The sequence below is a fragment of the Vulpes lagopus genome, chromosome 9, assembly GCF_018345385.1.
Source record: "Vulpes lagopus strain Blue_001 chromosome 9, ASM1834538v1, whole genome shotgun sequence".
In the NCBI taxonomy this organism is placed as follows: Eukaryota; Metazoa; Chordata; class Mammalia; order Carnivora; family Canidae; genus Vulpes; species Vulpes lagopus.
In genome coordinates this window covers 44,278,622-44,350,710 of record NC_054832.1, presented here as the reverse complement: position 1 = coordinate 44,350,710, position 72,089 = coordinate 44,278,622, and the positions used below count along the sequence as shown (strand labels likewise).

General features: G+C 40.3%; 1 protein-coding gene across 1 annotated transcript; it reads right to left on the bottom strand.

Moving 5' to 3' along the window:
- Window positions 1-25,509: 25,509 nt before the first annotated feature.
- TMEM64 (transmembrane protein 64) lies at window positions 25,510-49,423 on the bottom strand. The gene is made up of 3 exons (XM_041769281.1): window positions 48,394-49,423; window positions 34,014-34,169; window positions 25,510-28,668 (listed from the first exon to the last, which is right to left on the bottom strand). The coding sequence occupies exons 1-3, from the start codon at window positions 49,174-49,176 to the stop codon at window positions 28,477-28,479; spliced, it is 1,131 nt and encodes a 376-aa protein (XP_041625215.1). The 5' UTR covers window positions 49,177-49,423; the 3' UTR covers window positions 25,510-28,476.
- Window positions 49,424-72,089: the final 22,666 nt, after the last annotated feature.

Genomic DNA, 72,089 nt, shown 5'->3' with positions numbered 1-72,089 from the left:
TATGGTGGATCTTTTTGGAGGCAGCAGAGTGGATTGCAGTGAACTTTGGCAGAAGCCTCAGGAGACCTGCATCTAAACCCTGGCCTTATCACTTAAGAGTTACATGAATTTGGACAGCTTGTTTAACCTCATTTCCCAGATTCTTCATTGGGAAAGTAAGGACCACACTAGAGCCTCATTTCCCATCTCACAGGTCTTTATGAGGATTAAATCATCTCTAATATAAAAAAGAACAATGTAAACTATAAAACTCGGTAAAATTTTAATGGTTACTACTGGAAATATTTGTTACAATTCACTTATAAAAGGGCTCGATGGATGTTTTTCACCCTTCAATGAGGCATTTAAATGTTACATGTAAAACATGTGTGGTCACTTAACTTCTAAAAATTCTATGTCAACAAAGTGCTGAATCATCACCAACGTTTCAAACCAATGCCTCCTAATACAATCATTCATAACGGTTTCTTCAGAATTTTAAATTGAGTGCTTGCTGTCCCTTTGAGAATGCAGGCCAACATCCTAATTTATTTTCAATTAGTAGTTAATTTGCTTTAAAATGTAAGTTATCAACACTACCTAGTCCTGAGAATTTTCAGAGTATTGGGAACCCACCTCATTTCCCTTTTGCGAAGCATTAATAGGTCACGTAAAACCACAGCCTATTCTGTGCACACTTTCAGAGACACACGAGGCTGGCCAAACCTCGTCATCCTTCTGTGGCAGCTCAGCTCACTGCTCACTTCCTCCTCATCAGGAAACTGAATCATAGCTTAGAAATAATTGTTTGATAAGACAGAGAGTATAAATAATAATAGTTTTCCTATATGACAACTGTATCCAACTAATAAAATGAGTTGTAAAAAAAAAAAAGCTCTCACGTGCAACCCCAATTATCATATATAGTAAAGATGACACCTCACACAGAGGTCCAGTTGTCCAAATAAATGTCATTTGGACAACTGGACCATCTGAGGAAAAAACAAGCAGATCCCTGCTCCAATCATTCAGAAAAATAAATTTCATATGGATTAAATATCTATATAGCTATGTAGATATAAAGCTGTACCTCAAAAAATATAGGTGAGTACTTGAAGAGAAATCTTCAATATAGGTAATCTTCAACTATAGGTAATCTTGAAGAGAAAATGGCTTTTCCAAGTGTGACCCAGAACTCAGAAGCCACATAGGAAATATTTGGTATTTGCAGATTTGATTACATAAAAGATTAAAATTTCCATACGGTGAAAAGACAGCACAGAGGTAAGCTACATGAGCTATACAGCCAAAAGCAAACAGGATGGGAGAAAATATTAAGCTCTTACAAATCAATAGCAAAACAACCTAGTAGGCAAACGAGCAAAAGCCATGAGCAGGTAATTTATTGATGAATACAGTGGCCAATTAATTTAGCAAAAGATGCTCAATCTCACCACCCCAAAAGAAATAAAAATTTTAAAAAAAGCAAATACATTTCTAATCTGAGAAAAATATTTAAGATTATAGCTGGTATTTTAAAAAGATGAGAGAGTTAGCACTCTCTAACATTCTAGGTACCTTTTTGGAATACTATTTGGAATTACCTATGAAAATTTCAAATGCCATGCCTTTTGACCCACTCAGCCACATCCCATCATAGAATCTATGTTAGCACAAGAGAACAAAGATACATCTGTAAGCATATCCATTTATAATAAAACTTTATCTTAAGAGGAGATGAACAGGTAATTTAATCACATAATCCTAACAATGAAAAATTGTGAGCCTGAAGAAGAGGATGAAAAAGAAGGAAGAGATGCAGGAGAAGAACATCCCCATATGCTGGCATATGAAATGCACTCAAACTATTGTCAACTTCAAAAAGCAATCTACAGAATAACGATGTAACACGTTTCTGGAGACACACAGCATATTGTTAGGCATGCACATCTTTAAGAAATGACATTAGGGGATAGAAAGATTTTCAGTTTTTTACTTCATATCAGAGACTACAAACTAGTGAACTATCAGCCTAGATTTAACCAGCAGATATATTTTTTAAACACACACACAGAGAGATTGAGAACCAGTGTTTTTAAAAACCTGGATTTCCTGATCTCTTTTTTAAAAATGAGAAGATTTAGAACCCCAGACCCTATATTCTTGCTTGGCAACAACTGGCTAGAGCTGAGAAATGTTGCCCCTTTTAAAGGGTATGTGCCCTCTCTTGGTGTCAAACTTGACTTGTGATGTTACCTGCCAGCTTTCCAGGGGCATTGGAATTTGTTTTCCTTATTCTATATGCTCTTGTGGTCTGTGAATTTATTATAAGGAAGCATTACTTGTGTAAATAAAAAATATATAGATTAAAAATAATGGCGGCATCCTCTGTAAATCTAGAATGAAGTACAAAAGAATCACAGTGATAGCATATCAAGAATATTCCAGTACAGTTCAATTTCCAGGAGCTATAAATCCAGCATTTTCAATTAGCAGTAACAACGTTGAGTCTGGCTAACCCAGAAACATCCTAAATAGTGATATTGGATATTTATAGATGCAGGCACTAAAGTCCCATGCATTTTTGCAGGGTACAGCTCTTGGCCTATCTTCTAGAGCCTCTTGATTCCACATCATCAAATACCTACCACGTGCAAAAGCAAAATGATAGAGGCTACACGGGATACAAAAAAAAAAAAAAGAGTAAGACACCATTTCTTTTCTTTTAAGTCACTACCAAGTATATAGACACCTCACTGGTTGCCATACACTGAAATATTTTTTCACAGTATTTATACTCTGCTATTACACTCGCTTATTTTACATCCCCACTTATATCGCTATAACTGAGATTTGCTACTATGTCGATACCTTTTTTACTATTTTTCTCTTTCCTGGCCAATCCATTCCGCATTCCATTATCACATTAATCTCTAAAGCGCTAATCCTGACATGTCCCCTTTATTACTTCAATTAATGCTTTAATTATAAGTTTATTATTTTTTAAAAGTGATTTTACTTCAATTAATTACCGTAATTAATTCCATTAAACTCCTTAATTTAGAAAATCAAAGATTGCCACAATTTGACCCCAAAATGTCTTTTCAGCCTTTACTTGCACGTACTACTTTCCACGTACTCTTTTTCAGTCAAAACTGAACTACCAGTTGTTTTCTAAGCAATGTGACTTCATACCTTCTTCCATTTGCTTATTTCTTCTGCCTGGAATACCAATTCCACCTTCTAGTTGTAGTTCAAAACCCTAGCCAGCCTTTAACTCTTAGCTCAGAATGCCACCTCCTTCGTGAAGTTTTCCTGCACTCCAGAGACCTATTCCTCTGAATGGCTGTCACGGGTTGCTAGGTCCCCTACTCCAGCACACTATCAGTTGATTGCATCATGGTAAATTAGGCACCGGTCTCCTCTCTCCTTCTAGATGTTAAGTTCCTTAAGAACAAGGATGGTCTTCTGCAAGCAGGGAGCTTGGCACAGTTTTAAAGTCCAAAAAGTCCATTTGAAAACAAATTCATGAGACGTGCAAACTGATGGTTAGACAGAAACAGAGCAGAAGGAGCTGTGTTGGGGAAGAAAACCAAGCAGACGATTCACAGGAATTCAGGTTGCATCGGGATGCTTGTGCAGTGATGAGAGGCGTGTGTCATTGCACTTGTGTAACACATGAGCCTCGTACATCCTTGACATGGTGGCAAGAATGGAAACCGCTTCTCAGAAAAACAGACATTCCCACTGATGTCAACGAAGTATCTGGGACAAGCTACTTGGGCACAGCCTGTGGGTGGCTTGCTTCAAAATTCTAAGGTAGAGAATTGCTTAAGGGATAGTGTCCCCAGGAAGGTCAGATGAAGCCTCTAGGCCAGTGTCAGCCTGGCTGTTGGAGGACTCCCGATGGCTTTCTGTCATTCAAAGAGCTGTGGGTGGTTTGGCAATTATGTCCAAGTAATTAGCCTTGACTGCCATGAGTCCTCAAGAGGAAGTGACACCAAGCCCTGATAAAACTAAATAGTCGTCAGAACTTCTTATGACTGTGACAGACACATAGATCATGTGGCTAAATATCCAATATGAAACTAGGTCAGACCGCTCTACTGAGGCATGCAGTTTATTTCAGTTACTACTAGATTTCCAGACTAGGCCAGCACTACGGCAGGTGGCAAAAAGTGGGTGCCTGCTTACCAAAGCTCAAGAGGGCGATAAGTTCAAATAGGCATTGGTGGAAAAGTTTGGAGGGTGAATGGTTGGCAGTGGTAGAGGGAACAGGATGAAGGCAGCCGAGAGTCCTACTACTCGTTACTCTTTTCGCACCTGAGAATAGAAGCCTGACTTTGGACTTCTCTGAAGGAAGTCACAGGGGTTAGAACACATGCCTCCAAACATCTACAGATAAACAGGGACTCTGGGAATTTCTGCCATTCCCTAGCAAAGTAGGATCCCGTCCCTACACTAAGCTGGAGCCGGACAAAGCAGCCCTAGGGTTACCTAGGGCACTTCCAAAAATCATCAGACAGGAAAGAAGCTCAGTCTTTGCTGCTAGAGGCAGGATTTCATTTGGCAGCTCAAGCAGCATCTCAGAGGTCATTAAGGAATGCCTAGAGTTGATTAGGAGAAGTAACGAAAGTTGTAGTTGATAACAACAGATTTATGAGTCAGAAACAGCCAACAAAAAAAGAAGCAGTAATATGGGAAACTCTCAGGGCATTTTTCTTTTCTCTCTCTGTCTCTGTCTCTCTCCACTCTCCTCCTTCTTTTCTCTTTTTCTTTCTCGCTCTGTCTCTGTTTCTGTCTCTGTCTCTCCTCCCCACAAGGCCCTCCCCAACAAGACACCTCCTACCCAATGGCTCCTGAAAGGGACCACTGGATATCTGACTGGAACTCCAGAACCACCAACCTGAGTCCACCATAGAGGTAAACAGCTCCTAATATCTTGGTAGCCTCTGAGTAAATGATTACACAATTAATACTGAAGGAGACCTTGAATCACTACGATAAAACCATGTTTGCTTTTCCTATAAATAGATAAAACTAGTCATGTTTAAAGGCATACAAGTATATTTTTCACATTGGATTTGTGTTTTTATAATTCAATTTTTGAAAGCTAACATATACAGATGGTTCAAAATTAGCATTCCTGTCCCTAGCCACAAAGCAAGCAATGGTAATAAGTTCTTACATATGCTTCCAGAAATTATTTATGCACCCACAATGACATATGTAGACACCTCATGTGCCTGCATGATTAATGTTAATACCTGTAATATATTATTAACATTAATAATACAGTACTGAAAATATGCAGGAAAATGCTAAACATGTGCATCATTCTAGCCTAAATTATATTGTGTCAGTCAAACCCCAATTTCCCAAATCATATATAAACCACAGTAGAATGCTTACATACGTAGCAAACTATCATATAAAAATGTAAATTGCTTAAAACATTATTTCCTAGTCATCAATTAATAGAATTCCCAACAAACTTTTGCTATTATGGATGAATAGGGCTTCTTCTGGCACCAACCTCAAGGAAGTACATGCCCTTTGTTGACACTCGTGAGCTTCACAAAAAAGTGTATATTTGATTTTTAACCTACCAAATGTGCCTGTACTATTATTTGAGGTCATCCCAAGCATCGTTTTGTTCAAAATGTATTAAGTTTAGTGGACATAAATAATTTTTTTCTCTCTTAAAAATGGGCTCAGAGTTGTTGAATTAAGGTATATACTTTTTAATATGAAGCGTAAAATCAGGGGCGCTGAGTGGCTCACTCCGTTATGTGTCGGCCTTCAGCTGGGTTCATGATCCCAGGGTGTTGGGAAGGAAGCCCTGCCCTGGACTCTCTGCTCAGCAGGAAGCCTACTTCTCCCTCTCCCTCTCCTCCCCACTTCCTTGACCTGCCACTCCCCCTCCTTGCATGCTCTCTCTCTCTCTCTCTCTCTCTGTCAGGTAAATAAATAATATGTTTAAAAAAAAAAAGATGCCTAAAATCAGGCAGCAGCCATGCACTAAGGAGACTTTGCCTACCTTTTTCTATCATTCTTCACAAATAGGTGTGCCAAATATTCTATTTTTCCATTATTGTTTTCACTTATTTTTATACATACAAAGTTTTAGATTCAAGTAAAAAATGACAAAAAAGATTAATATTAAACTATTAACAATAATTGTCTCTGGACAGTTGGATTGTGGTCGATTATGTTCTTTTTATCTGAATTTTCTAGATTCTCTATATCTTGCATCAGAAAAAGATTTTTATTTTTTAAAGATTTTATTTATTTATTCATAATAGACACAGAGAGAGAGAGAGGCAGAGACACAGGAGGAGGGAGAAGCAGGCTTCATGCAGGGAGCCTGACGTGGGACTCGATCCCAGGACTCCAGGATCAGGCCCTAGGCCAAAGGCAGGCGCTAAACCGCTGAGCCACCCAGGGATCCCCCCAAGAAAAAAGATTTTTAAGAGTATAATATTTTTTAAAAGGAGCTAGTTCAATTACTTAAAAAAAAAAATCACTATGTGACCTCACTCTTCAAACAAGCCAGATAACTAAGTCACTATATTTGGGAAAAGATAAACTCATTAATATGTAAATCCAGCTCAGGCTGTTCTTAGTTTATGATTATTAACAGACCATGTTTCTACATAAACACAGTCTCCCAATCAATCATTTGTAATTTTAGTTGGAATATATTATTGATAATTACTGTGATAACTATAATAATGTGAGGCTTTGGATGCTTCTTACTTCATCATCTATTCAACCATTAAAAGGCAAATAATATCCTGAAATAAGAATTTCACACTTTAACTTCCAGCCACTTAAAATAATTTTCCCTATTTATTGAAGATCTAAATGAAAGCTTTGTCCCCTGAGAAACTGACAAATTCATGTGCTGTTCTTTGCAAGGCACAATCTTGAGAAGATATTAAAGCAAACAGTATCACTAGAGGCAACAAAAAATTACTGTAGAAATCAATCTTGAGAATGGTGCCTACTTGAGGACCATCTGTCTGTTTTGTTTAAGCTAGTCTTGGGAGAGAGGGGGATGAGCAAATCTGCGATTCAGATCCACAAAAGAAATATTCAACACAATGACAACTTAAGTAAAACACTCTTCTAATCAACTAACTGGCATATGACATAAATCTGAATTCATGATCCAGAAAAACAGCTGAGGAATGGTGATAATACACCATCTATTACAGTTAAACAGAGTCAAGGTCATATTTGAATTAGGGCATAAACAAAACAGAATTTCAAATAATTCAGCAATGTTTTTGCCTTCGTAATCAAACCCCATTTTGCTGACGGCATAATTTCTAACATCCTTGCCCTTGAGGCGAATGGATGTAAAGATAAAGAAAATGCATTTCTTGATTAAAAAAAAAAGATTAGAAACTGAGAAAGAAACACATACTTCCTTTTCCATATGAGGGAAAATTTGCATTAAAAGACTGATTGTGAAAAAAAAAAAAATAAAAAAAAATAAAAGACTGATTGTGGATCAAGGGTCAAATGGCATCCTAAATCTACTCTCATCTAAAACCGCTTTGATCCTTCCCTATGCTGCTAGTGACTTCTCTTTCCCCTGACTGGCGGGCGGCAGGTCCCAGCTGGCCACTATCTGGATTGGCACATAAGTTTTTGCTGACACTACCTAGAGGACCAAGGTTAATTTCCTACAGACTGTGAGTACCTGAACAAAACCCAGAGATATTAGAAGATCAACCCATCAATCTAACAAGCTAAAGAAAGAAGAAAGGACAGAAAGGAGAAAAGAGAAAGGAGAAAGAGTAGGAAATAATTGAGTTAAGTGAAGAGATCAAAGCATCCTAAAAAAGCCCCCACAAGGTACAAAGCAGCTGATGGGGGAGTGTGTGCAGTCCCACTTAAGGGCTGGAGAAACTTTTGCATCATGCAAGTGCAAAGGCTGACGTCGTGCCCCATCACTTCTCCACCTAGACATGGGTCCAGGGACAGGAGAGCAGAGTCCAATCTGCCGGAAATGTGAAGTGAGTCTCACCAATTTAGGGCTGGTAGATAGATACTACATATGCAATGTGATCAATGTTAAAGGCAAGGAGAGAACAGGATTCCATAGAACACAAAGGAGAGGCCACGAATATTTAAGCTGAGGCTGAAAGGATGGAAGAGGTTAGCCGGGCAAAGAGCAGGGACGGGTAGTTCTCTCATACAGAGGGAGTGGGCTCTGGAAATGTCCAAAGGCAAGACAACTGTTAGAGCAGTGAATGCAGCTCAGACTTGGAGCAGACTCATGAAGGGCAATGAAGTAAGATCGGATACCTCAGGATACTAGAAGACCTTGTAGGTCACACTGGGGACAAAGGGGCCCAATGAAAGCATAAGCGAATGACTTGAAAAAAAAATCATTTTCCAATGACTGGCACTCTGTATAATTTTACTTTTAGACAGAGGAATTAAGACAATTTAGGCTAGAGCAAAATTAAGAATTTTATAGGGCCCCAAGGATATCGTTATGGCTTTTAATCCTCATTATACTTTAATGTAGATGAACCCAGTATATCCTCTAAGTGCCCTTTTAACTTCATCACCTAGTATATTTATTTATGACTTAGCTCTTTTTTTTTTTTTTAAGATTTTACTTATTTATTCATGAGAGACACACAGAGAGAGGCAGAGACACAGGCAGAGGGAGAAGCAGGCTCCATGCAGGGGGCCTGATGTGGGACTCAGTCCCGGGTCTCCAGGATCAGGCCCTGGGCTGAAGGCGGTGGTAAACCGCTGAGCCACCAGGGTTGCCTTGATTTAGCTCTTTCTTATAAAAACAGTGTATCTTTAAAAAATATTCTGGTTCTTTGGATTACAAAATATAAATGCTTATTATATTTTAGAAATGCTGAAAGTTTAACTCTCAAGTTCATGAGAATTCCTAATATTTTGTAATTTCAAAAGTTTTTTAAAACATGCTCTCCAAACTTTTTTTGATTATTTATTTCATTGATACAACATTTTGAGCATGTACTTCATGTACATAAATACATAAAAATATATGGATATATGTGAATATATAATATATATTATAATGTACATAATAATACATGGTTTCAAATATAAGTTATATATTATAAAGTATATATAAAAATAGGAACTAAAAAATAATAAAAAAGAAAGAATAAAAATAGACATTCTAATAGAAGAAATAGAACCTTCCCGGGAACTCTCTTCTGGACTCACTCTGTAGACAAGTGTTATAACTCACTCGCATAAAATCTCCTAAGTAATTCCTGATATTTTTTTATAGAGCCAATAAATTCTACAAATGGGACTATTTATTTTTTACTTGGATAGAAAGCATTCCTAATTCTTAGCTTACAGGCACACCTTCCCAGAAAATTATTCAAATGTTCTTACTATTTTTTTTTTTGTGTGTGTGTTCTTACTATTTTGATTAAAAAAAGATATTTCCAACCGCAAGAGGCGCTGAGGTCTTGAGTACCATGTACTCTTGGATGAATTCAGCATGTGATAAGGACAAGGAATTTCAAACATGGATAGTTGTATGGCCCTCTTGAAGCCTTATGTTTCCTATCTCAAGGAACAGAGACCAGATGGATTTTAGTTTTTTAAAAAAACTAAACCTAAGGACCTTAATAAAAAATAAAGAGGATAAGAGGGGAGAAATGAAGAGTCCATAATTTAAATGCAGTCACCCATCAGTGAAGCCTTCCAGAGGCTTCACAATTTAAAGGAATAATTCAGTATTACCTTTTCTGAATTGGGGACCTGCACTCGAACACATCACCCAATATTCGGACCACCGGTTCTCAGGTCAGCCTGGTTGATCCAGCCCTGCCACGTAAAACCATGTGAAGTCAGGCAAGTTACTTAACCTTTCTAAGCCTTTGTGTTTTTGTATCTATAAAGTGGGTATGGGTGGCACCCACCTTCCACGCAGGATTACTGGGTGGATTAAGTGAAACAATATATGCAAGGTGTGGGGCACAGCGCCTCGGCTGTAGTGAGCACCAGTAAATACCAGCATGATTTTTCAAAGACACAGAAGTATATGCCAAACATAGCATCGCCTTTTGTAACAAAGAGCCCAGAGTTAGCATTAAATGTAAACATGGTTAAAAAAACATGTTTTTTTTTAACACTTATGACAGAAATTTATTTGACTTAATTATTAAGTCAATAGCATGTTTTGAACTCCAGTATTTTCAACTGTGACAGTAAACAATTAAATCTTCAGTTTAAATTTAATACCAAAACAGATTGGGTATTCTAAATAAAAATTGTTTGTAAAGTCTACACAGAGAGTTTTTGTTGTATTTGTTCTAAGAAGTTCAAGATAGTACCTTGGACAAATCATTGGTAATCAGGTATTCTTGATTGCTCAGAGGTTGGGGTCATTTATCTGGCTGTTAGTCATTTTTCTAGAGTTAACTGGCAAGACATTAAGAGAAGCATACTTATAAATGTTCAACCAAACAAATCACATATAGATAAAATCCTTTTTCAGGGAAGTTTTTGGTTTCATAAAGTTACTTTCATGTGGGAGAGTTTGTTTCTTTAGGTTTTTTTTGTTTTTTTTTTTTGCTTTTGTTCCTGCAGAATTTTCCCCTCTGTTGATATCAGAGTGTCCCTGGAAAAGTCTGTCCCATTCATTGACGTTTGTTTAGATTAAAAACCAGAGATAGGAGGCTGGCTGTCAAACCTGGCTCTGCAAAGCCGCTGTTGGAGTCCTGAGGGCCAAGGGTAGGGATGAGATAAAGGTAATTAAATCACAAGGGCGCTGAATTGGACCCGCAGGCTTAGCTGCTGCGAGGAGAGCCTGAGGTCGGACAGGCCTTGCTTAGCCCAAGGGCAAGTGGGGTGGAAATTGCAGTTCCCAGATTCTGGCGCTAGAGGCTGTGAGATGGTTGTTGGCAGAGAAATGAGGAGTCTCCAGGAGAAAGTGCTGGAAAACTACTGCCCAGACTTGCAGGCCTCTTTCCTAAATCTAATCCTTAACCTGCATGCCCCCCCCGCCCCCCGCCCAGGTGCCACACGTGGCACCAGGGGCTTCGCAGGGCTCTCTGTATCCACCTGTTTGACGGATGGAACAGCCCCACGTTCAGAGGTCATTGCTTGCCCAGGAGGCGACACAGCAAGCAGAAGTTGCAGAGGTGGCTCGCGTCGTTGGTAGGAAGGGTTGTAAGTCATCTGGGGCATAGAAGGCCCCGGGAGGTAGGCGCTGAGCTAGGGAACCGCAGTGGGCTCCAGGATGCAGCAGTTCCAGGACGTTCCACCCCAAAGAACCACATTTGCATTGCAAAGTCTTTGTGGAGTCAAAGAGCTTGCAACCCTAAGAGATTGCACGGGGGTAAAGTCAGCCCTACGGGAACAACTTGCTTGGTCCTTGACGATTCCTGGCTTAGCAGCTCTTACTTTTTGGCCCGGGAGCCAGGACTTGGCGTCAGGGTAGAGAGAGGAATGCAGACTTGCCAGGCAGGCAGACGCTCTAGAGCTCATATGCATGATAAAAAGACACAGGTTGCGTAATTGCTACACATCTGTGAGAAGAAACTTTTCAAAAGAGAGCTTTTTCTGAATAATTAATCTTATCTCTTGATTTAGGCCCTCATTTGTTAGTAATGAATATTTATGTCTCATTACCATCTATTTTGCTTACCGACTGCAAATTTACAGTCACTTCGGGGAGAGGAGCCGAGAGGCTGATGGTGAAAAAGCTGCAATACTCAGGCTGAAAACTTTTCAGCTCAGCCACAATTAAAGCACCAAAGCATCTGAGCTCCCGGTCGGAAATATTTTCAGGTTTTGTAGTCTCTGAAACAAACGCTGTTCTGTGATGCTTGTGGAGGTAGATGGGGCATTAAGATGCAATGTAGAGATTGGGCCTTCCCCTTAGTAAATATTATCAAGAGGTTGGTGGGATTTAGGCCTTTGGAATGTGGCCCATGGAGTAGCAAAACCGCAGGAATTAATGACTAAACACTGTGGAGTTGGCCTTTACTATTCATTTTTTTAAAGATTTTATTTATTTATCCATGAGAGCACAGAGAGAGAGGCAGAGACACAGGCAGAGGGAGATGCAGGCTCTCCACCGGGGAGCGGATGTGGGACTCGATCCCAGGACCCCAGGATCACCACCTGAGCGGGACACTCAACCACTGAGCCACCCAGGTGTCCCCTATGAAATCTTTTTTTAATCCCAATTTAAAAAATTTTAAAAAGGATTCCACTAACAGGAAATGTGTAGAATTGTCAGACTTAGAGAGAAAGTAGGATGGTGGTTATCAAAGTCTGGAGGAGAGAAAGAGAGAAATGGAAAGTTACTGCTGAATGGGTACAGTTTCAGTTTAGGAAGATTAAGTCGTTTTCAAGCTGGATGATGGCAATGGCTGCAAAACAACGTGAATATATTTACTGCCACTTAACCGCATGCTTAGAAAGTGGTTAAAGTGGCACATTTTGTGTTCTGTATGTTTGACCACAATAAAAAAGAAAAATCCTTAAGCCACAACAATAATGCCAATAATACCTACTGGTTTGGACTGTTGCACTGTGCAAGTGCTAAATGCTCTTCGTGTGCATTCTCCCGTTTAACCCTTAATGTGAGTGCCAAAGAGAATGAGATATGAAAGTTTAAGCCATCTGTCTCAGTTTCGCACAGAGAGCAAATGGAAGAGCAGGGTTTGGGCCTGGATCGATTTACAAAACCCATTCTATCTATACCTGTATCGTTATAAATATATTAATATTTTTATTTTTTATTTTTTTAAAGATTTTATTTATTTATTAGAGACACAGAGAATGAGAGAGAGAGAGAGAGAGAGAGACAGAGATACAGGCAGAGAGAGAAGCAGGCTCCATGCAGGGAGCCTAACGCGGGACTTGATCCCAGGTCTCCAGGATCACACCCTGGGCTGAAGGCGGCGCTAAACCGCTAAGCCACCGGGGCTGCCCATATAAATATTTTTATAAAATATCTAGAATATAGATTTAGAACTTTAGAGACCCTTTTAAAGTTTACATAAGATTTTCACAATTATATTTTCACATCAAACCAAAGGCAAGATTTAAATAAAAGCAAACACTGAGACTCAGTGTTCTAATGCTGAGTGGCTGGCTTTATTGTCAGCCTTTTTTTTTTTTTTTTTTTTAACTCTCCTTCGTCTACAGAACCTCCAACCCAAGGCCAATGTGATCCTGAGGCTCAGCATCCTTCTCTCCAACAGATTGTAATTTTGACAGTAAGACAGAGGAAGAGGGAGAATGAATTTACTCCCTTTCCCTTCTATCCCCTACTGTTGCTTCACTTGATGGCCTTTGTATGATTCCTAGCATGGATTTCTGTTACTGTATATTGTTTCTGCCTCCATATCATACCCTACTTTCAAAACTGCCCCCATGTCTTCCCTGGAGTGGGGGGCCGAAGGGCGTCCATCAAGGCTCTATGTGCTCTAGACTCACAGAGGAAGGCAAGTGACCCCAGAAGGTGACTTTGGAGTAGGGAAAGCCTGCCTGAAGATGAATGAGGTAAGTACCTAGAAAACCAGAGCTGAGAAATGGTGTTGACATTGTTTTCAAAACGTCTGGCCTTTGTTCTGGGAACGCTGATGCACAATGGGCTTTCAGTTGTATTTTCCATGAAATAACACGCCATCTGACCAATTTATGAGAACACCAAGTTCTTGAGTTCTGAAATGTGGCCTGAGCAGTCTCTTCCTATTCTACATATCCAGCTCATTCATTCAATGAATAAATTTATTGTGTAGCAGGTGAGACAGGAACCTGTCATAGTCTCTGGTTGAGTATAAAAATCAGAAAGCGTATTAAGGGTGTACAAAGGAAGCACCTCTAACTCTGTGGGAAAAGCATTCCAGGGTGAGGATGAAAGAGAGCTGTGTTTGGTGGGTTCAGGAGATCAAGGCAGCCAGTGCGACCTTTGTCGGCCTTTGTCACCAGCCTTTCTCCTCCTATGCGATTGGTTATCCCAGTAATGTGATGAGCCTCCTTAGCTTATCTTTATCCTTTCCTTCTTGGAGAGAAGGTCTCTTTCACTCCTAAGGTTATGAGTAGATGTCTCCCAACTCAAAATTTCTAGTCCTAATCTTTCCACGTGATTCAAAGCAAACATTTTCGATTGCTCTCATGAGATTGCCACATGGCAATCTCCTCCTGGCTCCTTCAGATCTACACGTTCTCCAAAGAATTCATTATCTTCTCCACCCAAACAGACCCAACCAACTCCTCTTCCTGGGGATAGTTTCCTTGACAATGGACAATGATAATGACCATTGAGTTAGTGAGGCTGACAACTTCAAAGTCATCTTTGCTTCCTCCTCCCTGGCATTTCACACGGAATCAGTTATCCAGATCAGATGAGAAATGGTCAAAGCTCCCAAGATGGCCCCCACCAACGTGCTAAACGGGATTGGACCTGTTCTGTTGTAAGTGGGCAATCATTCTCTGGCTTATTGCAATCAAGAGGAAATGTTTTTGGTTTTTTTTTCCTCTTTGACTCATCTGCAGCACGTTTATCTTTACCTGAATACTTCTATTGAGATAAAATCTGGAAAACCACAAACCACACTTCCAAATGAGCTTCCATGATTAGTGCATTGTGAACGAATCACTTCAAACACAATGAAAACATTTGAGTGGAAGTGTTTGTGTCTGTACTTTGATTTAAGCCAGTTGGGATGACCAGTTGGATTCATTCCAAGCTGTTTCTAAGGTGCTCAGGGACTCTAAACTATTATGTCTATTTCATTCTGGTACTGAAGTGATGTGAAGTCACCAAAGTCACTTTAGTGCTGCACATGAGCTGCTCTGCAAGAGCATATCTATTCTCTCCATCATATATTTTTTATTTTTTTGATTTTTATTTATTTATTTATGATAGTCACACAGAGAGAGGCAGAGACACAGGCAGAAGGAGAAGCAGGCTCCATGCACCGGGAGCCCAACGTGGGATTCGATGTTGGGTCTCCAGGATCACGCCCTGGGCCAAAGGCAGGCGCTAAACCGCTGGGCCACCCAGGGATCCCCAACATATATTTTTTAAGACTGGGAAACATCCCTTCTTCAGAAAGCATTCCCTCATTAACCTTCTGCACACATGTGCTTTGTGGTACCTCAACATTCAAGGTGAAAATATTTGCTAATTCGATTAATTGGGAAGCAGGCAGCCCAAATAGTCAAAAATGAATTATCGGTAATAATTAAAGTCAGTTTTCATAAGACTTAATGGTAATTCTAGTCAGGGCAAATCTTGCCTAATGTACAGGGAAGACCAATTAATATGAATTGTAACAAAATATCAAGGGAAGAAATGATTCGCCTTTGTTCTCAAACTTTCTTCATCTGTACTAGTTGAATACAAAGCAACAGAAAGTAGAATTATGTCAGGTATACATGTTATCACTTGTCACGAGGCAGCTGAATCTGAATATTTATTTTTTTATTTTTAAAGATTTTATTTATTCATGAGAGATACAGAGAGAGAGAGGCAGAGACACAGGCAGAGGGAGAAGCAGGCTCCCTACAAGGAGCCCGACATGGGACTCGATCCCGGGGTCTCCAGGGTCACATCCTGGGCCAAAGGAGGCGCTAATCCGCTGAGCCACCCAGGCTGCCCTGAATATTTATTTTAAGGTCAGTTACAACTCAGGAAACATAGTTCATATATTTATCTCTAAATGTGTACTTTGTTCTAGGACAATGTGCTTGTCAAATATTCTCACACTATGGCATCTATAGAAAACAATCCTCTTTGTGTAGCACACTGGTGTAAGTGGATGAAGCTGCTCACAACCACGGGAACAGACTGGTGTGTTGGGCTACAGGGCCTGTCCAGCAACCCCACGGGCTGAGAGGATCCATATCCGAGCACATTGATAAGCCATCCACGACTGAGAAGCTCCAAGCTCCAAAGTAAGAAGGCAACATCGCAGAGAGGTCCTAATCCCAGCTCTGGAATCAAGCTATGTTCTCAGGCCCTTCCCAGCCCTGAGAGCTTGTGCTCTTCCATTTCCTCATCTGTAAAGGGGCTAATAAATTCCACCTCACAGGTTTCGATTATGCCTGTAAAGTGCTTGGAATTGTGCCTGCCACTCAGAAGTTGCTCAAAAACTGTTAGCTCTTACCTTGGACTCTAACCCTGGGACTATTCCAACAGGAGGAACCGGATCATACAAAATCAAGTACAGAAACTTCCCAGGAGATGGGCGGGTCACTAGAGAAAAATGCTACATTGCTACTATGGAAATGTCCCCGCTCTGCTCCTAAGAGCAGTATCACAGCTAAACTGGATAGGGGCATGCATTTCCCCAAAGAGCAATTCCAGGTACAGAAGAGAATTCAATGGGCAGACAGGAATTTAACTTATAGGATTTACAGCACAGATCCCTATTTCAGAAATGAATCTATTCTCTACATAAAAGTAAATATCAGGGGATCCCTGGGTGGCTCAGTGGTTTAGCACCTGCCTTCAGCCCAGGGTGTGATCCTGGAGTCCCGGGATCGAGTCCCACGTCGGGCTCCCTGCATGGAGCCTGCTTCTCCCTCTGCCTGTGTCTCCACCTCTCTCTCTATGTGTCTATCATGAATAAATAAATAAATCTTTTTTTTTAAAGTAAATATCATTTAAATTGTTTATTTTGGCCATAACGGTATTTTCTTATTAAGAATCTAAGATAAATTGGGCTTTGCAAAAGAATAATGTGAAAAATTTATGAGCTTGAATGTGAATTTAATGAGGTCGAGAAGTAAATTCACTTATCTTGAAAAGGGCTGTAATATATGAATTAGACACTTGTCAATATAAAGGAGTGATAATACTTTTTTTTTTTTTTTTAAGGAGTGATAATACTTAAATAAGATTTAATTCTCAGACTATCTCTACCTTATTCATATAATTAGTATCTCATTTAGCCGATTCATATGTTCTGTGGTAAAGGGCAAATTTAGTTAGTACTTTATTTCCCACTGGATAAAATTAGAATATATAATTCATATCTGAAACCTGCTGAGAATTATTTTTGAGTTCTCTGTATTTTCTCTGTGAAGAATTTGCTACAAAGAAATCTTTTTACAAAATTATGTAATAATTCTACCGTGGGATAATACAAATCTCAAGAAACACAAAAAAATCCAAGATGAACAAATATTCAACATTAATTTATAATGGCCTAGGGTCAAACTATCACATGACATGTTAACCAGGAATTGTTCAAATGTGCTCCGAGTCACATTTCAGTGACTTTTTTGTTGTTGTGTTCATCATATTGCCTACGTTGTCAATATTACCTGCCCAGTTTTATGGATAATAATGACAACGATATCCTGTTCATACATGCAACACTTTCCCCAGGAAACAAAATGTTTTGTCATAATTTTATTTATTTATTTATTTATTTAATTTTTTTTGTCATAATTTTAATCACAACTTAAAGACAAGCCATAGTAATCATGAAATAATATTTTTAAGTTTAGGAAAATAAAGAATGTATTTTTAACTGAGCAATGTTAAGCCATTGATTTAATTTTCAAAAAGTTTTAAAACTTGAAAGAAAACAAGAACACTTTTTAAATGAAGCAAATAAACTACAGTGACAAAAGCTCAATGAAGAACACTGTTTGCCTTTCACTAATTTCTATTATCAGAGGGAACATAGTAAATTTAATAGCTTATTTTATTTCAAATGTAGACAGATATTTCAATCATTAACATAATCTATGTGCCATTTACCATACTCAGAAGTCATTTAGATAATTATAATACTTCTGATTGTTTAGAATCCATTTAGTTAATATGGACTCCTGTTCCACAAATAAAGCTGCAGTTTTAAAACACTGTTTTGGGAGAATGATACCTCCAGGATAATTGACTTGTTTTCTCATTTAAAAAATCTGAATCTATAGATCTAAAATAAATGACCTCTCCTCCTTTTAAGAAAATAAGCCTTATAAACTTGGTTTTACTGTAGACTGCATCAGATATCATGGAACTTAGGAAATACACTAAGATGTTCATATGTTTTACTTTATAATACATTTTGTCAGATATCAACAGTCATGGTTTCAGGGCTTTGGAAACAATCAAAAGGAAAATATTTTTAAAATTGTAGATAAAATATAAATAATGTACAATTTTCAGTAGTGATAAGACCCATTTGGGTTGGTCGGTATGGCACTATAGGACACAGGAGATGAAGTGGAGTATTGAAATAATTATGACGTCAGAATATTTGGTTGCTCCCTTAGGGGAGCATCATTTTAATTGTGGACTAGTGAATTTTTGATGTTATAAATATTGCATTTGTTATTAAAAAAAACAAACTAGGAAATAAATATTTGAGTGTTAGCCCTGCCATTAACTCATTCTATGACTCTGGGAAAATTACCTTAACCTCTCAATGCTTGGTTTGCTCATCTATAAATTGGAGATAATAGTAGCACTTCCCTCATAGAGTTGTTGTGGTTAGATAAATTGACATAGGTAAAATGCTTAGAACCTTGCAAAGCATGTAACAGGCAATCAATATTAGCTGTTACTGTTTTTATGAAAGTGCCCATTTTCGTCCAATTTTGCAAACATTGCATGTGATCTTTTGTGTGTTTCTTAAGCTTTGGTGGTTTAACAAAATAATATCATCATCATCATCTTCATTTACATTTCCGTAACCAGTAAGACTGAATTCTTTTCCAATTATTTGCAATCTGGATGAATCTCCAGAGAATTCACTGAGTGAAAAAAGCCAGTTCTGGGAGATTACATACTATATAATTCCACATATATTAGCATTTTAGAAATGACAAGGTTGTAGTAATGGAGACCAGATTAATGCGTGCCAGCGTTAGGTACAGGATAGGGGCAAGAGAGAAGTGGGTGTTGCTTTAAAAGGACAAAATGAGGGATCCCTGGGTGGCTCAGCGGTTGAGAGTCTGCCTTGGGCCCAGGGTGTGATCCTGTAGTCACAGGATCGAGTCCCACATCGGGCTCCCTGCATGGAGCCTGCTTCTCTCTCCGCCTGTCTCTGCCTCTCTGCCTCTCTGTGTTTCTCATGAATAAATAAATAAAATCTTAAAAAAATAAATAAAAGGACAAAATGAGGGGTCCTTATGATAGAACTATATTTTGACTGCATCAATATGCAGGTCATACCCTGGTTGTGATACTGTATTACAGTTCTGTAAGATGCTACCACTGGGAGAAATTGAGTCAAGGGAGTATGTTTGCAGTAGTCCAGAAGAAGGAAGATCCTCTGGTAGAGCATAATTGTATTAAATTATATTCCCTGGTTTTTATAGAACCAAAGTGAAGAAGTAAAAAATGATTTAGAGCCAACATTTTTGGAGTATTTATTAAATCCGGTAACATAAGCAAGCCATATCCCATCTACACAAGGTCATGCTAATTTTACTATTCAGGAAGTCAACAAATATTTATAATGCATCTACTAGGTGCTGGGCACTAGTCTAGGTGCCGGCAATGCAGTGATGAACAAGACCAATGCCCCTGAGAGAGTGAGGGTGAAGTCGGAGAATTGCACACCTTAGTAGGCATCTCTAAGACTCCATGAAACACGTAACTTCCCTGTATCTGCTTCGGCTGAGCCCTATTCAGGGTCAACTTTGAGAAAAAGGAGAAAAACGATTGTGCAATGGCAAATACCACCCAAGTAACTCAACACACTACTACTACTACTACTACTACTACCGATTTCACTATTAACATTTTGGAGGGTTAGAAGCCCAGAACTCTAGCTAGATTGTTTATACATCAGCTTTCTCAAGAGCTCTCAAGACATCTTGAGGAGGGGTTATACAAAATACACATCTTACATGATGGAACAGATTTCTTGGTTATTAAGAGTATCTGGGACATCTTCCTAGAAACCCCCTCACTGAAATGTCAAGATCACGCCTCCACTTTTTCACTCCGAAAGAATTGTTTTCTTGCCTACTTAGTTTTGGTTTTGCTTTCCTATTCACCGGTTACTGGGGTGAGAGGTGACTTTCTGGGGTGAGAGGTGACTCACCCAAAAAGAACTACCACCTATCTCTCTATAAAGAATGCTGGCTATTTTTATAGAATTTGTGTAACAGCAAACATATAAAATATATAAAATCAATCTATGTGTGTTTTATCTCTTTCAGACACAGACCAGGGTTAAACATTTTTAAATAAGAATACTGTCTGAACGAATACTTATGTAGCCTTAAGCTAATTGTATTTAAGAAAACTCTCATTTACAATTCCCTTGGATGGTAACAATGATAGTGAATTGAAAATAAGAGTAGTCTTTCCCCTATTATACATGTAATAAGGCAACTAGTTACCTGTTTGTTAACTATAGGAAGCTTCTAATGAGCCCCAGGAGAGAGGGGAATTCCCAAAGTTCTTAGGAGGAGAGAGCCTAATACAACTGCAAACTTAAAACCACCTTTAGAGCTCATCCTGTTTTGAGCCACTATCACAATGGAGGATGATGCTGGAAGCAGGAATGGTCAGTCCATTGTAGCCTGATTGAAAGTTATAATAAAGAAAACACTTTTTGAGGCAGGTGCTGACAAATCCAGCACTGTGGCATGCCTTCCTCTTGGATTAGCACGCAGAATCCTACCTACATTCCATTTGAAAAGCCTGGGACAGATGAGAATTCAAATTTGTCCCATCATAATCAGTCTTCTTAGCTGCATTTCTTCTTCTAACTGACCTGTAAATGGTGGAGGTCATCAGGGTTTAACTTAGGGACTTCTTCTAATGTCTACTTTTTCTAGGAAAGTGATCCCATCCATCTCAATAGCTCTATATGCTGCTAACTCCTAAATTTATAGCTCTATCCCAGACTTCTACTCTAAGTTCTAGATCCATATAACCAACTCCCTACTACTATCAGGCTTCTCAACTATTACATATCTAAAAACCTATTATCCCCTCAATCTTCCTTGCTACACTGAAGGCTAGCCTCCACTCAGCTGCTAAAGCCAGAAACAAAAAATTATCTTTTATAACCCTTTTTCTTATCCCCCATATCCAATTAATGAGTCTGGTAAAATTCTATCACTTAAATCTACCCTGAATCTCTCTTTCCTTACCAAACCTGATGGCCCACTCATTGTTAGCTGGACATCTGTAACAGCCTTCCAATTTGTTTCCAGACTTTCCTTCTTGGCCCCTCTGACTCCATTCTCCATATTCCACATTTACTTCTTTAAAGATGAGAATTTCAAATGTACAGACAAGTTGCAGGAGTAGTGCAAAGACTTTTATCTTTCTGAACCCAGTTTCAGACATGATGATCCATTCATTATCCCTGAATTCTCCAGTGAGCATTTCGTCTCGTGCCATCAGGATGGTTATCACCATCTCATACGAAGAACCAGTTCAAGGTTTCCAGTTACCTTAATGATGTCCTTCGTCACAAATTCAATATAGGATCACACATGCATTTAGTCTTCTCATCTCTTTAGACTCCTTCAACCTGACACAGTTTTTGTCTTTATTTTTTAATCATAATCTTGACAGTTTGGGGGGCTACAGGCTAGTTGTTCTTACAAGGCACCTCCGTTCGGTTTGTCTGGTGTTTCCTCATGAAGAGATTCAGGTCATGCATTTTTGGCAGAAATATCACACAAGTGATTTTTTTCCCCTTATTGCATCATAGCAGATTGTATCAGTTCAGGTTTCCCAAGAAACAGATGCAAGTTGAATTAAACCCAAGAGCCTTACTGGGAGAAATGCCTGTGAAGAATAAAGGGGAAGAAGCAGGAGTTGGCCAAGAGGGCCTTTTGACTAAGACTTGGGACTAACACCTGTGAAAGGAGCCAAAGACAGACCTCAGGTTGCTGTTTCGTCCTGAGAAAACCTCAGCCAGACAGATGGGGTGTCCATAAGGAAATGCTTTCTTTTAGAGGAATCCCACATTGGCAGGAACGGACAGGGTCAAGCACCCCCACCTTGCCCAGTAATAGGGTGGGAGCAGCCTAGGAGAGTGGATGTCAGCATTCATGGACATGCACTTAGTTCTTCCTTTCTATGAAGAGGCTGCTCAATCTCCCGGGGTGTGAATGTGCCATAATTTGGTGCACCCATTCCCCTTCAAGCTGTGTTCACTTTACTTCCAGTTGTTGGACACAAAAAACAATACTGCAATTAATACCAGACATCAGAAATGCCTGGGATGGAATGTGAAGCAGGCAGGCTGTGAATTCCTTGGAGGAAGTTTGCAGGAAGCTTCTTTGTATATGGCCTTCCTGAATTCTTTCCTTCTCTGGCAGCGGGAAACAGGCGACTCAGCTGCTCTCAGACTCCTGGAGGCCTAGGAGAGCTGACATAGTTTGGTGAGGCCCAGATCAAACTTCCATTGAGAAGTACATGAATTTCAAAGTAAAAGTTTCTCCAAGATCTGCAGCTCTCCAGTCTTTCCTCCCAGCTCTGGTTTTCTCTGCCAAGACCCCCCACCCCAGAAAGCAAACCTTATCTGTGCCCAGCAGTCTGTAGATGCTAGCAGCCAAGTGGGCGGAAGCAAAGACAATCTCAGGTCCAATGTTCCCAGAATCTGTTCCGAGTCCACCTAATAAATAATGAGGAAATGTTTTCCTATGAAAACTACCTAGAATGTGGATTCTAAGCAAAGCTGTCCTGTTGTCAATTCAAAGTAGAAATGTGATGACACAAAACCAGTTCATTAACTTAAATTCAGAGTAATGAACTGGAAAAACTTAATGGAAAACCACTCAGTTCTCTGCCCTCCTTGCTGAGGTCAACTTAGTGCAGAACCCGGAGAGATAATGAACGTGAAGCAGGCCATGCTTCACAACATCTCCAATCAAAGGCGCTTTGTAACTAATAAGGACAGAATCAAAGAATTGTGTCTTAGCTGCTTCTGCCGTACGGTGGTCATGAATTTTATGCATCCTAGGATAAACACACTTACATTAAAACATACTACCCTAGGGGCGCCTGGGTGGCTCAGTCAGTTAAGCGTCGAACTCTTGGTTTCGGCTCAGGTTATGACCTGGGATTGAGCCCTGGTTGGGGCTCTGTGCTCCACAGAGTCTGCTTGTCCTTCTCCCTCTGCCCGCCCCCCCGCCCCCCGCTCATGCTCCCTCTTGCTCTCCCGCTATCTCCACCTATCCCTAAAGACAATAAATAAAATCTTAACCCAAAAACCCAAAAAACCAACCATTCTAATTGTATACCTACTGTAAGAATTTATAATTTTCAAATTACTCTGTTTTTTTTTTTTTAATTTTTATTTCTTATTTATTTACTTATGATAGTCACAGAGAGAGATAGAGAGGCAGAGACATAGGCAGAGGGAGAAGCAGGCTCCATGCACCGGGAGCCCAACGTGGGATTCGATCCTGGGTCTCCAGGATCGCACCCTGGGCCAAAGGCAGGCGCTAAACCACTGCGCCACCCAGGGATCCCAAATTACTCTGTTTTGGTTCAGTGCAATTCTACTCATTCTTTTCTTTCTTTTTTTTTTTTTTTTTTTTTAAATTTTTTATTTTATTTATGATAGTCACAGAGAGAGAGAGAGAGAGAGGCAGAGACACAGACAGAGGGAGAAGCAGGCTCCATGCACCGGGAGCCTGACGTGGGATTCGATCTGGGGTCTCCAGGATCATGCCCTGAGCCAAAGGCAGGCGCTAAACCACTGCGCCACCCAGGGATCCCTCTACTCATTCTTTTCTATTCCACGTCTCTGCATAGCTTGTGATTTTTTTTAAGCCTTTCACCCAGAAATTAGCCTACAGAATATTAGTCATTTTTAGGACTGCGATATCAGCTAGTAATGATTGGATAACCAACTCTGACCAAACATGGCAGAGTGGTTACATTTACCCTACACACATATGCTATGTTAGTGCATTGAGTGCATCCCTGAAGTTCAATACTGAACTCATAATACAGTGTACTACTACCGTTCTCCCCACAATGAGTGCTGACAGGCAGCCTCAACCCAGGAGGGCGAGCATGGCAGAAAGTACTGAACAATCTTGGGTAATGAGCACACGCACTGCCACACGCGCTTACCCAATGAGTGCTCCACAGGCACCTCTCCGGTTCAAAGCAGTCTGTGACATGTGGTATCCCCACCTTGGGCCTATTTTTGTGTTCTAGCAAGCCATTTTGACCATAAGTGGCCAAAAAAAATGAACACATGACAGTATGGGACCTGCTGCAAATAATCAAGGACAGGTATTATTCTAGGTGCTGAAAGTGTTATGACAGCAAAATATGCCCTCAAGGAAAGTCATGGAAGGAGGGTAGAGATCAAAGGGAAGTTATATTGGTGAAAGTCCTTCAGTATTACGAAGGCATTGTAAACATTACTGCAGCCTGGGACAAAGGACTGAGGACTTTTTCGACAGGCGGGTAGCATTTCATGACTTAGGAGTATTAGAAAAACCCAACTGGAAAAGCAAGTGCCAATGTTAGAGATCAGAATCATTTCTCCACAGGGCCTCTGCTAGAGCCGTAACCATAACCATCCTCCATCTAGGGTCAGTTACCACCATTCCATCCATTCCACCCTCCCTTCCTCCTAAATTGCTCCTTCCCGTGGATACAGTCCACTAAATTATAGAGGGAAAGAATGAGAAGAAAGAAGGAAAATAAAATATCACCTTTTATTTTCTCAGGCACACAAGTGATCTGGGATATCAATTATCACCCTTCGAATTATCTATTTTAAATCTTCTGGTATCGTAGAAAATAGTTTGCAGCAATCACTCAGCAATTTAGAAGTACCAAGTTATAATGTAGTTGTGCAATTAACAGTTCATGTTCAATATGCAAAGTTATTAGAACTCCTGAGTTTCAAATATTCTGTGGACACAGGTGATTCCTCTCCCTTCTTTAAAGGCTTTTAAAAAGAGATGAGCTTTAAAAGAATTATATCCTATATAGCTTACTGTAATAGAAATCAGCAATGTCCAATCTAAAAACCAGAGAGTGTTATTTTAGCTATTGTTCTGATAAGTGAGGGGCCCCTGAAACAAAATTCCATCACTGAAGTCATCAACCTAGGTCAGTATCACTGTTCCTGAGGTCTTCATGAACCTTTCTTTTTCTCTGCAAATGCCACTTGGTTTTGAATAGCATGGATTTACCATGCATCTGAAGATTGGCCCGTATCACCCTGGCAGATACCTAGCTACTTTCTCAAGCATTCTAAAGCTAGTCCCACAAATTTTGACATAAGTAAGCCATACATAGCACCTTCCCCAAGAACAGTCCAAATCAGCGTCGCACATTTAACACACACAGAACTGCTGGGACTTGCTGGTAGCTGTACCACTTAGCTCAGTGACAGCAAGGATAAGTAAGAGAAACTACTGAACTTAGCCTCTCAAGGAGAGAAATGTTTTAGAGTCATATCTGACCCTATAAAAGCAAAGTCATCTTAGGAAGGTTTGCAGTTGGTTACGAGGTACATAAAACGAGTATGGCTGGCTCTGGATAAATCCACACAGTCACTTCTGAACACAAACTCAAAACACATGTTCTAATGACAGAGATCTGGTTCTATTATTTTCATAAACCAAAGGGTACAGATTTCAAGTTATTTCACAAATCAGATGATCAAATGAAAATGGACACGAAAGCACTTAGTAAATTATCATGTACACATGTTTTAAAAAGATGTGCTCTTTAAAAACAATTTACATGACAAAATTTGGCAAAGAGTAAACAAAAACATTTAACAATAAACCAAAAAATATGGAAACTAAGGAAAAGGCCCAAAAGACTTAAAAATGGAATGTATCTTTCATCAGATTTAGAAATTAGGTATGTTGTATGCTTTTTAAAATGTGCATAAAACAACTTTATACTGCAAAATAAAAACATTTTATTTTACAAATACACACTCTATAACGGGAAGCATTATTTGGGCAACATAAAAGGAACCTGTAAAATCTGTTACTGCCATAAATCTGGGATGCAAGGTTAAAGATGGGGTGAATAAGGCATGGCAATGCTTCATAAAATTTATAGAGAGCACATCCAATACCCAGTAACCAAATTCAGCTATCAAATAACATGAATATAATAGATTGCTGTTTACCTGGAGGTCAGAAATAATCAAGAAAAGGAAAACTGCAGCTTTACATTAGTAATTTAGAAATAGTAAATCCATACTATTTTAAGTAAAAATGGATGATTTTATTATATAAAATTATAATTGGCAGCATATGGAAAAATTATTTCTCTTCTACCTTTTATATATTTAAGTATGAAGCAAAATGCAATAATTGGAAGAACTCATTACAAACTACCAAAAGGTATTTATTTGGTGAAATTATTCAAGTTACAAAATGCTAAGTAAATAAACGCACTTCAAAATACATGAAGTGTAACACAAGTCTGAAAGGAGTGATCTTAAATGATTCCTCTAACAAAAACTAACCAACAAACAAGAAGCACAAGAAAATTATTGTCAAGGTTAGGCAAAGAAGAATAAATCAATCATACTGTTCATTGAGATTATTAAACTAAAATTACTTTTAAAAATAAAAATAATTAGGATAAAAAAAGAATAAGAATATTCTAGTATCATTTTTTTTTTCTATCAATGAAAGAAAGAAGGATTTGGAGGCCAATTAACTACTGTAGACTCTCGGATCAGGTGCCTCTCAGATCATTTGCACTGAGGTCTTCTTGATGTGGACATATCAGTGAACTTCACTGTGACCCAAAGGTGAGAAAACTTATACATGATGAAGGAAAGGAAAACAATTATAACTGCAATCAAGCAAAAAACTTACACGTTAAAATTATCGAGTGCAATGTGTCTCTAGCATAAGACTAGAATACTCTGCTTCCAAAGAATTCTTTTGCACTTTAATAAATCAGGGCAAAGGTTTTACCCTAATAAAAGGCAAATGGGGGATCCCTGGGTGGCTCAGCGGTTCAGCGCCTGCCTTTGGCCCAAGTAGTGATCCTGGAGTCCCGGGATCGAGTCCCGCGTTGGGATCCCTGCGTGGAGCCTGCTTCTACCTCTGCCTGTGTCTCTGCCTCTCTCTCACTGTGTGTGTCTCATGAATAAATAAATAAAATCTTAAAAAAAGAAAAAGAAAAAGAAAAAGAAAAAGAAAAGGCAAATGGGAGGTCTCTGATAAGGTGGAATTTTCATGGCAAAAAAAAGAGATACCAACCAGAAAATTTGCATTTATATCTATAATCTGGGTTGTAAAAAAAACGAATCAAGTTCACAATTAAACCATTTTAAAAACATAAGGTGATATATGAGTAATACATAGGTCATATTAATCATATGCCAAATTATTGTATGCTATACTCCTAAGTGCTACTAATAAATACACTCAATTCATGCTACAAGAGAAAGAATTGAGACTTAATTTCACATTTCAGAATTCCTGAGTCTTATCAGAGAAAAACAAGTACCAAAAAACAAATCAAATAAACCTACCTTATTGTAGGGCAAATAATACAAATTTGGGTATTAACGTTATAGTTTTAAAGCTGAAGACTATGGGGACATATATGTAATTCAGTGGACTTATAAACATGATTTTAAAGCTTGGTTTTTTTAAAAAGGCGATTTGATCAAACAAGGCCACCTGAGTGACATCTTCAATGATGGTAAGCCCATCATTTTAAAGGAAAAAATCTTTATCTCAAAGCCTAATGATGAATATAAAAAGAAAAAGAAGTTTATTTTACTAAAACTTTTTAGTAAGACTGCAATGGGACAGCCCTTTGATGAAAGATCTAAGGAGAGTAAAGCCGATGAAATGAAGTTAGAACATGGGTTCTAATTTGAGCCACCACCCATTAAATGATTTCCCTTTTGCTTTGCATATTACACAGTGAAAATAAAAAAGTATCTTAAGAGCACTTCAGTCCCACAATGTAGGATTTAAGCTTGTGTGAATAGGTGTAAATGGCCCTGCAATGATGCTTGCAAAAATACATTCAACCAAAAGTTAATGTCTATTTCTAACTTAGTCTGGAAAACGGAAGCAAAGTGGTCCCATTTAAAACAAAAGGCAAAACAAAAAAACCACTACATTTTCTGAAAAGGACAAAGAACATCTAAATAATATCATACATTTAAAAGTATATACTTTTACTCATCATTTTAAGTAGGGAAGATGCTTACGACTAATATTCATGGACTTTATAAATAAAGACACTAAGCAGAAAAATATTTGGGTTATTTCTCTGTTCATAAGTACCCAGAAAGAAAACACTTAAAAAAACACTAAAGTGCAGACCTATAGGCCATTGAGGGCATAATAAATGATCAAGAGGTGCAGCCCATATTTGCATCTACATTTACACTTACATATCCAGAAAATGATCTTCCTTTAAAAAAATTGTGCAATTTAAAAACTAGTCAGTTTTGTTTGTGCCGTAATACAATTAGAACTTGTCTCTGCCCACTAGTAAGGTGACCACTAGACCTTGGACAGCACACTAGCTCTTGACAATCATACATTTCATTAGAGTCATACAATATTGATTCCACCTCCAGAAAATGTTAGGGTCCTCTTGTTGTAGAATGAAGAGCCACTGGTATTTGGTTGATTGCCTTTAACCAGAGAGGTTTTCAGTTCCATTTCACAAGCTACAATAGCTGCATTCAATTCCACTTGAGCTCGATGAACTACATAAAACATGAGGCCTATGCTTATAATAATCTGTGAATAAAACCAAAACATTACGGTTAATAATATTTTACACGGAAAAAAGAGGGAAGAATAAACCCAATAAATAAACCCAATAAATATTTGGATTAGAAAGGTTTCAAGCAGGACGCTACTTAAACATGGTGAGGTAAGAATTTTAATAGGTTATCACCATTGCCATTTATGCTTTCCTCTGCTGCTTCTACTGGGAGTAGAGGCTACAACATATAAGTAACCGACATAGGGTATCAGGTTAACCCAAGGCAAGCATATACATCCCTTTTAATCTATATAAATGATGTTTGCTTGATACAAATCAAACTTGCCTCTTTGTACCAAAAAGCTTCTTTCAAGGAAAAAAAAATGTCTATAACAGAGGTCTGCTGGCTGAATTTTATTCATGTAATTAATGTAATATCATATCTTGCATGACTATAAATGTCCATAGGTATTCCTAAGTCCATTTAGAGAGAAGCGCTACCATATGCACATGAACTACCTCCGTGCAGCCAAAATTTAAAATATTAAGAACCACTTAAAAAATGAAATGCCAATAAACTTCAAAGAAATTGACAAGAGATCGTGAACATGAAATTGTGCTCAGGGAAAAACAAAAATAAAGGGAAACATGGTGATAAAAAAAAAAAAAAGGCGAGTCAAAGGGATACTAGAAAAAGCACTGAAATGAAAGTCAGATGTTGGTCTAGGTTTAGCCACTCAACTAGTGATATGATTTCACATCACTATGTGGGCTTCTCCCACTGTCCAATAGGAAGTTGTGATTCCTCTTTATGTGTTAATGTGCTTTAACATTCTATGTTCATCACAATGTTTAGGCAGTACACATCTTCTAAATGGTACTTCCAAACTTCATTTGTAAATCAGTTCTTCAGAGTTTGGAGCAAATATTCTCAGTGCAACAAGGTTATTAGAACAGGTGATGTTTAATGACCCAGTAAGTTTCAAAGGCTGCTCTAACCATAGTGACCCTAAAATATAACACTGTTTCAATTAAACATGCTCATAATTTTAATAGTTTTGTGGGAAAGCATTGAGGGTAGTGGGAGGATAAAGGCAGAGCACACGGGGCGGGGGGGTCCAAGAGGGGAATTTGGAACTCTTTGGGGGGGGGCACTAGTAAGTAGGTATCCATTCCTCAATATAATTCTGAGCAAATTAGGTATTTTAAAGGTGGGCCTTCAAATCTGTTTGTTCTCTAGCAGGTTAGCTCTCTTTAAAAAAAAACAAGATCTGCTTTCTGAAAACCCAAGGTTTGATACTTATCAGTGTTATGGTGATGCCATGAAAAGACATGGAAAAGATGTTAGAAACGACTTAGGAAGGGTATAGATGAGATGCTAAGCTCTGCCTCAGACATGCTGAATTTGAGGTGCCTAACAGATACCCAAACCGTTCAGGGAATGGGTCCAAAGCTATGGAAAGAAGGCTGAGCTCTTGTATTAAGGGAGTCCTTACACAAATAAACATGATAGCAGCCACCACAGTAACAGGATTTGCCAAAAAGGACAGTTTTCAGAGTAAGAACAGAAAGGAACACCAATTTTGGGGTGAAAGGAAGAGATACTGATAAATGAACCAGGTAAGCAGGAAAAAAAAAATCTAAATAGCTAAGGGAATAAAGTGTTTTAAAAAGGGTTAAAGAGTTTTAAAAGTGTTTAAAAAAGGTTTTTTAATAAAAGGGCATGGTTAACAGAATCTTAGGTTGCTAAGAGATCAAGCCAGAAGAGAACTGGAAAGTGCATCTGATTTCAACAAAGTTAACAATGACATGACAGCCACAGCAAGTACACTTAAATCCAGCAGAAAAAATTTTTTTTAGGTTCCTAGTGAGCGTACACTGGCTACATCTTTACATGGGATTTTCCCCAGATGCCCTTCTAGACAGACGGCCCGGCAATTTGCACTGATTTCTTTCTTTCTTTCTTTCTTTTTTTTTTTTTTTTTTTACCAACACACCGCCACCATAGTGAAATGTAAAAAAACAAAAAAAACAAAAAAACTTGTTTTAAAAACAAGAGAATCAAACACAAGTAAAAGGACAATCCTTCTACACAAAGGCATCTCTTCCACTGTCAAGTGGAGAGCAAGCTGAGAGCCTGAGCAGAACAGAAGATTATTAGTGGGTTTCTTAGATGAAAATTACAGGTTTTCTCATTTGAAGGCTTCTGATTTTTCTGGTAAGCAAAGGAGGTGATCTGTTGAGACTGACGAGGAAAATGGGGATAAAGGAGTCAAAATTGGGAGGAGCTGAGATAGGTTTGCAATAGTCATTAAGGAATTGAGGGAGTGGGAAGACAAAGGAAACAGTTGGGAAATGGGGTAATGTTGAGAAACCAGCAGAAGGTTTGTGACAATGAATTAAATATTACCAATCTGGTTGTATGACTTCCTGAAAACAACAGGTGCAAAGCATATCAAAACTTGGATTCATCCAGGGTTTTGGCTGGTGGGTACACAGAAAAATATAGGGCATGGAGAAGAGTAACGGAATTGAGAGATCACAGAATCCAAGTTGGATCTATTTTGTATTGCTTAATTTTACAGATACTGGATTCTATTTAGGTGGCTATAAAGCTCAGAGGCAAATTTGTGGCTTTCTAGTAAAATATGAGAAACCTCATGAATACACTTACTCTACTAACTTTATTATTATTATTATTTTTACTCTACTAACTTTAACCTAAGCTTCATCCTTTTCTCCTATGTACTTCCCTCTTCAAGAGGACTTATATGCCCTCCTGTTTTATTCTCCTGTGTATCTTTTGTAAGCTGAATTAAACCCCTTCTGAAATATACGAGGCTGTAAGTAACATCAATAAATAAAACTGAGGCATAAATACAGCTTTACTTTTTGTTGTTGTGGTAGTTACTGTTGTTTTTCACATATGTTAAGGGCTAAGAAATATTTGCTCTTTCCCCCCCTCCCCCCATCTTGTATGTTAAGCTTAAATTTGTCAGCTCAAAGGGGTAAGAACTTGATGGGGGAAAAAAGAAGGCCCTATATTTTTAGAAACACTTCTGACAAACATGTGAACTATTTTGTTTTAGTATAATTCTACCAATTACAGTTGAATGATTCATTAAGATGCACAGAAATATAAAGTATCAAGTAGTAAAAATCGTGTGAAACCTACTGAAAATAACAAGTTCTAATTACTCAAACATAATGTAAAGGGGAAAAGATACTTCAAATGGATTATTCATTTTCAGGAAACTAGAAAAACATAAAAGGTACTTAAATTTATAATAAAAAAAAATCTGAGAATGCAGTGTATGTTAGACTGTTATAGTACCTCAGGATAATTATAAACATAAATTACCATGTAGATATAATGCATAAAAAGTTTAGGATGTGATTAACCTACTACATTAATAAAAATAAATCAACTATAATAAAAACTCTAAACCTAGATTTAGGTTCTGTGTGTGTGTGTGTGTGTGTGTGTGTGTATGCACATACCTATGTATGTGTGTATGTGTATATATATAAACTTTGTATAAAAAAAGTAAAAAAAAAAAAAAAGGGATTCCCTGAATGTCAAAAATATTACAAAATTTTTCCTAAAACTAGCCATTTAATTGATAAGCTTTATAGTTCAATGTAAATATTCCTGGGTTCACTCTGTTTACTGAACTTGTACTCAAAAACAGAAAGAAAATCAACTCTGGGGATCCCTGGGTGGCGCAGCGGTTTGGCGCCTGCCTTTGGCCCAGGGCGTGATCCTGGAGACCCGGGATCGAATCCCACATCAGGCTCCCGGTGCATGGAGCCTGCTTCTCCCTCCGCCTGTGTCTCTGCCTCTCTCTCTCTCTCTGTGACTATCATAAATTTAAAAAAAAAAAAAAAAAAAAATTAAGAAAATCAACTCTGGCTTTATCACAGTGATTTTAATACAATATAGTACCTCAAAAGTTGAGAATACTGCTAACACTAAATTTCCAATATGATATCGTATGTTTAAGAATAAAACTTAAAACTATCAAGTTAAGGGACCAATAAGATGTTGGCTACCTCAGTGTTACCCACTCAGTAAACAATAGTCCTCATTATGAGTATAGTTTACAGAGTCAAATGCCTTGGTTCATATCGTGATTCTACCCCTTGCAGCTGTGACTTTAGACCAATTACTCTCCACTGGTGTGCCAATAAACTAGCTCTTGGAGATGAGATAGGAATCTTGATTTGGAGCACCTGCCATTTTCCATGGTCTAAATACTCCTGCCAAGATCAATTTCAAGTTTACCACTGCTGATGTCAGGGAGGAGAGTTGGGAAGAAATGTACACAACTGGCTGGAGATAATAAAAGTACATACCTCCTAGCCTTTGGGTAGGGATTAAATGAGCTTAAATATACAGCATATAAAGCTCTCAGTAAAAGCTATTATCAACTATTGCTAAATCATCAAAAGTTATGGTGATTTCATATTTTGGTAAATCTCAGGAAGGACATGTAACATGACTAAAGAAATGGATTTTTTAAACTCTTTCTATTGCAACTTAAAGGAACTGAGTAAATATGCCTACATAGCAGAATTTTTTATCAATCTTGTAATTGTAGGTATACTATAATTTGTATGTCAATTTGTACCAGTCCATTACACAAATCTTATTTGAATTTGTAATGGACTACAAATGGAATGGAATAAAGCAATACTTTCTAAAAAAAAAAAAAAATTTGTTCTACATCAAATTGTACTAGAAAAAAATTTCCATTGCCAGTATAATACCCTTTTAAAATTACCAATTGCAGAGTTTAATAATTTGAAGAAAAGGTAAGATAAAAACCCAACTTTACCAAATCTCACTAAAATTATCTTCAGATAGTATTAACAACACTTCACAAAAACTCAAAAAAGAATGAGGACTTTGAAAATCACTGCAAAAAAGAACCTTATTTTTCTCAATCTCTTTTTTATTTAAAGAATTTTTATTTATCTTATTTATTTATTCATGAGAGACAGAGAGAGAGAGGCAGAGACACAGGCAGAGGGAGAAGCAGATTTCCTGCAGGGAGCCCGACGTGGGACTCGATCCCGGGACTCCAGGATCACGCTCTGGGCTGAAGGCGACGCTAAACCCCCGAGCCACCCGGGCTGCCCAAGAATTTTTAATAAGTTTTAATTCAGTTCAATAAACTTCCATATATCCACACAATTAAAATGTAAATGTCAAAATATAAAGTATAATTGAAAGAGAACAAGAAAAGATATAAAAAGGGAAAAATCCTCCTAAATTATTTTCAATGAAATACATTAGGCTTAAATCAGCAATGCCATACAAAAAGAAAATTTAAAAAAAAATCAAAATAAAAAAGACCTTTGGCCTCAAACTCACCTGTAAACAAAAAACAAAATATCCACTAACACTCTGTTCTGCAATGACATCTTCCATCGTCCGCAGGGTGGTACCCAAGTAAGAATTCAGAAGCTGAGTAGGGAGCAGTCCAACCGAAGATGCCATCAGATAGTTGGGTAAGGAGAGATCAGTAATCTAGAAGAGCAGATTAAAGCAGATTGATTCATTATCAAGTCAGATTTCCATTTATGTAAAACTTTGTACCAACTTAAAATACCAAATTTTGGTCTTTCCTAGTTTGAGGGAGTAAAAATGGTATTTCGTGACTCTATCCTATGCATTCTAGTTTATATGGATATTATTTTTATTTCTTGGTATTAGTTTTAAATATACATCTTCCTACTTGCATTTCTTTATGGGTTTCCTTGGTCATAGTGTAATATAACAACAACACAAGTGCTTAGAGGTACACGAATAAGAAATGTATAATATAAATAAAACCATCAAACTAGAGAAAAAAAAAAACCATCAAACTTTAGCAAGAGAGGTAAAAGATTTTGAGTAATTATAGAAACATTTCTGGATAAGAATGTTGTGTTATTGTTGTTACTAGTGTTATTAACTAAAATTTTTTTTCTTTTTGCTAATGTTAAGATGTTTGTTGTTGTAGGTTTTTTTTTTTTTTTAAGATTCTATTTATTTATTCATGAGAGACTCTGAGAGGGAGGCAGAGACACAGGCAGAGGGAGAAGCAGGCTCCACGCAGGGAGGGAGCCTGATGCGGGACCAGATCCCAGAATCTGGGATCACAGCCTAAGCCAAAGGCAGATGCTCAGCCACTGAGCTGCCCAGGTGCCCCAAGATCTGGTATTTTAAAAGAGTGACCTACAGTTACTCTAACTACAATCTAACCCAATCTAATGAATGTGTAATTCCTACTTTCAATAAAGCTACATTCATCTCTACTCAGATGATTAGCTGGAGATCCACCACTGCTGGTTTGGAAAGAATACTACAGTGACTGGTTAACAATTTAACTAAATGATTACTGACTTCATGCTGCCCAGGCCAAGATGTTCTGGCAGGTGCCTGCGAGAGACAGAAAGGAAGATGTGACTCCTACCTCAAAGGATTTACACACTGGCAAAGACACATCAACTACCTAAAAATAGGCGATAAGGGATTCTGGAGAAGGATCTTAAAGGGTAAACAGGGATTAATTTTAGCTGCAGGAATAGGGGCCAGAGGGCAACCATGTGGAAGAAGAGGCATTTGAAATGGACTCTGAAAACAAAACATGGTTTGGCAGGCAGAGACAGGTGGGATGGGGAAGCTAAGGTGTTCTGAGAATGAGCAAGGACAACGTGGCACGGAAGGTACAGGATGTATCAGTGCGGTTGGCAGTGGGGTTTGGGTAGTTTACAGAGCACATGCAAGGGAACCCTATACAAGGCAAGTACTTGGGGTGACACTTGTTAGGGGCCTGCGGTGAAAAGGGAAACGAGTCTGTATCCAGGAGAAGAGCACCGGAGAGCCTAGTCAAAGAACGAGGTGAAGAAAGGCTCCTCTGTCAGTTTGGGGTACCTACAGCAAGAGACCTGCCTACAGAACGAACACGCCAAATGTATAAAATGGGTACACACGGCAAAACGATGAATCACAAAAATCATGATATTGGAGTTGATAATAGAACATTACAGGTTTTGGAAGTTGTCTTTAAGTATTTAAGTTCCAAAATATCAGAATGCAAAGCTTCAGTCCATAGTCTTTAAACGTGATGAAGTTTCTCTAAGGAAAACATAAAACTGACATTCAGATGTGAAGTCAGTAATACCCAAAAGGGTTCGATGTTAAGCACATCTCCTAAACGGGAAACAAGCCTGCAACTCAACTCTTTAACAAGACCTTTGTCCAAAGCAGAAATCAAATATCGCCAAACCTTTTATTTTTTTTAATTATTATTTTTTTTTCTGCCAAACCTTTTATGACAAAAACCTCATCCTGGGGAAAAAGCAGGGGTCACTGTTTATATATATGTCCCTTCTGAAAAGCTGTATGTCTAAAGAGAGTAAAAAACGGATTTTGGCTAATCATTCTCGACTTCTGCTGGAGTGTCAAATAATTTAACCAGTACAGCAACACACAGACACACACATTTTTCGACTGTTTACTAACTTCGTTGAGATGAACAGATTGCAAATTATTCCAGCATTTCCTCTAAGCTCATATCCTATTCAGGATGGGCATCCATTCTTTGAAAAACATAAATCTCAAACGGGGATGTCATTGTTATCCTGTGGCTCAGCTTCTGTGATCATTAAAACTCCAGGAAGAGTTTAAAAAGGATGCTTTTAATCCTCCAGAAGCACCGTAGACGCACCTGCGTTCTTATTCCCGAAGGTACTGTGCTTTGCTTAGAGGTGTGATTTGTTTCTCTGGGCCAGTAGGGGTTAATGTAGACCATGACCTTATACCAAAGAGATCATGAAAACAGAGAGCCCATCTGAGAGGGGGAGGGGGAAAGAAAGAATAAAAAAAGAAAAGAAAAATGCTTAACTCTAAAGAGCAAGAGCTGACTGATGTTTGGGGCTGAGAGTAAGAAAACCTCTATCTTCAGATTGATCACTCAGATGCTCCTGGAAGTGGGGACTGCTGCCCCTCAGGCACAGCACAAAGTACAGCTCCTCCCAGGAAGCCCCCCCCCCCCCCCGCACTTTCTCAGTTTCCAAATATTTATGCAATGGCTTTACTGGCTTTAAGTGAATCCACTAAGAAACTATATAATTTTTACACTGAATATCTTGACATGGATCTAATGAAGAATATAAAGGTGATCTGTGTTCAGGAGAGCTCGAATTTTATCCACAGTTCTGCAAATCTTAGTTTCAGCAAATTATGCTTTCCTGAATTTTCTTGGCTTATACAATAAGGATGCTGTTTTTTTTTTTTAATATTCTTTTTATTTATTCACAAGAGACATAGATTGAGAGAGAGAGAGAGAGAGAGAGAGGGGCAGAGACCCAGGCAGAGGGAGAAGCAGGCTCCATGGGGGGAGCCCGAAGTGGGACTCAATCCCGGGTCTCCAGGATCACACCCTGGGCCGAAGGCAGGTGCCAAACCACTGAGCCACCCAGGTGTCCCAAGGATTCTGTTTAATCGAGAAAGTTGCAATGAAGGTAAATTCCAATAAAAAGATATCTAATCTAATAATATATAGAAAAAAACCGTAAACCCCCAAAATAATTTTAAGAAAGGAATGGTCGAAGGAAACGAAAATGAATACGGTTTCATCTTTTCATCTAATTACTATTTATTGACAAACTGTGTGTTTTACTGTATATATATCCTCAAAATACTATCGATATTTCACAAACAGTTGCAAATGGCAACTACAACTACGTATATGTGGACGTCTTCCTGTAAATACAGTACAGTACTGTGAATGTATTGCTCTTCTGTATGATTTTCTTTTCTCTAGCTCTTTATTATACGAATACAGTAGATAATACATTACCTGTATGTAATAACAGACAAAATATCTGTGAATCGACTCCTTAAGCTGTCCCTAAGGCTTCCTAGGGCTTCCGGCCAACAGTAGGCTATTTGTAGTTAAGTTTTCGGGGAGTCAGAAGTTATATGTAGATCTGTGACTGAGCAGGGGCGGGGTGGGGGTCGACCCTGTGTCGTTTGAGGGTCAACGGTGGTTTTCACCTCCAGAAATATAAAAACTTCACAACCAGTATAAGAAAAAACATGAACTTATTCACCCTTCCTTTTCCTTCCCTCCCCAAGATACCTCTCCCCCTCTGTCCCCAATCACAGTCCCTCTAGCCAGACACCTCAGAAGTCAGTGACAGGCTCATTCCTCCCTCCTGCCCGTCTTGTCCGTCCACTTGCTAAATCCCTAAAAAATCTACCTACTGTCTGTTCTATCCCTATTCAGTCTCTCCTCTCTAGTTCCCACAGGGAGACCTCCCCACCACTCACCACCTATGCTAAATCCTGAAGAAATCTTTTAAAAATGCAAATCTAGTCCTGCATTAATCCTTTCCCACTGCCATCAGAGTAAGGTTGGGGTTCACTTCAGCAGGCAACGTGCTTGAAGACCCAGACTCTGATGATCTCCTGTTCCACATCACATTACGTTCCAGGCACATCAAAATTCTCTTGTTCTTAGAACACTCCTTGCTCTCTTTTCCTTCTGGGCCCTTGTACACTGTTCCTTCTGACAAGGAAACTTCTATCTTTCCTCCCACTCCTCTTACTTGGGCAAAAGTCCTGGTCCTCAGCCTCAACCGTATTTCACTGCTCAGTCATGGATGTCTCTAGCAAACCTTCCCTGAGCTCCCAGGCCTGTGTTAAGCTCTCAAGTTCTCTGATAGGACACTAGACCCTCCCCATCCCCTTCACACTAGAGAGTGACAGAAGATTTCACCATCTGTTTGCCCTTCGCCCTTTCCCCAGGCTACTAATTCTGTCAAGAAAGGGACCTGTCTTGTTCTTCATTCTGTCTTTAGCTTCTAGCATGATGCCTACTATGTATTAGGTGCTAAACGTACCAATATTCATTGGATGTGGACTGTAACATCAAAACTATTTATAAACATGGAGACTTCTCATAATTCCTGTTTATAAAGACGTTAGGACAGAAAGTCCACTTGCAATTAGTTGTTCAAAAATCGAAAATACCTTCCCCCAACCTCTCAAAAGGAAATAATGTCATAAATGAAAATTATCAGCAAAATTTATGCCATACCATACCTAGGAATGTTATTGATCTCCTAGACTGCAAGCACTTTAAAGGATTTGAGATGAATTTTGCCTTATTTGCTGCTATGACTCTAGCATCTAGAATAGCAGTGGGTATAGGTTGGGTACCTACCAGTTACTTATTAAGTTAATACTGAATGAGTACTAGAAGCATTTCCAGTAACCTCCGAGGTCAACCTAATGTCAAGCTTGGGACCCTCTTGTTAAGCAGCAACTGTGAAAGTACTGGGGAAAGTCTTGCTACTGGAAAGAAAAAAAAAAAAAAAAAACAAGGCATGGTTTCTGAGAGACCCCACTCTAACAGCTGAAGAGACCTTCAATGTATAGGCTTCTACGGACAAAGATGGTTAGGTCGGTAGGTCTACCTACAATTCAGAGGCCACCTTCATACATACAGACCTTTTCATTATTCAATGTACCTAAATTAGGAACTGCTTTTAATGGTTCGTAAATATTTTAGGGGTCACCGATCCATTTGAGAATCTGACTAATACACACACACACACACACACACACACTAACCCTTTCCCCAGGGGGAAAAAAAAATACACACACGTTTCACTGCATATACTTTCTGGAACATACATTTAAAAGATCTGGGAACCCTGGGTGGCGCAGCGGTTTAGTGCCTGCCTTTGGCCCAGGGCGCGATCCTGGAGACCCGGGATCGAATCCCACGTCGGGCTCCCGGTGCATGGAGCCTGCTTCTCCCTCTGCCTATGTCTCTGCCTCTCTCTCTCTGTGTGTGACTATCATAAATAAATAAAAATTAAAAAAAAAAAAAAGATCTTATTGGCAGAGCTGAAAAACAACACAGGCTTATTATTTTTACTCATCCAGCAAAAATTTATCAAATGCCTTCTATTCCTAAGACCCAGCTCTCAGCAGGGATAAAGATACAAAGACAGAAAACCATAGCTGACAGTGTCCATTTTAAGTCATTCTGTACCACACTTAATGATCAAAATGTTCATTACATCCAGTAAAAGGTCACAAGAATCACTCCCCATGTCATATAAGGAAAGCACAGGCATTCATTAATGCAAAGACTACAAAAATAAACGCCAAAATCTTAATGATGGTTTTCTTCTCTGTACTTAGCCATACTTCTCAATTTTTACAATGAACGCTGCTAAACAAATACTGCAGTGAATCAGTATTAACAGTGAGAAGAAAGGATCATTAGATAATGCTGGAACGGTGACAAGTATCATGACCCATCATCTGTATCTGAATCTATGGTCATAACTATAATACAGAATAAGAATTTAAGATGAGAAAACATTTTTATAAAACATACTACTGCCAAACTGTTAAAAGAAGGAGGGGTGTTAAATTGTTGCTCAGAACATCTGCCTTCTTAAGAGCAAACGAGGAGACCTTGTCTAACCTCTTTCTTTACGAATAAGAAGACTGGGGGCCAGTCACTAAATGACTTCACCAAACTCACAGAGGAACTGAGACAGAACTACAGGTGCCCAAAAGTCCACGAGGCTAAGATTTTACCATAATTGTGGTCTTACAATCATGAGCCAGTCCAAAACTTTTATTTACTTGTAAAATTAATTTCAGTTCAACTGTGAGCTAAATTACTAACCACTTTTTTTTCTTGACTACTCAGTGCAAAGGTGAGGAAAATAAATTAGTTATATTTGCTTCAAGTTCATCTTTAATTATCTTTCGCTGTCATTTAGTTCGTACCCCGGTTTCACAGCTCCTTGCCCTCCCAAAACCAACAGAAAATCTTTCTGTTGCTGTTTTTAACCAATTATGGACCCACAAAAATAAAGTAAGTGATTAACAGTTTGCTAACACATAATTCTTTAAAATGATTTCACTGAGAAGTGAGCCAGGGTGATGGGGCCAGGTCTTGTACTTTTAAATTTACTCATTTCTACTTTGTTTGCCTTCTACCCCCAGTACCCAGGTACTTATTGCTTTTGTTTTTAAAAAGATAATTTTCTTAAATGCAAAGGTAAGTAAGATATACAGGAGAGTTTAAGGGCCTCGTCCTACAGATGCAGGGGCCCAGGCTTAATGGATGGTTGTTTTATTACAGTCACTGCTGAAGCTCTAATGCACACTTTTTCTATCGAGTGCCAGGTAAGAAATATTTTAGGCTTTGTAGGCCATGGAGTCTCTGCCGCAACTCTGCCGTTTTAGCTTAAAATGAGGCACAACCAGTACAAACATGAATGAGCATGGCTGTAGTCCAATAATGCTACTTAAAGGCACTGAAATTTGAATTTCATGTAACGTGCACACAATATTCTTCTTTTGACATTTTTTCCCAATCATTTAAAGATGAAAAAAACCTTTTGGTTTGGGTGCCATACAAAATCAGATGGTGGACCCAGCCAGGGACCACAGTTTGTCGACCCCTGCTCTAAAGTCCTGGGATAATGTCTAATTCAACTGTATAGAGCCTTGCCCAGAGCCTGACACATAGGAGGTCCACCTTACATTTATGCGTTGGGCTGTAGGGCAAGTGTTCTGCACCTGGAATCAGGAAATCTCTGAGAATTTCAGCTCTTCTTGGACCAACAGCAGAACCGTGGGTAAGTTCGTTTCTCTACCGTTTACTAACTGAGTGCTCCTGGGTTACTTTGCCACCTCGTGCCTCAGTTGTCTTAGTGGTAAAATGAGGCTTAGAGTTGATAGGAGTGTCAAGCAGGTAACGTGCGCGTGTTAGAACAGCGCCTGACACTTCAGTGTAATTCGAATATTTGTTAAGTTACAAAAGGGAAAAAAAATCTGAGTTTTGATGTCCTCTCTTTGGAATGCAGAGGATGGAAAGGAGGAAATGTTAAACAATGAGTCAACTATGTATCGTCACATCACGTAGCAGGTATCATTAAACACATGGTACAACAGAAAGTATGGCTTAAAAGAGCAACCCTAACTTGCTCAAGATGTCACAGTAAATGTCAGAACCAAGTCTGATTTCTTTTTTATTTTTATTTTTATTTATTTATTTATTTATTTATTTTTTTATGATAGTCACAGAGAGAGAGAGAGAGAGGCAGAGACACAGGCGGAGGGAGAAGCAGGCTCCATGCACCAGGAGCCTGATGTGGGATTCAATCCCAGGTCTCCAGGATCGCGCCCTGGGCCAAAGGCAGGCGCCAAACCGCTGCGCCACCCAGGGATCCCAGAACCAAGTCTGATTTCAAGTGATAACCAGTCCTCTAAGTAACTTCCTCTTAGTCATGGATAGCTCCTCGAAGACCTGCTGTGATGATTAAGGGGTATCATATATGTAAATCTATACAACCTATGAATAAGAGAATCTTTCGTGGTATGCTTCATGTTTTTATTTTAGGTTTCAAAGATTAAATGATGATGGATACAAAATTTCCCATGGGGAATTATTTAAGGAAAGGAACCTATCAGATCTTTGACTTTTTTAAGCTTTTCCATGACCAAAGTAAAAAAAGAGACAGAGACTATTTTTAGGATCTCCCCTCTGGAAGCTGCAAGTACCATTTTGAATTCTGTTACCCATGTCAACCAATTATCACATGATACTCTTTGGATTAAAACCGACATCTCACAGAAGGCAACTTTAAACTACAGAAAGGGGCAGCCCTGGTGGCGCAGTGGTTTAGTGCCGCCTTCAGCCCAGGGTGCGATCCTGGAGACCTGGGATTGAGTCCCACATCGGGCTCCCTGCATGGAGCCTGCTTCTCCCTCTGCCTGTGTCTCTGCCTCTCTCTCTGTGTCACTCATGAATAAATAAATAAAATCTTAAAAAAAAAAAAAAAAAAAACCAAAACTACAGAAAGTCCAGATGTCTCCAAAGGGGCATCTGAGAGCAGATCTTAAGAGACTACTCTCATGCTCACTACATGTAGGATGTTTGGAATAATAACTGGGATGTTATTCCTGTGAATGTTTTTATTTTCCAACGTTACAGACAAGTTTCTTCTAAGGAAAAGGAAAGGAAAAAGGAGAACCTGACGTTTCAAAGCTACAGACAGGTTTGCTGTTTGAATCAGAAATCTCACGTCTACCTCCTAGAATGCTGAGGATTAAAGAAGTTAACATATCAAAGATGTGTTATTACTCACTTAGTAATTGAGGAAAGGCAAGACAGGGGAGAGAGGTATGTATGCTAAGAGGTTTTGGAATTTATCCTTAGGGGAAAAGAAAACCCACCGGAGGAGAGTTTCCCAAAGGAGAGCAACAAGATCAGATTTGCACTTTAGGGGATGCCTGGGTGGCTCAGCAGTTGAGCATCTGCCTTTGGCTCAGGACTGATTCTGGGGTCCTGGGATCGAGTACCGCATCAGGCTTCCTGAAAAGAGCCTGCTCCTCTCTCTATGTCTCTACCTCTCTGTGTGTCTCTCATGAGTAAATAAAATCTTAAAAAAAAAAAAAAAAAGATTTGCATTTTAAAAAGATCTTTCTGGAGAGAAAGTTGGAAATTCTTGGTCCAAAGGCAAGGAGACCAGGTAGGAGGCTGAGATGCCTGAACCAGAGTAATGGCAGCAGGTCAAATGGAAGTTTTCAGGAGGTTAAGATCCAAAGGACTGAGCCAATGATTAGTTGTGGGGGATGAGAGAGAGGGAGAGAGAGAGAGAAGGGAGATAATCAAGTGACCGAGTCATAGAGACTGCCACCGAACACCCCAGTCCTAGCTCCTTCCTGGCACATGCCTAGCTCTTTGAAGTTACCGCTTGCTGGCCAGGTAACTTGTTCAGGCCAGTAAAAAGTGAGATTATTTCCAGATGAAAGCTTGAAAAACCAGTGTGCAATTTACCATGTCACAGTAACGAAGTGAAAGATGATGGCTCTGTCAGCCTGGCTGACAAATGACCCAGAGCAAAGATTCCCTGCCCCTTCCCCAAACCAAGCTGAACCTGATTCTGTGTCCACAGGTAAGTAAACCTTTACGTTTTAACCCATGGAGATTTAGGGGTTTTTACTACAGCATAATTTAACCTGTCCTGACTGCAGCTGTAAGAAATGCTCATCCGAGACATGTGTCCAGGTCAGAACGATACTTAGGGACACACGCAGAAACTATACGTCTATAAATCTGTCTTTATAGGCAGTAATAACTACAGATACAAGATTACATTAAAAGCGGGGGAGGTGGGAGCTTTAAATATTCCCAGCTCCCCCCCCGCCAGAAAAAGTGTGTTTTTTTAAAAAAGGAAAAAATTTCAATAGGTACCTGGGAAATTACATTTCTTTTGATCTAATAACTGCTACTATAAAGTATATGTATGTTTTTCTTATTTCAGTAGTTTCAAAAGTGGAGAGTGTCAGCTTCCTTATCCCTCTTTAGCACACGTGGAAAAAGCAAAGCAATACAGTCCATCATAGTCACAAAGCAAAGGAGAGATCCCTCCCTTCTTCTATATACTAACCTTTACGATCCAGTTCCTGGGTCTAAAATGTAAATACCACTACCTTCACCACTAATAACTGCTAACAGTGACTGAGAATTGCCTGTGTGCCGGGCAAACACCTAAAGCCTTCACTGCACCAGCTTACTGCCCCCTCATAACTCAGCATGGGCCAGTCCAGGACTATTTCCAAAGCTTATGCCTCTCGTGACCACTACATCTTACTTCCTCTTTAAGGTAAGCTCAGATTAATTCCTTTAATCACGAGCATTAAGAAAATGACTTTTAGCTGGAATAGAGGAGAAAGGGGTGGGAGGGGGAGGATTTTTTTTAAAAGACAGGAAGGAAAGAAGACAAGAGAGGTAAGTGGGGAGCTGTGGGCAGGCAGAGGGGTAAGGGTAGAGAGTTTGGAGATAGAATGAAGATGGAATGAAGCCAGAGAGAGCACAAGTTCAGAAAGTCAGACTAAAATAAGTATCAGCCTGGGGCGCCTGGGTGGCTCAGTGGTTGAGCCTCTGCCTTCAGCTTCGGGTGTGATCCCGGGGTCCTGGGATTGAGTCCCCAAGCCGGGAGCCCGCTTCTCCCTCTGCCTCTCTCTGCGTATCTCATGAATAAAATCTTTTAAAAGAATAATAAAGCAAGAATTAGCCTACACTAAGCTTTCTTTTCACCCATATACCCTGGGAGAACTCAGTAAACTGTTTTGGTTGAAAGAGCTAATAAAAAAAAAAAAAAAAGAAAGAAAAAAGAAAGAAAGGCACTGCTAAAAAGCAGGTAGTTAAGAAATGAACAAGATGTAACAGACTATATCCCCTGGCTCTACGACCCCCCCTGCTATGGCTATGAGTAAAATTTAACAGTATGACAAATCTTATCAGCCCATCCTGGTTTCAAGCTCCCCCCCTTGGTGGTTGAGTGACCCTGAGAAAGTCCCTGGAGGGCTGAGCCTCTGTTTCTCTCACAGTAAAATTATGCCAATGATATCTATTGCAAGAGGCTGTTTTCCATTTTTTTTCCTTCTTTTCTCTTGACCCCACAGCACCAACTTAAAGAGTTACCCCTTGTCAAGTGCAGTTTCAACTACATAATTACCTTACATTATTCCCAAGCACAAAGTATAACTTCTTATTCATGTAATGTTAAAAAGCATTAAAAAAACTATCTTATTTAAAGATTTTATTCATTTATTTGAGAGAGAGAGAGAGAGAGAGAAGTGAGGGTGAAGGTGAGGGAGAGAGAGAATCCTTAAGCAGACTCTCCACTGAGTCTGGAGCAAGATGATATGGGGCTCAAGCCCAGGACCCTGAGGTCAGAACCTGAGCCAAAACCAAGAGTTGGATGTTTAACTGACTGAGCCAACCAAGCACCCCAAAATGGTCTTATTTTTAATTAACAAATATATGAGTTCTCATTATATACCCAGGACTACAGTAGCTACTAAACATACAATGAAGAAATAGAACCATGGGTTGGGACCCTATCATCAAACCATAGGGCATAGGTTTACCTTACCATTTACTCAGTACCCAAGTGACCTTGGGTAAGAACAATAGTAATGGTGACAAAAACCAACACGTGTTTGTTAAGCTAGGTTCTACTGTATGTATTTATCTTGTGTAAGTGTCCCAATAATAATCCTATGATGTAAGTAACCACTAGTTTCCCCATTTTGCAAATAATGAACTGACTACAGAGAGGATGAGCAACTTGACCAAGGTCAACAGGTTCTGTGCAGACAGTAGGACTCCAGAGCAGTCAGTCCTGTGCTCCAAACTGTTAAACAACAGTCTACACTATACTCATAAATACACTGTGCAGGGATGGTTTAAAGATTAGAAATGACATTTGGAAAGAGCTTAGGATAGGAAGCACACAGTAGGTGAACAAGAAAAATCACAAGGAGCCCACGTGGCTCAGCGGTTTAGCGCCGTTTTCCGCCCAGGGCGTGACCCTGGAGACCAGGGATCAAGTCCCTCATCGGGTTTCCTTGTGTGGAGCCTGCTTCTCCTCCTGCCTGTGTCTCTGCCTCGCTCAGTGTCTCTCATGAATAAATAAATAAAATCTAAAAAAAAAAAAAAAAAAAAAAAAAAAGGCAAACTAACAGAACAAAACTCTTTACCGTTCCTTAGTCCCAACCCTCTTCCAAAGTCTTAGAACACTTGATCCATTATTATCCAAGGTTGGGTCAAAGTTCATGTTTATACTTAATACTATAAGTTGTTGTAAAAGGGAAAAATTTAAGGCAAAAAACATATCAAAACACCAAAAACACTAAAACTTACTCTCCAGAAAAAAAAAAAAGACCCTTATCTCTTTTCACACCTCCATGAGTCTCCTTCTACAGTCGTGGCTATTGAGTAGAATCAACATGAGATTTGCAAAAGGAATTTAAAAATTAAGAAAAAAAAATTCTTGATTTCATCACAAAAATGGTAGAGTTAGAATTCTTTTTTCTTTCTTTCTTTTTCTTTTTCTTTTTGTTTTTTTTTTAGGTAAACTGCTAGTTTATTGAAATTGCTTAACCTGGTGGTTACAGCTTGTGAAAGTAGTATGTCGGTGCGCTAGCAATTGGTGGTGGTAAAAATCATTCAAAATAATGAATCAGGGGGATCCCTGGGTGGCGCAGTGGTTTAGCGCCTGCATTTGGCCCAGGGCGTGATCCTGGAGACCCGGGACCGAATCCCATGTTGGGCTCCAGGTGCATGGAGCTTGCTTCTCCCTCTGCCTATGTCTCTGCCTCTCTCTCCCTCTCACTGTTTGCCTATCATTAAAAAAAAAAAAAAAAAAAGAAGAAGAATCAGGAGATATTTAAAAGGATAACACACTCCTAAAAACACCAATTTTTATCTTTTAGGAATCAGCGGTTGGAATTATTAATACAAAACAAGATGAGAAAGTTTCTAGAGACTAACAATTTATTTTTGAAACAATACAATGTGTCAGAATCACTACCATAGTATTAAATACATCTATTCCTACAGTTTTGAGTGCTGTAACCCTTTACTTCCACACACATTATTTAAGTCAAGCTGAAGGGTTGAGTTCCTGGAAATCACTATATGAACTCTTGGTAGTTTCCAATCATTGAATTTGGGGAACTCAGTAATCTAGCTCAATTCCTTCACCTTAGGAAAGAGGAAAGCAGGGACATAGAGTCACTGATGCGTTCGTTCCAAAGTCAGGAAGTTTGTCAAGACTGGGTTCTTTTCCTCCAGTCAGATGGTCTCCTCACTAGCAGTATTTCTATTCCTCAATCAGTTGCACCGAGCTAGAGAAAACTAAGTTGGATAAGCAGAACATATGGATACGAGGCAAAAAAAAAAAAAAAAGTGTAGAAGGGGTGTATAAAGAAAAAAAAAAAAAACATGGTCACTAGGCAAAAGGTTATCTGTCCTATTTTGTTGTATCCCCTACCTAGTGATTTCAAAACCAAGTTCCTCTAAAGAAAAATAAGCAGGACGCCTGGATGGCTCAGTGGTTGAGCTTCAGTCTGCGGCTCAGGGCGTGACCCCGGGGTCCCAGGATCCAGCCCTGCAGGGAGCCTGCTTCTCATCCCTCCGCCTGTGTCTCTGCCTGTCTTTCTGTGTGTCTCACAAATAAATAAATTAAATCTTTAAAAAAAAAAAAAAGAAGCAAGAGGATGTCCCCTTTTGCATTCTATCAAAGCAAATTCCTTTATGAAGAAAAGACCTCTTAACAAATTTTAGGAGCCTGCTTCTCCCTCTGCCTGTGTCTCTGCCTCTCTTTCTGTGTCTCTCATGAATAAATAAATCAAATCTTTAAAAAGAGAAAAGAAAAAAAAAAAGCAGGAGAATCTCCCCTTTTGCATTCTATCAAAGCAAATTCCTTTATGAAGAAAGGACCTCTTAACAAATTTTAGGAGACTGTCATACGGACTCTGGAGCTACTCCCTGCACTGTTTACCCAAACACTTCCTTCAGCCGTGGGTCGTTAAAAAAAAAAAAACTTGGGTCAAAACCCTGGACGCCTTTTTTTAATTTTCCTGGATGCATTTTTGCAAGCAAGAGGGAAAAAAAGCTAGGAATGTGAAACCTTTGCTCCCTGGTGCCAAAGCTGCTGCAGGAAAAAACAAACAAAAAAAATGACCAATGGGTAAAATGTGCATTTTTCAGTCGTCTCCACCTCTGTGCATCTCCCCCTCCAAGGGGCAAAGCTGCCTGTTGGCCAGACTGGCCTGCGCCCGGGAGGGGCCGTCCCTCCCGCAGCACGTCTCCCGCCGAGGCCCCGCCGGGGGGTCTGGGGCGCCGGGCGCGCAGGGGCGGGGCCGCACTTACCGAGAACACGGCGTTCTGGAGCCCGAAAGGTATAGGGGTGAGCCTGGCCAGCGCCACCACCTTGAGGCCGCTCCCTCCCTCCACCACGCGGACCACGGCGCTCAGCCGGTCGCTGCTCTGGATCCTGGCGGCCACCCAGGCGGCGAGCAGGCGCCTGCACACCACGTGGGCGATGAAGGTGCCGATGAGGACGCCCACCACCATCAGCCCCATGCCCAGCACGAAGCCGTACAGGTAGCCGGCCGCCACGTTGAGCACGATGTAGCCCCAGCCGCAGGGGAAGGACACGACGATGAAGCCCACGACGAACAGCAGGACGCCCAGCAGCGAGTCGAGGCTCTCGGCCCAGAGCAGCAGGTGCTGCAGGTAGCGGCGGACCAGCGCCAGGGAGGCGAAGCACAGCGCGGCCAGCACGCACACCAGCGCGGCGCTGCGGCACCAACAGGTGCTGCCCAGGCAGCAGCAGCGCCAGCCCCGCGCCTCCGCCACGCCGCCCAGCGCGCCGCCGCTCCCGGGGCCGCCCGCCGAGGCCCCGCCCGGCGCCGGCAGCTCCGAGGCCGCGGGCGCTCCGGGCCGCTCCAGGCAGGCGCCCAGCAGGACGCCCGAGGCCGCCGCCGCCGCCGCCGCCGCGCCCGCCCCGCCCCCGGCCCCGCCCCCGCCGCCGCCGCCGCCGCCGCCGCCGCCCGCCGCCCGCGGCCCCGCGCGCCCCGGGAGCCCCGGGAGCACCGCGGGCGGCAGGAGCCGGGGCAGCGCCTGCAGCAGCCGCCCGCCGGGGCCCCGCATGCCTCGGCCGCCGCGGGCGCTCAGCCCGCCAGCCCCTCCGCCGCGGCGCCGGCCGGGCGGCGGCCCCTCATGGCGCCCCGGACGCCCCGCCTCGGCTCCCTGCGTCCGCCCCGGGCCGGGGGGCGGGGGGGCGGGGGGCCAGGGCTCGCGGCGGACCGACCGACCGACCGACCGACCGACGCCCGACCGCCCGTCCCGCAGCGCCACCAAGTCCGGACCCTGCGCCGGCCGGCCCCGCCCCTTCTCGGCCGGAGGGGGCGGGGCCTCGGCGCGGGGGCGGGGCCGGCGGCGGCGTGCTGGCCCCGCCCCGGCGCTGGCCCCGCCCCTCCTGACGCACCCTCGGCGGCTGCTGCGGGGACCCGGCGCGGCGGGGCTGCTGCGGGGCGGGAAGGGAAGGGACGCGGGCTGCGCGGGCGGGGGCCGGTGGGGGCCGGGGGGCCCGCGGGGGGGCCGATGGGGGCCCGGCGCGCTCCCCGCCTCCCTCCCGGGGCGGGCGCGCGCTTCCCCCTGCCCCCACAACTTTCCCCCTGCCCTCCTCCCCTTACCCCCTCCCCCCTGCTCTCCTCCCCTTACCCCCTCCCCCCTGCTCTCCTCCCCTTACCCCCTCCTTCTGCCCCCTCCTCCCTCAACTAACCTGAGTTCGCACAACTTACCGAGGCTGTAACAGACAAAGTGATGGAAACAGGTTTTAAAATCAAAGTTCAGGGATCGTGAAAGGTCAGGAGAAAACGTTACACTGGAGTCCAAGGAAGAGAGAATATTAAGAAGGAAGGAAGGGTCACCAGTGCCCAGTGTCGCAAAGGGTCCAAGGTGAAGGCGGGACCAGTAAGGGTCCCTTAGGTAATCCCTCTCCCCCCTCCCCTGCACCTCTCCTCCCTCTCCCTGTTGCCCCCTTCCCTCCCCCTGGCCTCCCCCTCCTTCCTACTCCCAGCCCTCTCCTCCCTACCCCTGTTCCCCTCCCCCCGCCCCCCTCCTCCCTACCCCCGTCCCCCTATTTCCCTCCCCTCTCCCCCGTTCCCCTACCCCCTCCCTACCCCCTTCTCCCTCCCTGTTCCCCTACCCCGTCCCCCCTCTCCCTGCCCCTCTCCTCTCTCCCCCTGTTCCCCTCCCCCCACTGCCCTCCTCCCCCCCCTGCCCCTTCCTCCCTCTCTCTAGCCTCCTACCCCTACCCTCCCTATCCCCTGGCCCCCTACCCCCTTCTCCCTCCCTATTCCCCTCCCCCCACCCCCTCCTCCTTTCCCCCCCCACCCCCGCCTCCCCTTCCCCCGGCCTCCTCCCCCTCCTCCCTCCCTCCCTGTTCCCCTCCTCCACTCCCTCCCCCGAGACCCGAGACCCGGTCCCAGCCGCCAGCTGCCCCGGGATCCTGGCCGCCGCCTGTCGCCTGTGGGTCCCTGTCGCCTGTGGGTCGTTTGCGCAGGAACTTGGTTGGGGCGAGCGGCTTTGGGGACGTTGGCACCCACAGTCCAGCGGGCGGCCCTAGAGGAACAAGAGTTCCTGATGGGCTCTGATGAGAGTGAAGCTCCCCGGGTAGTCCACCCACGTGGGGTATCAGGTCGCCACGTGGTCCTTCAGGCGATGGAGAAGTGGGGTAGAAAGGCCCACCCTTGACCCGACGCCCCCTCTGACCCCAGAGGTCCTTTGATATAAGTGGCTTGATAGTAGGGACACGTGGCCTGGGGACTTACCAAAAAAAGATTGACAGAGAGACATTTCAAGGATTCCTGCTGTCCAAGGGCTCCTCCAACTCTTTCTGCTGGTGTCTTTTCAGCTTTTTTGCACTTTTTTAACTTCCGTGGTCCTGGTTGTCCTCTTCTTCCTTTTCAGAGTTGGCTGAGCCATCTCATCCAGGCGCATTGCTTTGATCCCACCATGCCCCCCCCTTTCTCATGACCCCCCAGCCCCACCCCAAGCTGGTCCTTCCCCTTGCACTCCAGCCTGTGGACACACTGCGGGGGTTGGTCCTGCAGGAACCTTAAACTTCGCAGGGCTTGGTACACGGCTAGTAGCTTGGGCTCCAATGCAAAACAGATGTAGTAAGGGTGGAAGCGGTGGAGTCATTAATCTCTGAATCTCAGTGTTTGCTTTTAAATTGCAGAATGAAGATAATAGTACACCTTTGCCTCGTAGAATTGTGAGAATTAAAATATAGCTGACCCTTGAACCACAGTGATTGGAACTGCGTGGGTCCACTCATACAAAGATTTTTTTTCATTCTAGTGCAGTAACTGTAAATGCATTTTCTCTTCCTTATGATGTGCTCGATAACCTCTTTTCTCAAGCTCCCTTTATTATAAGACTATATACCACATAATATACATACAAAAATGTGTGTTAATCATTTGTTGGTAAGGCTTCCAGTCAACAGTAGGCTATTAGTTGTTAATTTTGGAGGGAGTCAAAAGTTATATAGGGATTTTTGACTGTAGGGATCAGATCCCCACATTTTTCAAGGGTCATCTGTAGAAAAGTTAGATGCAAAAAAAAAAAAAGAAAGAAAGAAAAAAGAAAAGAAAAGTTAGATGCTTGGTATGCCTGGAATCAGTGTTCAGCTATGTGAAGGTATCCATAATTAAAAGTATCATCCCCCCCAAAAAAAATAAATAAAAATAAAATAAAAGTATCATCCCCACAAGACCTGCTCTTCCTTTTGAGTTTCTTACTTCATTAAATGACCTTCCACCACTTGCCTGCTGGATGACTGACCAGGACACTTTGGGTCCTCGCTGATCAGGGTCCTGCTTGCTCTTGCACGCCATTCTTCTCAATCCACCTTGGTTTGGCTGAGTCAGGACAAGTGCTTCAGTGATGTCAGACACATGCTTCTTCCTCCCGCCTTTTCCAGCTGCTGTGGTTCAGGTGGAGGAGCAGCTCCCTAGTGCCTTCTCATTTAGCTGAAGTTATACTTCTCTGGAAGCTTCCAACATTACCTTCCCATCAGCACCACACTCAATTTGATGTTTCCTTTCCATTTCTTCACTATTCGCTACATAATTATCACATTTGCTCATTGTGTTGAAATGTTTGGCCTACATCACTGTCTCTGCCTTTATTTTTTTTTTAAGATTTTATTTATTATTCATGAGACGGAAGGGAAGAGAGAAAGAGGCACAGGCAGAGAGAGAAGCAGGCTCCATGCAGGGAGCCTGACATGGGACTCAATCCCGGGTCTCCAGGACCACGCCAGGGGGTGAAGGCGGCGCTAAACCACCGAGCCACCCAGGCTGCCCTGTCTCTGCCTTTAGACTGAATTTCTTCAAGGTAGGCTCATTCATTACTTATGCACGAAGAAGGAGTATGGACTCTATAAGTGTTTGAGGAATGAATAAATGATCACAGTTTATAGGAAAAGATATTAAGGCGGAAACACCAGACGGGACCAACAAAATTGCCTGGGCAAGAATCCATGAAGGGTTGAAGTAGGGTAATGGTCATGGGGTTAGCAGGATGAAAATAAATTAGAGGAGAACATCTGTAGGCCTGGCAACTAACTGGATGGTGGAAGAGAGGGAGGAGTCAAAGATAACACTTGAGTTTATTTGATATAGTGGCTCAATAATGGGACCACTAACTGAGAGAACACAAAGTTTCTGGGAAAGATAAAGGATTCAGTCTTGGTACTTGAGATTTGAAATATCTATGATATAAGCCAATGGTGGCCTTCCAGTAGGTAGCAGAAAATATGGATAAGGAGTGACAATGGGGCTTCTAGAAATTTTGACATTGGTGCATAGGCAGCAGGTAAAGCCATGGTTATGGATGAGTGAATGGTGGCAAATGTATCAGATATTTTCTGTACTCTTTTTGGGTACAAGTAGGGTTGCATTTCCTGGCTTCCTTGTCATTGGAATGAGCCACGTGACACATTCTGCCGCGAATTGTGAGCATAGCATTTAATTGCTGATGCAAGACCTTCCAGAACTCTTTTTTTCTCTTTGCCATGGCAATCAACAATGTTCTAGAGAGTATATGCTCCATGAGTCTTGGTTTTAGAAGGGAGGATGATGCAGAAAAGAGTCCCATTCACCCATGATGGGTGTTTAAAGTGAGTGAGAAGTCAACACTGGTCATTTTGGGCAACTGAGATTTGAGGGGTTTATTTGCTACCGCAGCAGATCTTTGTCATTTCTGACTGATACGAATGAGAAGGGAAGAATGAAATCTTGAGAACACTGTTGTGTTCATTAGACTATTTTGCATGTAAGAAAGAGAGATCCAGAGACCACCTTAATTAAAAAGGTGAAAGCAGAAGTGTTTATATGGATATCGATGAGTAGCTAGTAGGAATCCAGGCCCTTTGAAACAGAAGCTGTTCTCTTATTTCTTTCCCATCGGATCTCCATTTTTTTCTCTACCTCTTTGATCTGTCCTCACACTACTGACTGCTAGTTCTTTTATCCTCTCATCTACATTTCAGAAGCACAGTCTAATTGCAAGACCCTCTATCTCTAAGCCACATCATTAGTGGCCAACCAGTCTGTGGTCAGGCACCCATCCTGACCCAAACAGTGCCACCCCTACAAAAAACACCCCCCTCCACCCCAGCTCTCCTGAACCTGGGAGCTCTGGTCAGGGCAGTGCAAACTATAACGGGATGTTTCCGTCCTTGCCTGCTACAACTTCTTTTTCGCAGAATTGCTAAAGGTATATTGTACAAATGGAAATTAGATATGCCTTAACTTACACTCCGACTTGCCACCCCAGCCTGTTGCATTAGCAAAAACATCCCAACTGCTTGCCTGGTCTACAAAGCCCTTTGTGATCTAGCTTCTGCCAACCAGTCCTACCTCATCTTCTGCTACCCTCCCTCCAGCCATACTGGCCTCCTATCTCTCCCGTGAATAAGCCAACCTGGTGTCAACTTCAGGATGTTTATACTCTGCCCTTACTAATCTCTCTTGTTTGAATACTCTCCCCTAGCTTTTAAAAAGTTTATTATTCTTTCCTCCCTTCTTATTTATTTTAAGTTCTACAGTAGTCTCAGAGATGAAGTCTGCATTAGAGTCCTCCTTTTCTTCAATTGTATCTGTGATCTCAAATATGTATGGTTATTGCTTTACTGTCTTCCCTAAGAACACCAAAAGCCCCATGAAAGTGGTCATCTTTTCTGTCTTGGGATTCTCTGTATTCTCTAGAATAGTTCCTGGCACATGAAATATTTTTAAATTAATGAAGGAGGTGATAGATAGTGTGTTGGTGACTGGCTGTTTTCTGCTGATCCTCCATCGGGGTTCATTCTCTACTTTTCCCTGCCTTGCTGTGTGTCTCAGGAGGCTGAGCTCTAGAGTTTCCATCATCCAGCCTCCTTCATACTCTGGGTTTCCACTAAGGTTTGGCCAATGGAAAGCACCAGAAGAATACTAGACGATAGTGCGAGTAAGAAGGGGTCAGAGTATTTACTACACTTTCCCAACCCAGCTTCACTATTTTTGGCAGTGACTGAATTCTCCCATGACCAAAGTTCCTCTATCAAGTTTCCAGCTCCACCTGGCTCTGCCAATGGTTTCCTGATGCTTCACCATCCTCGTAATACTCCCTTGATTAGACTCTTTACTATGGCCTCTGTCACCCACTAGGACCCTTACTGACAGCTTAAAAGGTCAAAGGCTGATTAGTTCAGTACAACTAACCTGAGTTCACACAACTTATCCAAGACTATACAGAGAAAGTGATGGATCCAGGTTTTAAAGTCAAAGTTCAGGAATCATGAAAGGTCAGGAGAAATTGTTACACTGGAAGTCCAAGGAAGAGAGACTATTAAGAAGGAAGGAAGGGTCACCAGTGCCCAGTGTCGCAAAGGGTTCAAGGTGAAAGAAGGATCAATAAGTGTCCCTTAGAAAATTTGTTTTATTATTTATTTATTTAAATTTTTTTTTAGATAATGTGTTTTAAAAATAGCCACTTACAGGGGTCCTGGGTGGCTCAGTCAAGTAAGCATCTGACTCTTGGGTTCAGCTCAGGACATGATTTTAGGGTCTTGGGATCAAGCCCTGCTTCAGGTTCCCCACTCAGTGGAGAGTCTGCTTGTCCCTCTACCTCTCTGCTCCTCACCCTGTTCACACCAACTCTCTCCCCCACCCCATATATAAATAAATAAATAAATAAATAAATAAATAAATAAATAAATAAATAAACAAACAAACAAACAAACATCTTTTAAAAAATAAAAGTAGCCATTATGGCATTAGGGAAAGTTCTTTCAATGAAAGGCAAATTTCAGAAGTTTGGGACTATTGGAAAAGTGAGTATAGCAGAGTTTAAATAGCTCTTGTGATGATCCTGAACAGAAAGGAAGGGAGAAAAGGGTGACAGCTAGTAGGGAATGCCAGGGGAGGCAGATGGCGAGATTACGTGATACTCCAGCGTGTTTATTAGTTGAGATGAAGCAGCCTGGGGAGAGAAAAGGGTTGAGAAACAAAGAAAAAAAGTGATGAAACCAGGTTCTGAAAAAGATGAGGGGAAAGGATTAGATGTCGGGAAGCAACACTTTCTCTCAGGTTTAAAGGAATGACAAGAAACAAATGCAAATTTGCCAGTGCTGATTTCTAATCATAATGGAGTCCACCATTGGGGGTTTATTTGGAGAGATGCAAACAGTTTTTCCTCTACCCTTTCGTAGCCTAGGGCATGATTTCCATGAATTTCCCTGATCACAAATAATTTCCCTGGCTTATCTTCTCAGCTCTTTAGGTGTCAGTCATATAGTGGGTACATTTTTCCAGCCTCCTTGTTATAGACTTGCCACTGTGTCTGTCATTTGAATTCTTTTTTTCTTAGTATCTGTGAGGAGAGGGAAGGAGGTAGAAGAGGGAATCCAATCAAGCTTTATTAATTAATCACATTTAAATGCAAAATGGTAAGATGCTATTAAAAACTAATTCAATGGTACATTACTCTGCAAACTCTAAATTATTTTATAATTATAGATTTTACAATATTTCCCAATATTACCTTTACTCAAATGTAGGTACATCCATAATGACAAGTACATTTTGATATGTGGGTATTTTGAAATTAATTGTTAAAATTAATTTGCTAGGATTTATTGCTAGGATTTCTTGTTATTCATGCAAATTGTTTCTCATGGACCGTTATGAGTCTTTGCATGATTGTGATGTCTTTATCTTTCTCTACTTATGTTTACATCTTTGATTGGTAGGTTTTGGGGGAGATTTTAGGGTTCTGGGATCAGAATTAGAATCTGGCTTAATTTGTAATAGAGTTTCAGAAGCCTTGAATTCTTCATGAAACTCTGTGCCAAATGGATACACAGGCCAGGCATCCTTCAGTGACTACTCCTGCAGCCAAAGGAAAGTGTAAGCAATGAATCAAGTGGTGGAATCAGAACAGTTCTGTTCTTCGAGAAGCTCTCCAGCTTGCAAGGCAAATACTTTGAACACTACTTTTAGAGCACTTCACAGAAGACAAGTGCCTTCTTTTTTTCAGACTTGCTTAAGATATATAATTTAAATGAGAGTCTGGACCTGGTGTGAGGTGGTTATTTCAGTGTTAACAACTAACTCTTTCTGAATGATATTTAACTTATTTGTTCATCAGAAGCCTATTTGGGGATCCATACTTTGCCAGCTGCCTTAAGGATATAAAGATGAACTAAAGATGTTTCCTGCCTTTCAGGAGGGACAGTCTAATTGTGAAGAAGAGAACATTAACTGAGTTACAAAGCATGGGTAATGGCTGCATCAGAGTGGTGCCAAGAGGTTTGGGATGGCAGGGGGCAAGGTAGACGATTCCTGATGGCTGGCCGTTTCCAAAAAGCGTCCTTCCTTCTGTTCCTAGGTTTCCTTAGTTCCAAGAGCTAATGGTGAATATAACCAGTCTTCTTCTCTAGCTCCTCTGTCCATGATTACAATTGTGGTGGGAAATTCTATAGTCTTGTCCAGCCTTGATCCACCATCATTTTGCTTACACACCTGCTCATCTCTTACCCAGTACACATTTTCTTCAGGAGTGTATCTCCAGCCTCCCTCTTCTCTTATACCACTCTTCAATATATATTTGACCCGGAAGAAGTGAGTCTTGGTGAAGGTGGCAGGTAAAAAGTAGTGGAAAAGGGGGGAGCACCCACTCATATCAGCTAAGTAGTTATATAGCTAATTACCAGTCATGGTGAGAAAATGGGAAGTTATAGGCTGATGCTACAGATAGAACTTCCGGTTCAGAGCAGTCAGAAGATTTGGTGTTTCTAATTTCAAATTTTTTCAATTCTGTGAAAACAATATATCGAGGTTCAGTTAGAAAACTTGTTCATTCATGACAGTGTAGGAAAATGCTAAGCTTTGCGGTTATTATAACTGTTACTAAACAAGTAGATGTACACACAAAGTACTGCTCAGTCTAGACACTACATTGATTAACACCATATAGGATATTAGGAAGACAAATGAATATAAAATATTATTTTTAAAGTTTTGTTTAGAAAGAAAAAAAAATTCAGAATATCCTATTATCAATGACCCTTGCTTCCCAGTATAGAAAATATGATCAGAGACTGATATTATTTCTGTAGACTGAATCTTATTTTTAGGCATACATACACAGAATTTTATGATTTCCAACAACTTGTGGCTTTTCAGCTGTTCTCATAAATGAAGATTTATGAAGAAAATATGATTAGAGAATATTTTTTAAAATTTGGATTTGTTTCAAGATTATTTAAGTAAGAGTTCCGGAAGAAAGGCATACTCTGCTGACCTCCAGGCATAAAGTGACCCATCTGGCTGATTTTCTTTTGCCTCATCTCTTCATGTCATTCTCTCTCAAATCTGTCCTCCCGTTTGAAGAGAAAGAAGAGAGCAATCTCCCTTGGAAGAAGAGGATTCATCTTCAGTCAACAGAAAGGAATTTTAAAAAACCAAACAGGAGGGGTAGACAGGCTTGCTTCTTAAACCACCAAATAAGGTCTTATTCAGTAATTATTTATTGGGAACATCTATGATTTCAGCATTTTAAAGGACGCAGTGAGAGTGAGACTGCCCTCACAGATCCATCTTGCAGTGTGAGAGGCATAAACAAATATAGCATGGAGCGTTAGGTATAAGGGCAGCACAGAGGAAGGAGTGACTAAATCTGTCTGGGTATCAGAGAAAGTTTTGCAGGAAAGGTGATATTTGAGCTGGATGTTGAAGGATGAGTATACACTTATTTATATCCTGCTTATTCCAAAGGGATTTAAGGTACCTTGTAGGAGTTTACCAGATAGTGGAGGAGTAGAATAGCATTTCAGTCACAGGAAGTGCCAAAGCACAGAAATGTGAAAGGGCACAGTATGCTTGGGAAGTCGTGGGAAGGTTTGAGGGCAGATGCGCAGAGGACACATGTGAGCCTGGGGGGTGGGAAGTGAGACAGCATAACCGCTGGGCCAATCACTAGCAGTAATTTGCAAACTTAGGCATGTATCAGAATCCCCTGGAGGCTTTTAAAAGCACAGATCCTTGGGCCCCATCCCCAGAGATCTTGATTCTGCAGATTTGGGGTAAGAGAGGGCAAGAATTTACATTTTTTACAAATTTCCTAGTGATGTTGACACAGCTGGTCCTGGTTCCACACTTTCAGAACCACTTCTTTAGAGTTGGGATTTTATCCTATAGTCCATTGAGAGTACCTGAAATTTGTGTAGTTTGAGAAAGAGTGAATCAGATCTGGATTTAGAAAATTTACTGGCAGCTATGAGGAGAACAAGGGAGGAAAACCACTTGGTAGATTATTTCACACATCCAAGAGACAAAGTAAATGGACCTCAACCCATTTACAGAAAGATGAAATACACTTAAGAATGTCTAGAGGCAATAAACAAACAAACAAACAAACAACAACAACAGAATGTCTAGAGGCATAATCAAGATTACTTGGAATGATTGAATATGGGGAATGAGGGAAAGGGAAGGAATCTCAGAATGTTAAAATTATGTTCCATAATGTAACCAAAATACTATAAAATTTATTCAAAGGACCTCATGCTACCAAAATCTTTAAAATGGGCTCTAAGAAATCTTGCAAAATTTCAGATGACTTTCTTGCCAGGGTCGTGTATAATGCTTTTAGAGCCAAAGAGAGAGAGAGAGAGAGGGAGAGGGATAGCTTGGTCATGGTCATTCATCAGTCACTCCTCAAAATGTGTGACATGAAGCCCACTCAGGTATGGTCAGGCCTTTGTGAGGTAGCATCATCTAGGGGTGCTATTTACCCACTATGTCCATTAACATCGGAACTTTGATTCCAAGTATCGGCTGTGGTCTTTCCAGCCTCCATATACTCTTAATAACTATAGGAGTTTCCCCTGATACGTAGGAACTTCGTAGACACAACATGAAGGATCGGTTACAACTGGCTGACACCACAGAAGAGAAAGTGAACTATATATGAGTAACTTGATCCTAAATTGAACCCGTAATAACAATTCAGCAAAGTTTTGATTTTAGCTTCAAGTTTCTCTTTGCAACTGAATCTTTAGCCAAGTGTGCCTAAGGAGCCATCTCTGTTCTGTTCTCTGTTGTTCTCACAGTGCCAGGTTCTGCTGGCCCTTTCCTTGTGTTTTCGTGCTTTTCTTTCCTCTTGCAGGGCTGTGGAAATGGTCACTTCCTTGTACAAACCTTTCTTTATCTTTTTGCAATTTCTGAATGTTTCCATCAGTGTAATCTCTGCCAGTGGCATTTCTAAGGAGGTTGATTTGTTCAGTTCTCATTGCTAAATAGTTATAACCCATTATAGCTTCTCTTTGTTTTTCTGCAGCCCATTAACCCTCTCTGTCTTTCGTATTGGACTGTGTGTGCTGCCCATTGGTAGTGATGAGGTAGGAGCAGGGTAGGAGGAAAGTACGGAGCGGGATGGGAGTAAGGTATTATGTTTTGCTCCTTTCAAATTAGAAGAATAACTTTCAGATTGGGTGTCAACTGGAAACAGATCTCTCCCTTGGACAGAAATATTACCGTATCTTTAACAACATTAAACATAATCTCTTGCTGTAGCCTTTCAGGAACTTTCTGATTCACTATTTTTATGCTCACAAATCATGTGGGAAACAAAGAAGCTTCATAGTCATTGTTGAGATTAGAGGGATTCATATGTTACTCCTTCTTCTCACCACATAAATTCTAAACTGGAAGAGACGCAGGAGTCAGGAAAAGGACGACCCAAACTTTAACTCTATCACTGATAGGGTCGATGGGGAGTCTGTCTTGGAGTAAAAGCCAAGTAATGACAAACTGTGCCAGTCTAGTCCTCAAAACAGCACATTAGAGGGAAAGTTTGAATCTTTAGCACAGAGAATGGCTGTCATCCTCCTCCCAGGTAATTCCTTCCACCACCATGTGGAAGAGTAAAGGGGTGGAGGACAAAAAGTCCAGAAAAACACTCTTTCATAGAAACTAGGGGATGAATTACCCAAGACAGATATATTTTCTAATAAAGTTTTAATGATAGTTCTAGGAAAATAACAATGACTAACCACAGTGTCTATCATTTGACTTCTGAAGAGTGTCAAAGTAATCTCTTTAAGATAATTAATGTCAAAGACATTAAGAATTTTAAGAAATCAGGAAAGTTAATGTTTATTTTCCAGTCTATGAATGAAGATGACAAATGGTGTAATTATATGCATAACTTGTGAATAATTCAACCAATGAGCTATTTAATTTAAAAATTTATGATTTGGAGAGTTAAAGTTTTGGCTCTTTTTTTAAGTTGTCACACGCTGTTAGTGATTTCCACTCCATTCCTCTACCTTCCACTAGTACTAAAATTCTATCTGAGTATGTGGCCACTCCACTAAAGAAATTATTGCCTAGTCTCCCTGGCAGCTAGAAGTAACCATGTAAATAAGTTCTCAGCGATAGAACAGCAGAGTAGAAGGGATGCCTGCAACTCCAGTCTCATTTGCTTAAAGGAAATACTTTGCTCTATTTTCTTCCCCCTTCTTGGGCTGAGATTCTGAGACGACAGTCATCAGTGGCATCAGGATCCCTTAGAGACCTAATGGACCAGAGCCTTTCTATAGCCTAGGCTGGCCAGACTGTAAGATGAGAGCAAAATAAGCTTCTGCCTTTTTTAGGCCACCATGTTTTTTGAGGCTCTTTATAATGTCAGCTTAACATTTATACCAACTAATACAAATAGTTATGCCTATTTTTATTTTTTATTTATGTATTTATTTTTAAATATTTTATTTATTTATTCATGAGAGATAGAGAGAGAGAGGCAGAGACACAGGCAGAGGGAGAAACAGGTTCCACGCAGGGAGCCTGACTTGAGACTTGACCCCAGAACTCCAGGATCACGCCCCAGGCCAAAGGCAGGCGCCAAACCACTGAGCCACCCAGGGATCCCCTATGCCTATTTTTAAAAGTGTTAAAATATTCAGTAGGAAGAAATCTGCACACTTAATTATTATAGTGGGTTGAATAGACATCCCCAAAAGATAGATCTATCCAGAACCTAAAATATGGTCTCATTTGGAAAAAAACATGTTTGAAGATGTAATTAAGAATGTCAAGATGAGATCATCCTGGATTAATTGGGTGAACCCTAAAGCAAACGACACGTCATTAGAGACAGAAGAGGAAAATAGAGGAGAGAGGCCACGTGAAGATAGGAAGGGACTCAAGGGATGCATTTGCAAGCCAAAGAACTAGAGCTGGAGAAGGCAAGGAAAGATTCTCTACTTTCCCAGGGATGATGACTCAGCCTACACCTGTGAAAGAATAAATTTATGTTGTTTCTAAGCCACCCAGTTTATGGTGATTTGTTACAGCAGCCGCAGGGAACTAACACAGCTATTTAATAAAATTTGATAATGAAGATGAAGAAGGATATGGAGGAGTTAAAAAAAATAATTTCCTGTTTTGTTATGAAATACTGAAAGGAGTATAGAGCACTAATATGAAAGTGGCTCATTCATTCATTTGTTAGACACCTTGGGGCACCGGGGTGGCTCAGTTGGTTGGGCATCCAGCTCTCGATCTCAGCTCAGTTCTTGATCTCAGGGTGCTGAATTCTGACCCTGTGTTGCTCTACACCGGGTGTGGAGCCTATTTAAAGAAAAAAAAATTAATTAAAAAAAAAAGACACCATCTGATTGCCTAAGGTATATCAGCCATTGAAAAGTGCCAGGAATATAAAAGAGAGACATGGTCCTAACCTTCAAGAAGTTCGTTGTCTCCTTGAAAAAGATACATGAACGTTGATGACACTGGTCTGGTTCATTTAAAAAAGAAGCTAAAAAGAAAGAAACTTTATGTCACGATTATAGACTACTTGGCAATGAGAAAACCTCCCATGGAGTTGTTGGACACATAAGTTTGAAATCTAAGAAAATCGGATATTCAGTTTGTTCCACACAGATCCTTCTATTGGGGGATATGACAAACACTGTAATAAAAATGGTTCCTTGTATTTCTAAAGCTTTAACTTCATTAACTTTTTTAATAATTTAATCTTTATTACCTTACAAGTAAGTTGATGAAATAACATTCCCCTCTAACCAGTTGAACATCTCTAACTTAGAATAAGTTTTAAAAATCTATTTATTTGTTTATCAGTAAATAGACTCCATTCCCAGCATGGAGCCCAAAATGGGGCTTGAGCTCATAACCCTGAGATCGAGACCTGAGCCAGGATCAAGAGTCAGATGCTCAAATGACTGAGCTGCACAGGCACCCCTAAAATTCTATTTAATAAGGAGAAATTTTCTAGAGTAAATAGAATTGTTTTCAATATCTCCTCAATCCCCGGTTTATGAAGTGCACTGTTTTGTATTTGGCAACCCCATCAGGGATTTATTTCAAAATTATGTCCAAAACAATAAAAATTACTTATGATCACATGGAAAGAATGCATTAAATATTATTCCTTGGACTGTATTTCAACCTTGGAATGAGCAATGCAAGATTCTCCCTTGCACAGATAAGCTACTAAGCAATATGGAATCTATTATCCACGTCACCTCCTAATTTTATTTTGGAACCAAAGATTCCTAGTAAATTCTCTTATTGGAAGGGACATCGTCCTTAATTACTCTGTCTTCAATGTGATACAGGTAATGTGAAAATCTGATTCTGTTCTCTTCCCTGGTATTTCACTGTTTCATATCATTTTTTTTTAAATCTTGGCTCTATTTTTACTCAGTGCTAAACTTGTATATTTCCTTTTATAATAGGCAATCTTATCTTGGACCCACAAAATGAGGATTTACTACTGTGTAGGAAACATATACTGAAAATAAGTACGCATAAAAATACTGGAAGGAAATCCACCAAAATGCTCTCCTTTGGGTGTTAGATATATGGATAAGTTTTTAAAATATCCTTAGTGCTTTGTATGCTAATCTTTTATATAATAAAAATGGAATCAATTTTGATGTTTATTTGCAGTTTAAGGTATCATCTTAAACTGAAATAGGTAGGAGGAGATTGTAGTGGAGTCTGTCTCGCTCATGCTCAAGTGAACACAGCTGGGCCTGAAGTTGTCTTCCAGGATCAAGTGGAGAAGCTCGATAGAGCAGCCCTTCTGAGGAATCCCAACTAAGGAATCTCTGGCTCCACCTGCTTGCAGGGCAAAAGTAGTGCTGGAGAGCTCTTCTCACCAATCCACGAGGCATACAGGTAAAAAGAAACCAACATTCTAAACCTTTTCCTCAATCCAAATTCATTTAAAGTAAGAAATATTTACAACAATATTGAGAAACTATAGTCCTGAAGGAAAACAAATGGCATCACTGACATATTCAAGTTTAGCCTAAGTTTTTTTAAAAAGGTAATGAAGTTACATTTTCATTTAAATGCCTAGGTATTTACTATAATCTTAGAGTGCCATAAGGTGGTTACTAATTTATTAGATAGCATTAAAGTTAGCATTTTAATGAATTGTCTTTTTTTGCCACAGCTTATCTCAGTAGTATTGGGTTTTGGTAATATAATGTTTGACAAACTGATAACTTTTGGGAGAGGGTAACATGAAATCCTTTGTTCTGTGAAAGTAAAGCACCTAGGAGCACTTTTTTTAAACACCTACGCAGGTAAATGAGATACAACAAAATCAGTTTTGGGTTGATGTTGCTGTTTCTTCACTCTCTCTGAATAAGATTTTTGTTGGGCTCACACAGCCATTTTGCTTCCTGGAGTGAATCTTCTTTCATATTTTTTCATTCAAGTTTTCATATGAATGTTTTTAAATAAAATATATAAGTGGAAAAATATGAAACCTGTGATATTGTTTTCCAGGGTGTTCAGTGTCAGCCTCAAAACATAAAAAAGAAAAAAGCAAATGGGACAACAAATAAAGTTGCCCTGTGTTTTTAAGACTTAAAACATTCACCTATAAAAACACTGATATTTTCAGACAAACAGAAAAATGTTTCCCTGCTGAAACAGTATTTGCTATTATAGGATATATAGTTAAATCGAATGAGAAATAAGGGCAAGCATAAACAAATACCAAAGAAAAACTTCATTGTGCAAATGTTCTCAAAAATAAACTTGGAGAAACATACCTCCCTGAGTATAAATATTTCAGCTTAGTTTATGTAAAGGTGTTATCTGTTGAAGTCAGCAGAAATCATGCCTTCATACAATTCTGACTAGAATATGTTTTTTTAATGATTGCTAAAGTCTCATAGAAAGGTCTATATAATTTCTTGTCTTGTGTTAAGCAAGAGTTCTTGTTTCCATGTTCAGGTTTTCTGTGAATTAATATTTTGAAATATCAATTTCCTAAAAATGAGTGCATTATCATTATTTTAGTTGTAAACAGTCGCAACCTTTTCTTTTGCAAACCTGCCTTGCAAATACTTTGTGAGCCTTTACATGTTAGCATAACACAGCCTCATGTCATGTTTTAGTATTGTCTGTACAGATATTTCATCTGTGGGAGGTTTTTCATCTGTCCATCATGGATCAACCCAGTAGTAAACTGTGCTTATTTTAAGTCTTCTATTTTTAGCCTAATTATTTATCTAACTGACTTTTGAGGTCTGTTAAAGAACAAAAATAATTTGGAATTAAAAATAATCCATAGTGTCACAAATATAGAAAATGTGTTATAAAAAATAAGCTAAAGCAATTTTAGCACATCAGATTTGATAGAGTCCATCTGCTTTTGTTGCCTACATAAATTGCCTTTTCTTTTTTTTAAGGATTTTATTTGTATATTCATGAGAGACACAGAGAGAAAGGCAGAGGGAGAAACAGGCTCCACACAGGCAACCTGATGTGGGACTCGATCCCAGGATCATGACCTGGGCCAAAGGCAGTTGCTCAACCACTGAGCTACCCAGGGTGCCCCATAAATTGTCTTTTCTTTAGCTTAGTTATCTGTAGATGCTACCATAGAGCTTCAGCTCCATCCAAAACCAGCCCTGACCATGCCTTAAAACAATGTGAATCAAAGTGGCATTTTCTTCCCCAGAGAGCTGTTCAGCTAGCATAGGACTATACCAGTCAGAAAACACAGAAGAGAAATACAACCTGGAGATGCAAAGTTTAGAAGGCACCAGCATTTTAATGGTTAATAAAGCCATGGAAGTAGGTGCCATCATTTAGGAAAAGAGAGTAGAACAATCTTTACCAGCTGTCTAAAATCCTGAATAAACACAGCATTTCCCCCTCATCCTCATTATCATAACCTCAATGTCCACATTGTTCCAGCTTTGGTTTTTGTGGTCTGTATTGTAAAACTAATGTTTTTGCGTCATTTTCAAATTACTATGCAATTCAATATCCATTTCCAGATTACACATGCAAAACCCCTGACGATTTAGGAGAGCAGCTACATGAGCATAGTAACTCACCTAAGGGACCAGCCGTGGCTCCTATCCACCCCCAGGCTTGCTAGAAACAGCAGATGAAACCATCCGGGTGGAGATCTTTGAGACTTGGTATACTAAAGTCAGAATTTACAGGATGCCCTCGTAAGCAGCAGATAAGACCAATTTCTAAATCTATGTGCAATGGGAAGTCTTGAGCATTTGCTTTTGGAACCTGGAGCATAGCATATTATGGTGATCAGTACTGTTTATCGCACAATTTCAACGGTGGGCTGCAGTGTGGCTCACAGTAGATACGATTTTATTACCAGTATTCGAATCATTTGTGTTTCTCCTAGTGTTTGAGAGCTCTCAAATGCCAAACCCAGCAAAACAGATGAACAGGTGTAGGGAGGAGCACGAGTAGCCTTTGTTCAGTGTGCGGGGTCATGGGTTCACTATCAAGATCTTGTGGACCTTCACGGGCTGGTTTGTAAAAGTTTTATTACTCTGTGTACCGTCTTGTCAGGGCCTTTACTGACACCAATACCAGTAAAATGTATTCTGCAAACAAAAATAGCATTTTTGCTTCTAAAGCAATTTTTCATGCTTAACATTGTTTAGAAATTTGAGTGAGTTTCAGGGTACTATTTAATGATGTTTTGCCGAGAGTATCAAGGATGTCCCTGAAATTGCCTCAAATAATTATGTCCTCCCCAATACTGCTGAGAGGTATGTTCTTATAAAGCAAAATTCAAGGGCAAAAATAACTGAACGACAACAGTAAAAAAATTTTATTAGTTGGGAATTTGGCTTGAAGCCACAGTACAAAGCTCAAGTAAACTAGGCCACGCACTTGAAAGGCTTCTTTTTCTTGAGCTTGTTTGGCCTAAATAACCTCAGGCTATAGCAGCCTAAGAGGAGGATTGCTCTCTCTTCCTTTTTAGCTTCAAAGGCGGCCCTAAGACTCCAGTGAGCACTCGTGGAAATGGAGAGAAAGCCAATTGGAGAGGACCCTGTTAGCTCTCCTCTGTGTTGCTGAAGTAAACTTTTTGTTGTGCCTCAAACTTAGGGAGAGGATAACCTCTCTGTGCCCCCCCACCCCCACCCAACACCCTGCTCTGTCCTGCCAGCAAGCCAAATGGAAGCAACAGAGAGGCCTCCAGTGACCTATAGCCCTTTCGAAGAAAACTTTGACTCTTCAAAAAAAAAAAAAAAAAGCAGCTTAATCAGTATTCGATGATCTTACTAATGCAATCAATCCTCCTTCCCTTGACTCTATCCCTAAAGTGACATAAAGAATGTCAATGTGGAATGGTGTTCTATGCCTAAGGAGCAACAAAACTATTTCAAGTAATTAGGTACCTTTCTTTAAAAAAAGGCAAAGTGTGGTTGCCTTCTTGTTTTCTGCTAGATAGGGTTTTTTTTGTAAAAAAAAAAAAAAAAGTGCTCTTGGGGGATCCCTAAATCCTTGAAAAATAAATCAGCCATCTTCTGATTACTTGGGGACTGGTGGAATAGTGTAAGCATGGACACACAGCAGACACACATTCTTTTTTTTTCTTTTTAATAATAAATTTATTTTTTATTGGTGTTCAGTTTGACAACATACAGATTAACACCCAGTGCTCATCCCGTCAAGTGCCCCCCTCAGTGCCCGTCACCCATTCACCCCCACCCCCCACCCTCCTCCCCTTCCACCACCCCTATACACAGACATTCTTTACAATAAGTCTGGCTCTGGCTTTAACCCAGAGCCCTAGTGAGCGGGGCTGAGTCATAGAGTTCTACAAGGACTCCTTTTGTGCCATTGGCCTAAAGCCTAGATAAAATGAAAGTAAAGAGGCCTCTGACTTCTCTGCACTAGGCCTACAACCAAATTTTTGCCTTAAGAGTCTTGCTACTTTATTAATAGTAAGAAGGGAGGAAAGACAAGATTTTTAAAAAAGAGCACCAAGGGTAAAAGAGTCTTTTTCTTTTACACTTGGAACTAATGTTACCTGAGTTACCAAGTCGTAGGCCACTCAACATTGGGATGTTGTGTGTATTGGGGGGCACCTTAAAACAGAAATCGTGTAAAAGGACACACTCTATGTGAGACAAAGAGCACTGAAATTGAGACACCCACAGAACCCTAAAGATGCCAAAGTCAGAGCTATTTATTTATTTGCAAATCTCTTTGAAGCCATCAGCTAATAATAACTGACTGGCTTTGCTTCTTCATTACATCTTCCCTCAGCTTCTCCTCTTGAAATGCTCATCAAGTTTTGTTATTCTTCAACAGCCATCTTTTCTTAAATTGGGAGCTTCCCAAGGGCGGAGACATGTCTTATTCTGTAGTGCTTAGTAGGCACTCAGTAGACTTTTTTTCCCTATTGAATGACTCTTCATTGTGCCTTTGACTATAACTTTTATGCAGAGTAGCATTGAGGAGGGTCTTCCAGGTGATGGTTTCTTCATCTCCCCAAAAATATAGAGTGTGTAGCCAACGTTAACTCTAGAAGTATTACCATTTGCATGACTGATGAAGTTAGGAAAATTAGATCTCATACAAATATATTTAATTCATTGCTAACCCTTCAGACTGGATTTTATGTGTCCATAACCCCATAGCCATCCTTCTTTCATAGATCTCTTATAATTTCTTCATAAAAATCTGCATTTCCACTAGGCTATAAACTGCAGGAGTGCAGGAGACTGGTTTGCTCACTGCTGGATTCCTAGCACCTATCACCTGGCTCAGCCTTTATTTAATAAGCATTTGTTGAATGAACAAAACGTTCGAGAATCTCCTTTCTAGACACTAACCGTAAAGTTCCTTTCTCATTGGATCACCTCTCTGTTTTCATGTTTTCATGTCACAGACCATTAGAAGACTAATGTTACCTATTGTGTGTGTGTGTGTTGGGCCACCTGTTGGAGTTACTGCAGCCATTCATGTTCACAATGGTTGAAGACTTATGCTTCAGCAGTTCTTATATTTCATTAGAAAGACAAAGGAAAAAGAAATACACTACAGCTGAAATAAATTGTAAAAGATATCTGCAACTCAGTTCTAAAACGTACTTCTAACTTTCGACAGTATAAAGCAGTGCACGAAACTGTGTAAATCTGGCTGTAGTTTTTACTGCATAAAAATTCATAAAAATGTTTGATGTGTAACTACATTTTTTAATGACAGGTAAAATCCATTTTTGTATTTATGTGTGGTCACAAGTAACCCTTGGTTCAAAGTGATATTTCTGTTTCAGATAATCCTTACAGTTCCACTTACTTAAGTACCTTATTTATTTATTTAGATTTTATTTATTTATTCATGAGAGACACAGAGAGAGAGAGAGACAGAGACACAGGCAGAGGGAGAAGCAGGCCGCTCGCAGGGAGCCCGATATGGGACTCGATCCCAGACTCCAGGATCATGCCCTGAGCTGAAGGCAGATGCTCAACCACTGAGTCACCCAGGTGTCCCTTAAGGTACCTTATATAAAGCACTTTTTAGTATATAAACATAGATACCAAGATGACTATTAATTTCTTGAGTTATTGAATTTCCAGCAAATTGTACTTTATGTTTAATCCCAGAAATAGAACGCAAAAAGTCCATTTTAAAGCCTCTTACTGCCTCATACAAATTTTTCTATCTCTTTAAGGTAGAAAAAGGAGAGAGCAGAAGAAAGTAGTAATATCTTATTTATAAACTATTGCTTTTATAAAATATACTTACCATATTTCATGTTAAATAACCTCTTAAATGACATTGTCAAAAGAGTAAAGCCCTCAGAAGTCAAAGCAATTTGGAAAGACTCTTGCTGAGAAAAAGTTAACATAAACGTATTACTAATATTTAGTTCAGGAAAACTCAAGTTTATTCAAAAAACTTAAATGTAATTTATTCCATAAGGAACAGCTTATGGAGGAGGAAAGACAAGGAGGAGTGAGGAAAAAGGAAAATATAACCCAAAAAATGATAACTTTCATACAGAAATGAAAGAACAGAGGGCAAATAATTGAAAGGAGTACTCTTGCCCCCCCTTGCCAGTCACTCGGCTGTAAAATTCAGCATGTGATGCAATTTCCCATGCCTTTTGAAGTACTAATTCCCTGATTAAGTACTCTTGACCTTAACCTGGAAGCTCCATGAGTTTTCATTCATTATTCATTAATGGGGCTTAAGACTATTCTACTCTGGAGAGACAGATACTCTTTTGCCTTCAAGGAATATGTCAATTAGAGGAGACAGGTCATTGAGGGGATGCTAAAATGGCTTAATATGTACTATTATACTGGAAATGCTCTTTTCTCGTGTGTGGAAAAAGCATGCTAGGAAAATGCTCCAAAAACTCTGTCAGCTTCTTACATATAAGATCCTAAAATGGCATTTCAGGACCATTTTTTAAAAAACTGGTATTAGTTGCACTTAAAATATGACACCTATAGCAATGATACTTAAAATTATTTATAACCTCCTATATAATAAAATTAATACTCTTTTCATCAGATTCTATTTCAAATCACTGTAAAACTTTTATCTTCTCCCAGAACTAACCATGCGACCAGCCTGCTTCAGGCATCACAGAGTCAATGGAGAAGAAAATTGAGAAACAATGAATTTAGCGTTTATTATCTTACTTTTGAATGGTTATGTTGGGGTGCCTGACCGGCTCAGTAGGTGAAGCATGTGACTCTTGGTCTTGAGGTCATGGGTTCAAGCTCTACATAGAGCTTACTTAAAAATAAAATAAAAATCGAATAGAGTTATGGTTAGGATATGTTTAAATAGTAAATTCAGGACACCTGGGTGGCTCAGCAGTTGAGCACCTGCCTTCAGCTCAGGTCATGATCCCGGGATCCAGTGTTGAGTCCCACTTCGGGCTCCCTGTGAGGAGCCTGCTTCTCCCTCTGCCTGTGTCTCTCCCTCTCTCTCTTTCTCTCTCTCTTCTGTGTCTCTCATTAATAAATAAATCTTAAAAAAAAAAAAAGGTAAAATCTGCCCTCAGCTTTTCCTGAGTCCAAGGTGGTTCTGTGGGGTATCAGCAATGTTGCTCCAGAGAACTATATGTATCACAGAACACCATCTTGGTACTTTTGTTTATGTAATAGATGATGATGATTACTTTGATCTAAAATTAGGTTAAGTTCTGAAAGCTTCAGTTATCTAAATTGGACTTAAATACTCTGTGGAAGGGCTACTCCAAGTAGTTTCTTGTGGAGGATACCCAGAGATACCCAGAAACAAGCAGGAACAAAGTCGTGAGGAACCTCACATATCATGTGAAAGTGCTTCGGCTTTATTGTGAAGTTAAAGTATGTTCTGTTCTGATGGTATTTCACAATCTAGTAGAGATTTAGACAGGGTCTTGCTGCCTAATTTATCTTCTTAAGTATATGTTAGTATTAACTGCTTTAAAACAAAAACCTCAGTTTGTGTAGATGTTCTGTCCCTCCTCTGAATGAGGCCATGTTCCTTGTCAAAGGTGAGGTGAGAGGTGATTACATCAGGATTCTGAGGAGAGTATTAAAGATTTCCCAGTGGATCCGTTCAAATTCCTCATTCCTTCCAGAGTAGAAAGACTAGAGGCCAAAGCAAGAGTATAGGTGAACATGTATGATGTCTGGACCTATATAAGGTAATGAATGATAGCAGAGATGAAGAAGGGATTAATTTGAGTGGAATTTTGATATAGAATTAAGTGAGAGTTTTTGAAGAAGTGGGAGAAATGAGAGATGATTCCCAGGTTCTTGACCAGGGTGACTAGTGGATGTAACGTCCAGGTTGAGGTGGAAGTTAATAAATCTAACTTTGGACATGCTGAACTGAGGGACATCTGTGCGAAGACATCTAATAAATTGGATGTTTGGTATGACGCTCAGGAGAAAGATCTAAGCTAGTGTTGTAATTTGGAAATCATTGTGTTTTGGTGGTTTAGATGTTTATCCAAATCATTGTGTTTTGGTGGTTTAGATGTTTGGTGTATACATATACTTTAGATGTTTAGATGTTTAGTGTATATAATGACAAAAGAAAGATTAAGGATGAATTCTAGGGGAATACCAAGATTTATAGGGTAGACAAGATAAAGACACTTCTTAAGGAGATAGAAAGAAACAGAAATGGTTGTCATGGATACCTGAGGAAAGAAAGACTTTCAAAAAATATAGTGGT

What these genes read in the sequence shown, in the direction of transcription:
- TMEM64 (XM_041769281.1), bottom strand. Translation starts at nt 49,176, where the DNA reads ATGCGGGGCCCCGGCGGGCGGCTGCTGCAGGCGCTGCCCCGGCTCCTG. An exon ending in TCCAGAACGCCGTGTTCTCG is followed by an intron (nt 34,170 to 48,393) that starts GTAAGTGCGGCC and finishes CTGCTCTTCTAG; the next exon opens with ATTACTGATCTCTCCTTACC. An exon ending in ATTTTGTTTTTTGTTTACAG is followed by an intron (nt 28,669 to 34,013) that starts GTGAGTTTGAGG and finishes TTTTATTCACAG; the next exon opens with ATTATTATAAGCATAGGCCT.